This window comes from Pyrus communis, chromosome 15, assembly GCF_963583255.1.
Source record: "Pyrus communis chromosome 15, drPyrComm1.1, whole genome shotgun sequence".
NCBI classification, from domain to species: domain Eukaryota; kingdom Viridiplantae; phylum Streptophyta; class Magnoliopsida; order Rosales; family Rosaceae; genus Pyrus; species Pyrus communis.
This window is the reverse complement of record NC_084817.1, coordinates 18,473,557-18,535,829: the sequence shown is the minus strand read 5'-3', so window position 1 is coordinate 18,535,829 and position 62,273 is coordinate 18,473,557. Positions and strand designations below refer to the sequence as shown.

General features: G+C 37.0%; 4 protein-coding genes and 1 pseudogene across 6 annotated transcripts in view; 2 read left to right on the top strand and 3 right to left on the bottom strand.

Annotated features, from left to right (window-relative positions):
• The first annotated feature begins 4,014 nt into the window (after positions 1-4,014).
• LOC137717412 (multifunctional methyltransferase subunit TRM112 homolog A-like) lies at positions 4,015-5,133 on the top strand. 2 transcript variants are annotated; one of them, XM_068456777.1, is made up of 2 exons: positions 4,015-4,145; positions 4,589-5,133. In XM_068456777.1, exon 2 carries the CDS (start codon positions 4,649-4,651, stop codon positions 5,015-5,017), a length of 369 nt encoding a protein of 122 aa, XP_068312878.1. In that variant the 5' UTR covers positions 4,015-4,145; positions 4,589-4,648; the 3' UTR covers positions 5,018-5,133. The 2 variants fall into 2 exon arrangements, with proteins under 2 accessions (XP_068312878.1, XP_068312879.1); XM_068456778.1 differs by having other exon boundaries at positions 4,032-4,145; positions 4,576-5,133.
• A 412-nt stretch (positions 5,134-5,545) lies between these two features.
• On the bottom strand, positions 5,546-9,187 carry LOC137717411 (uncharacterized). 2 transcript variants are annotated; one of them, XM_068456775.1, is made up of 8 exons: positions 8,821-9,187; positions 8,580-8,720; positions 8,248-8,475; positions 7,596-7,803; positions 7,309-7,445; positions 6,935-7,015; positions 6,077-6,143; positions 5,546-5,989 (listed from the first exon to the last, which is right to left on the bottom strand). In XM_068456775.1, exons 1-8 carry the CDS (start codon positions 9,123-9,125, stop codon positions 5,690-5,692), a joined length of 1,467 nt encoding a protein of 488 aa, XP_068312876.1. In that variant the 5' UTR covers positions 9,126-9,187; the 3' UTR covers positions 5,546-5,689. The 2 variants fall into 2 exon arrangements, with proteins under 2 accessions (XP_068312876.1, XP_068312877.1); XM_068456776.1 differs by lacking the exon at positions 8,821-9,187 and having other exon boundaries at positions 8,248-8,480; positions 8,580-8,718.
• Positions 9,188-10,153: 966 nt separating this feature from the next.
• On the bottom strand, positions 10,154-14,311 carry LOC137717410 (probable mitochondrial adenine nucleotide transporter BTL2; annotated as a pseudogene).
• Positions 14,312-37,018: 22,707 nt separating this feature from the next.
• Positions 37,019-43,787, top strand: LOC137716858 (carbon catabolite repressor protein 4 homolog 1-like). The gene is made up of 11 exons (XM_068456220.1): positions 37,019-37,281; positions 38,320-39,025; positions 39,116-39,202; positions 40,283-40,369; positions 40,482-40,562; positions 40,674-40,754; positions 40,841-40,894; positions 40,978-41,066; positions 41,343-41,451; positions 41,655-41,796; positions 42,726-43,787. The coding sequence occupies exons 1-11, from the start codon at positions 37,121-37,123 to the stop codon at positions 42,944-42,946; spliced, it is 1,818 nt and encodes a 605-aa protein (XP_068312321.1). The 5' UTR covers positions 37,019-37,120; the 3' UTR covers positions 42,947-43,787.
• Positions 43,788-56,602: 12,815 nt separating this feature from the next.
• The window catches only part of LOC137718567 (sugar transport protein 5), a 9,109-nt gene continuing 3,438 nt past the window's right edge, over positions 56,603-62,273 (bottom strand). The window contains exons 2-4 of the mRNA XM_068458119.1: positions 59,571-59,887; positions 57,989-58,618; positions 56,603-57,280 (exon numbers count right to left, since the gene is read on the bottom strand). Of these exons, the coding sequence (XP_068314220.1) occupies positions 56,834-57,280; positions 57,989-58,618; positions 59,571-59,887 (1,394 nt within the window). The 3' untranslated portion in view covers positions 56,603-56,833. The remainder of the gene's footprint in view (positions 57,281-57,988; positions 58,619-59,570; positions 59,888-62,273) is intronic.

The following is a 62,273-nucleotide window of genomic DNA, read 5'->3' as shown; positions in this document are numbered from 1 at the left end:
CACCCCATTTGAGCATTGTATGAGAAGTTATTTCGTAAGGTTGGTTATGTGCTTTAAAATTAACGTTTGTATAGTTGTTTCACATATAGGTGAGACCTATCCCGAGGACGAGCGTGGTCACTCGAGGCAAGGGGGTTACGACCCTTCTACATACCAGTGAGTGGGCTTTTGGTTTTCCGTATATACCTATATACTTATGTTTTTCCCAGAAAGTGAAATGAAATGCTTATATGTTTATATGCCACGTATATTGTTTGCCCAGTTATTTATGCATTATTGTTGCATATTTATATGTGTGTTGGTGCTGCGGACGCACAGGTAAGTGCCAGGTAAGTTATGGTTTATGTTTATGTTCAATAGTGATTTGAGATGCATAGAAAGCTCATAACCTGCACCCCCGGTGTTAGTGCTCCCGTCCAGAGTTTGGCACAGTCTTTCACGTGATGTTCACCTCTCACACCACACGCTCATCTTGGATCCAAGTTAGGTGCACAGTCCTGTCGTACAGACCACTTTAGGTGGTTCCGACTCGTAGGTGACCCGCGATCATTCGCCCAGCCTTCACGTGATCGTAGCACTTGAGCGTACTTATTATACACCCAGTCATGTCGTACAGACCACTTTAGGTGGTTCCGACTCGTGTGCAGGTATAGTTAATGAGATTGAGATTTGAGCTCTAGATTCAGCCGTACAGGTCACGTTAGGTGACTCCGGCTGACAGATTACATGGCATTGTTTGGCATCACCTGAGTACTTGCATTTTATATCGAGGCATTTGGCATGGCATATTTCCGAGCATGATTTATATATATGTATATATTCTATTTTTCTGGGAAGTATACAGGTTTTACGGCGAGGGGTTAGAACTTTGTTTATGAAATGGTTTTTGAAAAGCTTTGTTTTTGCCCACTCACGCTTTCTGTTTTGCGCCCCTCTAGGTTCTAGTTGGTTAGCACTTGTGGTGGCTTCCCAGAGGATTTTCCCGGCATATTTGACATATTATCACCAATGTTGGACCATCTTTGGGTGTGTTTATGTAGTGTTGTTTCTCCCGAACTACATTAGGTCTTCGTGCTCTGAACTTTGTTTTCACACTTACGCTTGCACATGTATGTTCTTACTTTGTGTATAGTTGGTTTTTATAAATTCGTACTTTTATTATTATTTTTTAGCTTTCGCATTGTGCACATGGTTACGTCACTTCCACGTGACGGCCAGCATGCCCTGATCTCGGTCGGGGTGTGTCAATTTCTTAGAATTTTCAAAAAGAAAATAATTTTTTATGTCAAAAAAAAAAAAAAAAAAAAAAAGAGTGATTCCATCCCTTCAATTAACAAAAATTCAAGAAATCTCTTTCTTCCTCTACCCATTTTCCTCTCTTGTGTGCCTTTCAATGGCTTCCAAAGAGAGTGCCTTCCAATGGCTGAAGCACCAAGAGCCGATAGTACTGAAGAGAATTCGATACATAAAGCCCTAGCTTTGGCACGAAAAGGTGAAGCTATTTATTTTCTATGAAATTTTAAGTGAGTATTGAATTTCTTAGAAATGTTGGCCAAGTTGGAATCTAGGAATTTGGAAAAATGGAGGTTTTAGTTGGTTTCTGTGAAGTGGGTTTTGGAATTGGAATATGGGTTGTGATATTGGGTTGGTCAATTTTGATGATTTGGAAAAATGGAGGTTTTAGTTGGTTTATGTGGTCGCGTGAAAAGAAATCTGAGGAGGTAGGGTTGGATTCTTGATGCCCTTTGGTATATATACCATCCACATTCAAAACCATCTAAATTCTTCACTTATTAAAATCCTAACAAATCTTTGACATTTTCACTACACTTGAATTTAGATGTATTCTTTAAAATTGTAATTGATTACTCCTGGATTTTGGTGTATTCTTCAAAATCCTTTTAAATCCTAATTTGACTATACTATGTTTCAAAGTCCTTTAAAATCATTTTTTTAAATCTAACTGACTACATCCGGATTTTAAAGTCTATTAAAATCCTATGAAATCCTAATTTGACTACACCCTCCTTAGATAACCTTTACTTGCCACTAGTTGTCCGTTAAAATAATAATAATAATAATAATAATAATAATTTACTTTTTCCTTATTACTTTAAGTGAGACTACTACTCTTTAATTTAACTTTTTTTCTTTTTCAGATTAAGTATGATATTCATTTAAATTAGGTTTTGTATACATGCAAAAGAGAGGATATTGTGCAATTAAATGGGCTTCAATAAAAATTTTGTCGAGAATTTCAACCTGGTCGAAGGAAAAAAAGTGTCTCGCACCAAAATTACATAGTTAAACTCTCCTCCAAAATTAGGTCTAAGATTACAATTCTTTAAACCAAAATTACATATTATCTAACATGAGTCCCATTAACGCCAGTCTCTGAGCCACCTTACTTGCCTCCTGTCGGGTATGGAAAAGTTTTGTTCGAGGTATTGAACGTAGAAAATAGTGCGTATCTTTCACCACATGATCCATCAAAAAAGTGTCATCTATTGCATGAATGTTTAGAGCCGCGAGGACCATCGTTGCATCCTACTCAAATTCAGCATTTGACAAGAATCAAATTTAAGATTTCGTACTCAAAGTGAAGAGGTATATCACAAGACCTAATACTAAGTGGCATCTTAGAATAATATTATTAAAGAAAATGTTAACTAAAATAATATTAAATGTTAACTAAAATAATATTCATTTTTTCTCCCCGCAATATAATGAATTTAATATAAATACCGCTTGTACAACAAAAATGTTATTTTTTAAGTTTTGACAATCTAATAAAATGAGAGAGGAAATAATCAAACTCGAATGCAAAATAAATATTCATAAGCTAGAAGCCCTTGCAACAATTCTCGGTCTAAAATTAATTTAAAGAAAATTTTATTTGAACTCATCTAACTTCTTTCTACACCCAACTTACTCTCTTCACCCATATTGTTTTTTATTAAAGAATTAATATCTCTTTAAACCCAAATTTATTACCTAAACTACCCTCTCAATCCCAATTCAAAATATAAAATTATATGTACACCCATTCTCTTTATAAAATAACACCTCTAATTGAATTTTTTTTTTCAAAGAGGCGTCCTTTGCCCCCTATAATTGCATTTGCCGTATATGACTAGCATTTCCATGGCTACTTTTTTTCTTTCTGCTACCACAACCCATCCATAGACTTGGGATCCAAGAGATCATTCCATAGACTTGAATTTGCAAGAGAATGTTATGCAACCTCCAGTTTAGTCCTTTGTAATCAAGCATTTTCATATACTTTTTAAGAAACTTTGAAGTGACATAGGGCTGGGTGTTTTACTGCTATGTTAATAAACAAATAAACAAATTGGAGCTATTTCGAATAAAAAAGGTGCAAGACATGCCACCCACTAGTTTGTGGTTAAGGTTGAGCAATCTTTATTTGCACCAAGAATTAAGTTTTATGTCTTTGCAGTACTAATCAAAAGTTCTTGCACTGGTGTTTTGGGGCGCATATAGACGACATAGAGAAACAAATACAATCTAACATAAAAAATATGAAATTTAATCCAAAGAAGAAGCAAACAAACAAAATATCCATAAATCGAGTCATACCTTAGTTAGAGGATTAAAAACTTCAAAATCACCATCCATCAATAGAAAGCTTGTTTTTCTGTATCAGAACTATTAGGGTTTTAGTCGGAATGAACATAGGATAAACAAAGAGCGATGCTAGGGTTTTGTTATGGTATGTGCGTTTATTGATAAATTTGATTTTTATTATTAATTTCATTTTGTACTTAATAATAATTATGCAATAGGGTAAAATAGATAATTAATTTTTAAAATTTAAATTGGATATAGAAAGAGGTTAAATAAGTTTAAATAAAATTTTCCTTAATTTAACGGCAAAATTTTTCATATACAGGTGAGAAATCCAACTCGATACCTCCTAGAAATTTGAGTTAAGGATATTCAGGTAATTATACCATGTAATAAACCCTAATTATTTTCTCCTTCCACAGTCATAAACGCTCACCTCTCTCCCCGATTCTCTGCATTCTCTCTCTCTCTCTCTCTCTCTCTCTCTCTCTCTCTCTCTCTCCATTGCAGGCGGCCGGAATTGCAGTTCCCCACGTTGCAGAGTCACAGACTCACAGGTATTTAGCTTACCCCAACTTCCTCAAACTTGCCCCTTTTTTCTGTTTTACTTATTGGAAAATCAGAAGCAAGTTCATGAAATTATGCAAACGAAAGTTGGAATTGTTCTTTGCTTGCTGTAGTTTTAGGATTCATCCCTGTTTGTGCTCTCTGTGTTTGTAATTTTGAGCCGTAATCATATTAGCTGTGGATTTGTTTAATCAATTTTGCCATTTCATTTTATTGATATGCCTTGTAAATTTTGCTGAAAACTCATCTTAATTTGTCTCCTTAGCTTCCTTTTCAGATGTATTTAGCCAATGTTTCTGGGTTTAGACTGCCATGTTTGAGTTGGTACATTTTTCCGCAACACGATCAAGCGAAAACACACTGCTCATTGCCGGATCTAATTGCGAAAACACCAAACATTTATGCCTAATTTGGTATTAGTTTGTGGTTTCAGGTCGTCAGGCAAAACCGTAGAGAGCCACTCTCTGCCCTTTAGGCTAAGATAGTGAGAGAGATGAGGCTGCTAACCCACAACATGCTATCATCCAACATCAAAGGCGTGACCAACGGCTTCCCTCTGCGCATTGAAATCGAGAAGGTGGTCGAAAAGCAGGTTGAATTCAACCCAGACTTCCTCAAGAACATGTTCCCTAAGATCGAGTGGAAGGCACTTGTCAATGCCTCTCATAGTATGGGATATGTTGAGCTCCCTGAGGAGGTTGAGCCGTCTAGGCTTGATTCTGAAGATTTTCTTCACAAGTTCCATCACGCCCTTTTGGAGCTTCATCTCGAGGAGGGGGCGCTTGTCTGCCCTGAGACTGGTCGCCGCTTTCCAGTTAGTAAGGGCATACCCAATATGCTACTTCATGAAGACGAAGTGTGATTCGCGTCAAATGGTGGATCGGACTTGCCATTGATCTTCTTGTACTTACTAAAACTTAGGGTTTATGCACTGCAGATTTTGGCATTATGAAATGGAATATGCTTTCGTTTTGTTTAGTTATGTGTTGAAAACCATTTTAGCATTGAGGATTGTTGAATGTAGTAGTAGAAGAATCATGTAGAACTAGCATCGAGTCCTAAACATGCAACCGAGGTCAAATCCCCGGATTTGGATCCCATTTGGATTCTCATTGTGAGGATCCCTTATCCGTTCATTGTATATTGGATGGTCAGAAATCATTTTGAATTTGTTTATTTAAAACTAAACGCAAATTGTAGCTAACGAAAGCTGGTTGCATGATGAACGGATAGGATGTAAGGATCCTAGGACCCTCACAAAGAGGATCCGAAGAGGATCCGAAGAGGATCCTCATCCCAAATCCCCCTTCCAGCATTTTAGATTAGACTGAAAAGTAACATCGCATGTATTCGTGCGGAATATGATGCAACTCAGTGTGTAAAAAATCGCTAAGTATAAATTAATGCCCTACAACTTTAGTAACAAAATGTGAGAGTCATGGTACATAACTTCCTTCCATTCTGTTTGGAGGAAATGCAAAAGGAAATCTCTAACAAAATGACTTTAAACCGAAAATGCTGTAGACACTACTTCCTAACTGTTTTTGCAGCGAGGGGTTTCACAAGATGGAGGTGGGACGCCGAAAACCCAATCGAGAACATTCAAGTATTTGGATCTGAAAACTTCTCTCTCTTGTGCATAGCAATGCATTATGATTGCTGTTGATAAGCTGAAGATTACTACGTCAGCTCTCTTCAATTTTGTTGAAGGCTGCAAGTACCCGATATCAGCCATGCAGGTGAAAAAGCTCTCGATGGCCCGAGCAAAACAGTAGAGTGAAATCTCAATCCGCCTGCTTTTCTTCTCAATGGCCAAGGCTAGACCAGTCGGGAACTGCCCAACAACACAATTGGGACTCCTTGAGCAAACATATAAAGTTCATCTTGGTACCAAATTTAAAGAGTTGAAGAAAGTTCATACCGTCCCCATTGCAACCATTGGTATGTTACACCTCCTGAAAATCCTAAACAGAAAGCATGTCCATGCCCTGGAGACAAATATTAAAAGTAAATTTTCTCAACATAATTAGAAGTGATTATTTTTTTGGGTCTGTCAGTTAGAAATGACAAGTATTGAGAATGTGAAAATACAATGATGCACCATTTTGAATAAAGTTATAAGTATCGAATCCCAGTTCATGAAGCAGGTTGAGGGGATTTCGGGGCAGGCAAACAATGTGCCTGACCACTTGACTAGCTGAGTCTATTTCAGTATGTTTCCCAACATCACTATGTTATATAACAATGTATTGATACCTTGAAAAATCAGATTCTAAAAAATTTATCGAAAATTTATCGTAGATAACAGAGAAGGAAAAAGAGACGTGCACAAACATACCTTATTAATCTAGTCTCCAAAAGGGTCCAAAATATTTCATCTGGTATAGTCAATCTCTAACAGAACACGTGTTTTAAGTTTCCCATGTGGCATCACATGAATTGTTTTAGCGCTGCCACCTTGGCATCCTCATTTCATGTGAGTCATTGTCCTAGTCTTGATTTCCTTCGGTATCCTATGCTTAAAAGATTTAATACTGCGTTTCATTTGCAGTTTCATCAGTTCCTATATCTGGTCTTGATACCTTAAGGTTAATTATGCCCCATGAAAAATTGTCTAAGGAGAAACAATGTTGAACACTTATGATGGGTATAAGGAAAGACCTAGGTTTTAATAATCGAATCTGGACACTTCTTGGGTTCTCATTTACATCTTTCCTAGTAGCAACGTTCATGTAAATGGTACCATCAGAATGCAAGATAGAAGAAAGTAGCTGCTAACCAGGCAGATGAGCAATATACGGATAGAAACAAGCTTGATCTTGCAGTACCAAGAAGGCCCTTTAGTAGTATAGAGTAATGCCTGCATATAAACAGCAATCATAAGAGCACAAACAGAAGCTAAGATTACATTAACACGCACATACGTATCCAGTTTGAATATTTTAAAAGAAACTCAATCATGACAAGATTATCAAAGTGGAATTTGCATTTATGTACACAGCAAATTAATTATGGTAAGACACATCTCCCCAGTTAAATTCAATTTTGTTTTCTTGGAAACCTCAACTAGAAGAAGAAAGCACTTGATCACATCTACTTAAAGCATCACGGGTATATGAAAAAATGATAAAGAAGGTAAATCATATGAATCACCTTTTCAAGAGATCTTGGCGATGAACTATAAGGGCCGGAATCAGATACACTGGAAGATAAACCGGCAATGCTCTCTTATAGGCTTGAATAAGGAAAGAAAGAACATGTGCACCACATGACTGATCTCCATGAACAATCTGCATGAATTTGAGAGCTTAAGACTTCATATCATAAAGATTTAAGTTAAGGAAGTTTAAATAATTATGATATGAATGAGAAACAAATTTGAATTGTTTTCCCATGGTAGGTAGGAAAGGGAAGTAATTTGATAATTGAAGAATGCATACCGAGCAGGGAACTTGCATGCCTGGATCTAGTTTAATATTTGTCCCAATGGATTTGTAATGCTTTTCTATTGCTTCCAAATTAGTAAAAGGTATGCCCCTTGCAATCTCTTTTACACCTTGCAATATTACGGTATCCTTTCCTCCGTGTTTATTGAGAAAGGATTTGTATGATGGAGGTAAACTTTCCTGCTTCAATATGTAAGCAGACCTGAGAAATGGAATTTTCCTCCCTTCAGTTGTAGTACAGTCTAAAGTTAACGGTAGGTAATCAGAAACAATTCACAAGTTTGATAATCTATAAAATGCTGAAAAGACATTTCTAATTTGATACGAATGAACATGACACCACAACCGAAAGGACATAAAGTTAAATGAGCCAACTACAATATCCCTCAACTTTTTAGTGGATTTGGTGAGCAATCACCAGAGTAGCAAAATCTTCTTTGATGATCAATGATATGGACTCACAAACAGATCCAAAAGTCATGTCAGTTTCATTGATTTCCACATACAAGTATACATGGAACTGACGGAAGTGCATTTCCATCTTTGACACAACCTTTGACATGGAAATGGGAAAAAAACAATCCATGTCAAAACATTCAAGGCTTCACTAACAAATATTACACAGTTTGCAGTAAAGAGTGCATACAGAATTTGTGAAGAGGAGAGGCACATAAGGAAAATGTCACCATGAGCCCAAGTGAGAGGTTTACAAATGCCACCAAACCGTTTGCTTTTGATCCCACACCGCGACGCCAATACAGCAGCGCGCATAAGAATGTATATGGCCAAGCTCGTATGCTGCGTGTTCAGTCCGGTAAGAAGCATAGACGGCCCTGCTATAGCACCTGCCAGCAAAGCCCTCCATTTGGCTGTCCTGAACTAGAATAAACCAAACACATCAATTAAATCAGAGCAAACAGAAATCGAATCCAACCCGAAAAAATAAGAAGTTGAATCATGGAAGAACAAGGAACTTGCCTACGGTGACCTGCCAACGAACCAATAATCTCGTCCACCGAAACAAATGTGCCGGCAAAAGTTCCGAGAAATAAACCATATCTCAATGTCTCCTTCAAAGCGGTAACAATTGCTTCTCTATTTGTGATCACACCCTCCGTCCTGAATAATTAATAAGAATTTTACTTAAATTACCATATTTAAACAAAATTACACTTAAATTCTGGATTTTAGAGAATTCGAAGCTGGGTGAGCTTTTCACCTGAGAGAGGCTAAGAGCTTCCGTCGTCTCAGCCGAGCTAGGATCGAGAAAATGGCGAGGCCGCCCTTGAGGCCGGCGCCGATTGTGAATCCCTTGAACGAAGCAGTCACGACTCTCCGCAGCTTCTCGGAGTCGCTCAACGGCGCCGAAACGTATCCGAGCGAGGAAGAATAGTAAAGCGACGAGGGTGAAGGATCGGACTTCCTGCAATGCGTACAGTTGGGATCGGCGGATCCGTGGCGGTCGCCATCGGGGCCACCATTTTCTCCGGCGAAGCACGTGCAGAGGTCGCGGTCCGGCAGCATCGCGGCGAACGAGTAAGGGCTTTGAATGCAGGAATGGGGCTGCGAAGCCGAAGACGGTTCGTAGGAGAAGGGAAGGGCTTTGCGATAATCCACAGGGCGAGCCACAGACGCACAAGCGTCCGACAGTTTAGGTGGTTGGAACTTGGAAATGATGACGTCATTCGTTCTACTTTCCTTTTTGTATTAATTATTTATTACCCTTTTAAGAGGTTTTTTCTTGTTGGGAGATTGAGAAATAATTGTATAAGAAAATAATGGTTGTTAGGTTTGGTTAGCTTTACCTTTTGATGACATGGAATATATACCTGAAAAAGAAATCTCCATCATCCCTCCAAAAAGCACAAAAAATACCGATAATTCTACCATACCCGCACATGCATTAACATATACCATATGCTTACGCTGTGGTAACGAGTAACAAAAAAAGATTTATAATCTTGGACACATAATAGTGAGTAAGAATATACCAATAGCACTTAGGTCCACAGTAAATTTACTACTGTGTACCACATACTACATACCACAAATTCTTCCGCATTTAGGTCCACAGTAATCACTACATGACCGTTTGGTGAGCTGGATGAGATAGGTTGTGATCAATTAAAACTGATTTAAATCCACTTCATTGTTTGTTGTGTCAAATGTGAGATGAACAAGACAAAAAATGATGGGTTATAACTTATGAGCCCACAATAAAGTCGGTTATCTAACTTATCCTTATACATAGATTACAAGTCATATTTACACGTCCTTGTCAATCTAACCTTATCCCTAAGACCTAATCTGATTCAGCCCACCAAACAAGCCCACAAGGATACCATAAAAATCAAAGCCCCAAGGGAAAATGGAACGAAAAGTGATGACAACCCAATTGTTACAGCATGTAAATGAGAACGTGATAGCAAACATGTATAAAGTAGCACCAAAATATTGCTATTTCCTGACTAGAATACGATTCTTAACATTGACAGTTCGGCGGTGAGCAAAGGGTTAGATTTGCAAATGAGTTAGTATGAATTCAGCAAAGATTCAGCTGTGGAGTATTTTCCTTCCTTTCGCAATACATGAAGCTTGTGGGAACATAAGTGGTAATGCAAAGGTGGACCAATTTTTCAGACCATATTTGCAAACCATGTGATGTGTTTGTGTCAATGTCAGTGTCAATGTCACCAATAGGATATAAGCTCGATAATCAACACTCAATAATAATCCGATCATCAACAACCACGTCATATGGTTTAAATTGATGATTTCCCCAGCATTACTCAATGCAAAAATCACTATAATCCTACCATTCTGAATTTATAGCAGGTGCTCCTCCGAGCTGGCCATGAAACCTCCAATCATATACCTTCAGACATAACCCATTGTATCTCTTCATTCTACCTTGAGAACAATCTTCATAAACTCATAGACGAAGTAACTTATTGCGGCTGAAGGAAGTACCTGAGTATGCAAAACACCAAAGATAAGAACAAAGACACGACCTTAATGCTTGAAATTTGAGAGAAATGGACCACGGGAAATGAATGGAGAATGTTACGGAAATGGAATAAATGATTCCATACAAGCACATCAATTCTTAGTATGGCCCAATAAAAAAGTTGTTTTTCTTGGAAGGCTAATACGCAATATTTGGAAATGAATCACTCAGTTTGGGAGCCATGTATGATGTACCATCTCAACTGTAATACATATGCAGATTTTAATCTCCCTTAGTTTATCTTGTTTATTGATAGTCTCCGGGGTTAGGGTAAACTTAAAAGATGATGTTATGCGAATATATGAACGATAAAGTAAACATACCACACACAAACACAAAGAATTTAGCAAGGTTTGGCGAACTTTGCCTACTACACGTGTGATCCCCCTTGAGATATCACCAGCACTATGGAGAATAATAAGTCGGTTACCAGAACTTACTGAAAACCCTTGCATTCTCTCTGATGTTCACATGAATGAACAGCAAATGACAAGCTTATTTATAGTTCATAGACCAATGGTTACATGCCTTACAAGTATAGGATTCCTAAATCCCTTTAGAATAGGGAAAACTAATTTATTTCCGGATCCTAAACTGATTGGGATTACAAAGAAAAACCTATTTCACAATTCTTATGGGAAATAAGCTGTGCACTCTTTCTCAACACCAATTGGAATATGGAAACCTAAACTTGTTTGGCCTTGGTATTTTGATGAGCCAAATCACAACAACATAATATATCAAGAGCAAAGATATGATAAAAAACAAAATGATAAAATCAAATAGCAGAACTTCTAACCAAGGAATCTAGATATATTATCAAAATTCAAAGCCGTGGAAACCAAGACATCTAACTAAGAATATGCCAGCAAATTGGCTAAATTGCCCCAATTTAATTGCAGAAGCTATGACCATGTTTATGATTCCAGAAGCACCTAATTGACCATATTAACTTCCATAAAACACTAAAGCAGTTAAGCAAAAGGTGATCCTTGTAATAACATACCTGTAACAAGCTGGGAATAAGTCCTGCATAGAGAGCTGGGACACCTCCATGTTCAACTATTTTAATACCAGTTGCCAAGGCACTCATTCTAGTTTCCTGGACTTGTAGTTGAAGCTGTCGCCTCACCACTTCAAACGGATATGTGGCAGCTTCTGCACAAGCACCAGAAATAGCTCCATAGAGTAATGTCCGAATCGGTCCCAACTCCAGTTGATCCAAAGCACTCCGGCCCTGCCCCTGTTGGCTCATCTTGTGAATTCTTTTCCTTCCATCAGGTGAATGCAGGTATGCTGATTTTAATATATCGTAGACACCATAGAAAACTGCACCTGAAGGTGCCATGCTTGCAATGGAGGGTACTAAGCCCTTATAAAGGGAAAAGAACCCTTCAGTTTGGATCATGTGGCGAAAAGCACCAATCACACCACCCAAGGCTTCCCCACCAGGAGCCACCAACTGAGTCCGAATCTGAAACACACAACAACTAAGTTGGATATAAATCATTTCAGTGTTAGTCTTAGGTGATAGTCGATTAACTTTGAAGAACACAAACTCAATGCCGACATGATCCACAAAGTGCTTCGCTTACAGGTAGATCTTTGTATCTCTTTAATTAGAAAGGCCAACCATAATTTTTTTTCCCTTAAAAATAATCTAAGCATCAAAAGGAAGACCTTGTTTTCAATATGCGAAAGAAACACAATATATGTGCAACACCGTGCCCTAAACCTCATTTCCAATATGCAAAAGAAACCCTCTATTTATGCAATACCATACCCCAAATCCCAATCAATTTATGCTTCACCACAGCAAATATCACAGTGGCATTAGCCGTGTAAAGTGGGCATACAGATACAATACAACCTTCAGCAGGCAAGGGACTCCATACAGCATCTTAATTGTGGATTTTGAGTTTTCTTCAGGGAATTTGACACGTCAAATACTTTTAAAAGATCCACAACGCCCAATTTTATACATAAGCCTGAATTAATGCTATATAGCAGAATTTATGAAAAGGATGTTGAGATTCATATTATTGCTATAATGCCATGCTACAGGTACTATCTCAGACCTGAGATGACAATAGCTTGCATATTCAAAGATATAACTCATATACCTAAAGGCAGTATGTTCTTCTGCTTTAATAAAGTGTATTCGAAAAGAAGAAATGACCAACATTTCCCAAGTAAATCATACGTTATATACCTCCGTTAAACACTCCCAATTACGTGTACTTTCTATTGGCTTAGGTTATGGAAGGGAAAAGAAGAAACTATATCATTTAGCTGTATCACCACATTTTGGAATTAAACAGATACTTGAATTTATATATCAACCTGGAAGAATAACCACTTTTCAGCTAGTAATTGGTCAAATGGCCGAATTCGAAACTATCACTTACCGTATCAAGAGGTAAGCAGAGTATGGTAGCAGTAATTCCGGCTGCAGCACCAGCAACAAATCTTTCAAAATTTGTAGTCTCCTTATTTCCGGAGACGCGGAGCAATTGTTTTCTGTAAGTATCATAAGCATAGAAATTGATTGCTTTAAATGGAGCTGTACGAAGAATATTGACTAGGTTCCCCTTCCAAAACCCCCTCAAGCCCTGATTAGCTGCAATGGTCCTAACTAGCTCAAATAAATGCCTCTGTTCGCCGCGAACTATGTACTCCAGCTTTAGTCTCTCAAGAGGTGCCACAAAAGTTCTGATACAATAACCTTCGGTCAGCAACATACAAAGCACTAAATCGCAGTTAACGAAAAAGAAACTCCAAAGTTCGATATGATAATCTTTAAAACCCATTCAAAGTTCGATACAATAACCTTCAGTCAGCAACATACAAAGCATAAAATTCCCATTCTTCAAATTTCGATTCACGTGTTTTGTTCAATTCATAAAATTCCCGTTCAAAATAAAGTAATGGGAAAATCAACCTACTTAAATTAACAGTTTATGCAATCAACCGAAATAATTCATGGGAAAATCAATTCCATAATTCTTCTAAACAATATATATTATGTATTACAAATTACTCAAATTACACAAAAAGAAATTGAATGAAAAATACGAAGAAAAGGCAATGAACATAGACCTGGAAACCATGGCGGCTATGGCACCAGCCCACAAATGCTTGGTGGTATTCATGGCCCGACCACTCCTAACCCCAACTTTCTCTCTCTTCCTCTCTGTAACCACCGCTTCCGCCTCCGCCTCCTCCGAACCCTCATCTCCGTTCTGCACCAAACACCCCTTGGACTCCCGAACAACCCCATCGCTACTCAAGCTCACCGAAAAGAACCCACCGCCAGCCACCGCTCTCAGCCTACACCCGTACGACAAACCCGACCCGGAAACGACAGCCGCAGACGGAGAGTTCTTCTGAAAGGACACAACGGAATTGAGCAGGGAATTGGGAACCGTGGGTTCCAAGAACAGGCCGCCGGTGATGAAAAGGGTGGGATTTGGGTCGTCCATTTGGTTAGGCGTGGGAATGGGATTGGGATTGGATTTGGAGGGTGTGAATGGTGGTGTAGTCAGAGTGAGGCGGGAATGGGATTGGGGGATTGGGGGATTGGAGAGTAGGAGGGGGGAATGGGATAGGAATGGGAAGAAGGATTGGGGAAAATAATGGCGGATTCGGTAGCAGCAGCTTTGCTTCCATCGCCAAACGTTAAACATGCACAGTATAAAATCCAGTTCTCTCCTACGGACTATGGTTAAACTTTCTCACTCCGCGCACAGTCAAGTCGGTTTCCTTGTTTAGTCAATTTCTTACCTTACATTTTTTATTTGTCTGAACGTTACGATTTGGATAGTAAAATTTTCAAGTTTAAATCCTTAAAACTCCTCAATCTTTTACATTGTTTCAAATTAGTCTCAACATTTTTGGATATTCTAAATGAATATCTAATTTATTGAAAATATTATATTCGTTAAGTGCCAATTAATTTTCTCATTAAATATACATGTAACAACAATGAGTCCCACTTTTTAATTTACATAAACACTAAAATATTAATAAAAATAACTTCAAAAAAGACATAAAGACGAAATAATAAAAATAAATAAATAAATGAACAAATAAAATGGAAAACAAAATTAAGATCGGGAAATATCAAGCCTTGCCACCTCCAAGCTCAACCTGCTGAGCCACTGAAACTCCCGTCCCAGCCTTTATATTCAAAACCCACCAACTGGATATATTATGTTCAACATTAATATTAGTTGCCTCAAAATATAGATTTCAAACATAGATTATATAATTTGTAACACCATGATCAATGGGTATTTAATTGAATCGAAAATGGACCCAAATTGAAATTACATCAGGAGGGCAATCTCCTAACAAATTGAAAACAATATTCGATTCGAATGTTTTTTTTTTTTTTTGGTAAATGTAATCTCCTAACAATATTCGAAATCGTATAATTTCTTAATTTTCAAAAGAAGATTATGTTTACAAAAAAATCATTCGAATCGAATATTGTTTAGTCATCCAAAAATATCAAAGGACAGTTCATCATCAATATATGTAGTATCTACACTGTAGATAATGACTCAAGAAGTTTTGATTCAAATAATTTTTTACAAGGATGATCTTTAAATGAAGATTAAATAATTCAACAATTTTGATTATGAAATTTTTACAATGAAAATATGTTATTTGCAATTGGGGGGATAAACTCATCCTTAAATGAGAATGCAAGTATTATTCATGCGATTTTTAATTTTTTTTTTTTTTTAAAGTCGGCTTTAAAGCATATCCAAAAGAGTAAGCAAAATTTTTCTTTAAAAGTGTCATTTGCTAATTCATTTGACACTTTGTGCTACTTTAAAAGTTTCCATTCCTAACCCAATTTGCTAACTTGAAGAAGTAGTTGCTAATTCTTTTAAGGGCCCATTTGTTTGGCTTCTCTAAGGTATCGTTTGGTATGCAGACGGGACAGAACGAAATGGAATGGGACGGGACGGGACAGGACGGAACGGAACGGAGCAGGAGCAAAGATGCCCTCGGATGAAAACAAGGAGGAAGAAGAAAGAGACGGAGAGGTTATAATTTTGCGTTCCACGGATGTGGAACGAGTCGTTCCAGGGGTTGAGGTGGAACGAAAATTCCCCCAAAACTCGTTCCGTGGAGCAGCTCGTTCCACCCGTTTTAGGCGCACCAAACGTGGGACGGAACGCCTTGTCCCACTCTGTTCCGTCCCGTCCCACATACCAAACGGTACCTAAGTCTCACTAGACTAGACTGGACTAACACTTAGTGTAGTCCAGTGTTTTTTTGGAGCAGGGACTACTTTTAATGGTACTACTAAAGAGTAATAAAATATAGGTATAATGTTCTTTTCTTCTCTGTATAGCTGTTATACTTGAACATGTAATTGTTAGTATTACTGAGGGTAAATATGTAAAGTCTGTTTACGCTATAAATACCAAGTGTATAACTAATTATTTTTTATTGAGAAATACAAGTATTTCAGTTAAAAGTTTTCTTCCTCTCTAAGCTTCCTATGTAAGTCTCAATATGGTATCACTCGCCATTTGCCTCCTAGGGATTTCGATCCGTCCAATTTCCGCTCGCTCTCTTTGATTCTCGACGAAAATTTCTCTCTGTTACTTTGATTTGTGATCTTGTGAAGTTGTATTGTGCATATCAATGGCTTCTCCGTCAGAATCCTCTCACGAGTCGGTGCAAAATCCAGCCCCAATTTCATCTTCCTTAAACTCTAACTTCTCTAATTTGTATACTTCTTTTACGATTTAGAATATTGGAAGCATGGTTCCGATCACGCTAAAATGCTCTAATTATCTTCTATAACATGCGTTGTTTGCTCCGATTCTTCACCGCTACAAACTCCTTGGTGTCATTGATGGCACAGAACCGTGTCCCTTTCCTTTGCTTCTAAATCGTTCAATCAATCCGGCCTTTGAACTTTGGTATGAAAAAGATCAGAATCTCCTTATTTGGTATAATTCTACGCTTTCTGAAGAAGTTATTCCGTTTACTGTTGGGGTTTCATCATCTCGAGATCTGTGGATCAAAATGGAGCAGCGATTTAAGGGTGTTTCTGATGCACATATTCATCAATTGAGATCTCGACTTCAATCTCTTCAGAAAGGATCTTTGTCCATCTCTGAATATCTGCAACAAATCAAAGAGATCTTTGATTCATTGACTGCTACTGTAGCTCCAGTTACCGATCGTGACCTGATCGCTGTTATACGTGCTGGATTGCCAGATGAGTTTGAGTCATTTATCGATTTTATCATGCTTCGTCTTTCTTCCACAACAGTTGATTACTTCTCACCAAGGAATTGTCCCTGTCTCGAAGAAAGAAACTTGCTTCCTCCAATGTCACATAACCATTTCAAGTCTTTTCAGTTCACACTCATGCTTCTTAAGCTCCTATTCTTCCTACACCACAAGTCTTTGATGCTCAGCATCTTCAATCACAGAATTTTGTGAAGCACAATCGTGGTAATCAAGGCAATAACTACAACAATCAAGGTCATAACTACAATAATCATGGCAATCGTGGTTCCAATTACCATTCCAGAGGTAATAATTCCAATCACCGTGGCAATTCTCATGGCTCTCGCAATTTCAATACACTGGTTATCATATACAATGTCAAATTTGTGGTTCCATTAGTCATGAGGCTATCGACTGTTATGATTGTATGAATCCTGATATTGTTGTTAAAGTACCTTCTGCAAAGTTGGCTACAATGTGTACTCATCATTGAATGAAGCCTAATACTCCATCCTACTTAATTGATTATGTCGCTACTTCTCACATTACAAATGATATCTCTGACATTCAATCTCTCAGCCCTTATCATGGAGAAGACAAAGTATACATTGGTGATGGTAAAGGTATGTCCATTGATCATATTGGTTCTTCTTTGTTGCATACTTCATACTCTACATGTCAGCTACACAATGTCTTACATGTGCCTCAAATGTAACACAATCTTCTTTCTGATTATCAATTTATTAAAGATAACAAATGTCTATTGACTCTTGATATTGGTGGATCCTATGTCAAGGATTGTACTACGGGGATAATGCCTTTACAAAGACTAATTAAGGATGGTTTCTTCCCTCTTCAAAGCTCCTCTACACCCTGTCACTCTTCAGTATCTTCCCCTATTATATTAATCAGTAATAAAGCCTTTGCAAAAGTGTGGCATAGCAGACTTGGCCACCATTCTTCTTCTATTTTCATAAGAATACTCTCTACTACTCAACTTGCACTTCAAGGAAAATCTACAGTGGATTTCTTCTGCAAGGATTGTGCTTTAGCCAAGAATCAAAAAACTTCCTCTCAGTAGTACTAGTTCATTTTCATCCAAATGTTTGGATTTGTTGCATTGTGACTTGTGGGGACCCTCACCTGTGAGTGGTTATAAATACTATCTGCTCATTGTTGATTTTAGTAAGTACTGGTGGTTTTTCCCCTTGGAATCTAAGGTAGATGTGTACTCCACTTTTGTAAAATTTCAATGTTATGTAGAAAATATTCTTGGAAATACAATCAAAATTGTCAGACCTAACTTAAGGGGTGAGTTCACTAGTAATATCAGTTTCAATCTTATCTTAAGTCTCACGGTATTTTACAACAATTCAGTTGTCCCCATACCCCCTGAACAAAATGGCTGTGTTGAGCGTAGACACAGATATCTAGTTGAAACTGCAAGGACTTTGTTAGTTCAATTTCAGGTACCTTATTAGTTTTGGGTTGAAGCATTCTCAACTGCTGCCTATTTGATTAACAAACTTCCTATATCTGGCATTCCCCAGTCTCCTTGGGAACTTTTGTTTCACATTCCTCCAAATTATTCACATTTGAAAATATTTGGATGTAGCTGCTTCCCATGGCTCAAACCTTATATCTCTTCCAAATTGGATAGTAAAAGTAAACATTGTGTTTTCTTGGGGTACAGTGTTCAACATAAAGGGTACCAGTGCTTGGATCTACTTACTAGGTGCATTTATATTTCCAGGCACGTCATTTTCAATGAATCAGAATTTCCATATCACAAGATTATAGCTGCTGCATCTATTTCTTCATCAACTTCAATATTTTCACCTACTAGTCTTGAGTTTACCATTCCTCATTATGCTCTATCTATAGCACCAGTTCCTCAAGTGTCTACTCCTACTCCAAGTAATCATCTTAATGCTAAATCTTCAATACATGAAGATTATGCATCATCATTAAGTGCAGCTTCTTCCAATGCTACAGTATCTCAGGTTGTTACCAATATACATCCAATGGTCACTTGGTCTAAAGCGGGAGTTTTTAAACCTAAGGCTTACTCAACAACTAAGCATCCATTGCCATCTTCAATTGATTCCAACTACATATCTTCAAGCATCCAAGTTTGCACACTGGAGAAATGTTACGCAAGAGGAATTCAATGCATTGCAATCCATAAATACATGGTCATTGATGCCGTTTACTTCTACTCAAAATGTTGTTGGTTGTAAGTGGGTCTTCAGGATCAAGACATATCCAGATGGTAGCATTGATCGATATAAAGCCTGGTTTGTAGCCAAGGAATTTCATCAGCAAGAGGGACTGGATTACAAAAAGACTTTTAGCCCAGTGGCTAAACCTGTCATAATTAAGATTATTTTGTCTCTTGCTGTTCAATATGACTGGTTTTTTAATCAGCTTGACATTATTAATGTCTTCCTACATGGTGATCTCAAAGAGGATGTCTTTATGACTCAACCTTCTGGTTTCTGTGACCCCAATTTCCCAACCATGTGTGTAAACTCAACAAGTCTATCTTTCTATGGTCTTAAACAAGCTCCTAGAGCTTGGTTTGACAAGTTGTTCAACACTTTGAAGTCTTTCGGTTTTCAACACTTAACTTCAGATGCTTCTTTCTTTATGCTTAAAGCTCTTGTGTTGGTCTATGTTTTGGTCTATGTCGATGATATTCTAGTGACTGAACCAAATTCAGATGTATGCAAACTCTTCATTCAGAAGCTTAGTTCAGTCTTTCCAGTCAAGGACCTTGGTTCTTTGCATTATTTCCTTGGTCTTGAAATTTAGAGGACTTCTGAAGGTTTATTTCTTCATCAAAGTAAAGACTTACTTGACTTGCTTCAGAAAACAAAAATGGAAGGTGTTAAACCTTGTACAACCCCTCTGAGCAGCATCAAACTTGATCACACTGGACCACTTATCTCAGATCCCATAGAGTATAGGTCTATAGTTGGTGCCTTACAATATTTGACATGGACCCAACTTGATTTATCCTTTGGAGTTAATCAAGTTTGTCAGTTTATGCATGCTCCAAGGGAATCTCACTTGCAGGCAGCCAAAATAATCTTAAGATTTCTTAAAGGTTCTCTCACATAAGGTTTATGGTTCAAAAATGGTTCAATTCATCTCTTTACCTTCTCAGACGCTGACTAGGCAGGCTGTCCATTTGACAGAAGATCTACAAATGGTTATTGCATTTTTTTGGGATCCAATTTGATTAGTTGGAGTGCCAAGAATCAATCCACTATTGCTTGCAGTTTAACATAAGCTAAATATAGGTCATTAGCTCACACTATTACAAAAATCACCTGGATTTGCAAAGTTCAGAATAATTTGTTGTCCGTGAAGCACTTTGAAGTACTTTTTTAGAAAGCACACTTGAATTTTTAATAAAAAATTTCAACTTGAATCCACTAAAAGAACTTCTAGCAAAAGTATTTATAAGTGTTTAATCACAAACAAGGCCTTAGGTGACATGCCTCGATCCTGATATTCCCTGAATACCAAAGTATGTACATACTGGCCGACACCCGAGAGTGACAAAAGTCATTTATTGAATGCAAATGTTGAGAAAAAGAAATAAATAAGACTTATAAATTTAAAATATAATGAATATGCATTTCAGGAATTTGTTCAGAGCATGCAACTAACTAGATTATTAAAAGAAATACTATAAAACTGAATGAAGAATGGGTCCTACACTGAGAAGACTCGAAGATGTCGATGCGGAAGTGCATAGACGCCAGGATTGTATGCCTTGATTCTAAGTTATGAAGGGGGTGCAAAACAAACATGAGTGGACCAAGTTGATATAGATACAATAAAACAATTATCAACATACTAACCCCCAGGTTTTATGAAAACACAAATAACATGATAAATAAAATAGGTTTTTCGAAGCCTAGCATGTCGTGCAATGTCTCAAAACATATCTCATATATATTGTAATCACTAGTGAATGTCCAATATCCTTCTAGGGCCTATGCTAGCTCCCCGTCTCTGTGCCAATTGCCAGAGGAAAATCATTCCCAGGCCCCGTGCCAGCTCCCCGTCCCTGTGCTAATAGCCAGAGGAAAACCATCTGCAAGCCCTATGCCAACACCGTAACCGTCACCCGGGACGGAATCTATCCCTCACCCTATAGCGGAATAGGGACCACTAGGTAAGTACAAAACCATTGAACATACATACATACATATATATATATATATATTTGAAAAGCAACTTCATAGTATAAAGTCATCCATCATCTATACTATAAAAAGGTGTTCGAAACATGTTCTAAATATTATATCGTCATCCGTCAGATATTCTATAAAGAACATGGGTTATAGGAAAAATAGTAATAATTTAAACTAGCCTCAATAAACATGTTATCTCATAAAACGTAATCATTAAATCATGTTTTTCATGTATGCATTACTACTGTTAAAACATGCATTTTTAAAAGGGATCCACTCACAAATACTTAGCCGCCGAGAGCCACGCAAACTAGCGAACACAGAATCGTCACAAATAATTGCCCCTAAGCACATAAAGGGTCTAATTAATAAAACTATATAATAGCGAAAATGGGTCCAGTACGTCAAATTACCCTAAGAAGAGTCCTGGGTAAATTTCGAAAAGTCAACAGGGGAATATTTCAGAGTATATTCCAATAATATACAAGCTGGAGGCCCGATTCGGTATGGCCCAAAGGCCTTAGTCCAAAGGGTTTAGGGTTTAAAGGTTTGGGCTTAGAAGGGTTTAGGGTTAGGTTTTAAAAGCCCGGCCCAAAGCCCCTTTGAATTAAATAGATTGGGTTTGATTTTAATGGGCCAAAGGCCCTAGCTGGTAAGGCCCAAAAGGCCTTGTTCAAAAGGATTTGGGCTTGAAAACCCGACCTGAGTTCAAAACATGGGTCGTTGGACCAAATTGAAGGAGAAGGCCGGATTTCGGCCTGAAAATTAGACAACCTTTAAATGTTCATAACTTTGTCAATACTCAACAAAATCGAGTGATTCAAAAACGGAAATCATAGTTCTTGACGAGATGAAGAGAATGGTACCTCGCATGATGTCTAACTCGCCATGGTTTGGCCAAAAATTCCCTCGAAAGGGGCGGTGCTCGTCGAAAAATTTGGAAAAACTACTCTGAGCGATTTTCTGCGATTCACACGTATACACCACTTAAAACAAGCTTCGATCTAACCCTAAAACACAACCCAAGGGTTTCTAGAAGCTTACCAACGTTGGAAAAATACGAAATACGTTGTAGAAGACGATGACCGTTGGGCTTCCCGTGCATGGCCTGGGGTTTTTGGGGCTCTTCCATCGAGGTGTGCAGGTGGTGGTGCATGTGTGTGATCACAGAGAGGAGGAATGTGGGTTTGTAGAGTGGTGAGAGCTCAGAGAAAGGGTGTCCGAGAGTTAAGAGAGGGGGAGAAATAAGGGCACAACATGATAAGAGATAGAGAAGAAGAGGGCTAGGGAACTGCCATGTGGCAGACTAGGAAAGGGGGCCGAGGACAACCAAAATGGGGGTGGGCCCTTTGGGCACACCAATTAAAACCAAAAATCATTTTCTTTTAAAAGGAAAATATCCACAAACTTGGTGAAAATACAAAAAAAATCCTTTTTGCTTCGTAAATCCCGGCACGAGTTTTTATGTTAGGTTAATTCTCGTACTGAATGTTCTGGAGTCACCATCATAGAATGTGACGTGAACATGCTTCCAAGGCCCGGCGGGGTGAAACTTGGTTTATGGTGCTTGCAGAGAAGTCCGAGCTGCCCATGGTTACCGGCATCGACATGGTCGGTAAGTAGAAGAATGAGCAGCTGAACCCAAGAAAGCTCACAAATTAGAAATGTCATAGTGTATAATTAGCACTCACTGATATTGACGTGGTAAAGATATAATATAGGACTCTAATGGTTTTAGACTTAGTTGCGATTGTTTTGGTGGTTATATTTCATCTCTTCAACAAGTTTAGTAATGAGCATAACGACCCAATGACCATTACTACAAATGGTACTACACTTTTGATCATGAAATATCAATTGCTTGTTGAATTTGTTGCATTGGTTGTTAATTCGAGCCAATGAGAGGCATTTGGTGAATCAATTTGAATTAGTTGTTAATCAGTTGAATTTCTCGCATGCAGGCAATTTGTGAGCTGTCATTTTTTACGGTTGAGATGGTTTATACCTTATAGTTTGAGGATTTGTCCATTTCACATTTGATTAATCTACACAGCAAAATTGCCATAATAATGTAAATATCAAACTCGTCATCTAAACTATTCGAACTCAAGACCTTTCAATTACGAAAATAACTTACATAACACGAGTATATTGACACTGTGGCGTCTTATGCCAATAATATATGTAAAAAAATTTGTATCACAATGATGCTAAACACCGATATTTACTTCTCAAACACCTTTTCAATTTTTGACCGTTGGATCAAATAAATTTAAGCATATCGATAGACAAAAATTAACAAAAGTGTATGAAAGATTTTTTATTTTTTTTTAAATGTGTGAATAGTACAATCCTTGTATTATGAGTATGACACATCACAGTAACAGTCTAATAGTACTTTCATTAACAGACCCCACCAAATTAACAAACCAAAAGAAACTAAAATTCAAGAAAATTAATGAAAAATTAGGAACAATCAGCTTTCCCTCCGCTAATTATTTACTTGTTTTCTACTGCAACTCCATTTTTCCAGAGGAAAGATCAATTACGAAGCTCCATCTTCGAACGCTAGCACGAGAAGGAAAACGGAAACTGCAAATAGCAACGCAAGAAGAAGGAGCTCTAGAAAGCCGAAGATCTTGATCCTCTTATTCCTGAGTCGCTCTCTTGCAACCTCCACTTTTAGATCTCCAATCTACTTCTTCATCTCCTTCTCCTGATCATCAAATTTCAAAATTTCGATCAAAATTGTGATTGCTAATACGAAATTAAGCAGTAACGAGTTAAAGATGACGCGAATACGTACGGCAATATCGTCATCGTCGTCGATTGCAGTGTCGCGGCGGCGAGTGGGCGATGATTTGAGCGAAGAGAGAAGAAGTGCGGCTTTTGCACAGCGAATTGCGACATCCGAACTCAGAGCTCCGCCGCCTCCGTTTTTCGTTATGTTCTCTCCTGCTGCTTCATCCATAGCTCTCTCTCGATCGATCGATCAATCGAATTATGCTTCACTTTTTGTGTATGTGTTTATGAATTGAAATTTTGAGTTTTTAAATATTTTGGAATCCCGCTCTTCACAAGTGTCGTTGCCACGTCATCACGACGAATCAATTTAGGTCCCAATTGGGCCAATTCCGTATAAACTGGGCAGGTGGGCCACAATTATCCGTATAATCCAGTTTCCTAGGTAAATTAGGAACCGAGATCCAAAAGAATTGAACTTAATGATCAAATGATTGGGGTTATTGAAATTTGATCTAACGATTACAATTATTATAAATTTTAGATTGCCTCTTGTTGGTAGCCATTGGATCAAATTTCAATGGCCCAGATCATTTGATGAGTGAGTTCAATTTCTTTGGATCCGGAGGGGATCCTATTACAATAAATTAAAGAAAATTGATGATTCATTTATTTAAAAAAGTCCCAAAAATTCAGTAGTACTCAAAAGACTTTTTCATGCAACATTTATAAACAAACTCGTAATAAAATAAAAAAATCTTTTACCCAATACTAATACACTTCCTCACAACAAAGATTGCCTGAAATATAGAGATGATCAAAAGAATTGAACCTAAGATCGTAATACTAAGTGACAAATAGTGTTTATAACTTGTAAAATTGTACCACATGGAGTGTCCATAGAGCAATTCAAAGAACCGAATAGATTTCCCTTAGTCTGGTACCAAAATATTGGTTATTCTTTGATGAAAACAACCAATTTGATCAATGTCAATGTCCTTATTCATTCTTGCATGTGGTCGAATATTCTAGTGGATGAGGTGTTGGGTTTCAACTCATGCGTTCCGGGTTCCAAACTCCTAATTTCAAAGCATGAAAAAAAAAAAAAAAACCATTTTGAGCTAGTCTCTTAAATCATAAAAGCTTGGTTAAGTTTAGACATTAAGAGTCAAGCTTTAGTACTTGAATTATAAAACCAAGAGATTAAACACTAATTAAGCCCTAATCCTTTAAATTGATCCAAACAATAAACAAACAACAATACAATAATTGGTGGCAGAATCTTAGTCATAGTTTGGTTTAAACTTACAAATGAGTTGAATTAGCTTTCAAGCTTAATAAACTTTATAGTAAACCCTAGATCACTATATCATAATTAGATTTCACGGCCTTATCGTATATGAAAAAGACTTGCAAAAATTTAATAAATTGTCCTTAAAAATTGGATGGTATCTGATAATTACAACAAACAATATATATACACGAAATTATGTGTAAAATATTTTACATGGCACTCTAAAAATTTCATTATACACTCCTCATAAGTGTATTTTTATTTTTAAATAAAAAATTTGAAAGTCAAAATAAGAATTTTGGAGTGTCAATATAAACTAACTAGCAATTGTACACATGCTATACATGTGCTTATTAAAATTTTGAAAATAAAATTTACAAAGTGAGAAAATATAAAAATGGTTGCTAGACAATCTTCAAATTGTTGTAGGCCTATTTGATTGAGCGCTCTAGAGTTTAGAGAAAGAGAGGGGTGCGGCAAGATTGAGGGAGAAGAGAGATTGATTTAATTGTGAGGTGTGTTTGATTCATCCCATTGTGCCTTTATTTATAGTAGTAGAAAGGGTAAAACCTTTCCCTTTAGGTTACAACATTTAATAGGTAATCTAATCCTATTATGAATATATAATACTATCTCAGATTCTCTAGGATTTACACAATCACATTCCTATTCTAAATATGACTGCAACACTCCCCTTGAGTGTGTAAATACTCAACAAACCATCACATCAGACCTTCAGCAGATAAGGTAGAATAGTTGATGAAGTCATCCGCACAACGGGTGATCGCAAGTCTCAAATTTACTTTGAAGTATGCATTTGTAAAAACTCACAAAAACCTTGCTATGGTAAAACCCAAGGAATGGGGAAACCCCATAGACTAAGGAGAAAAGTAAGAAAATATGCATAATGTCTAAAACACTTGTCAAACTGGACAAAGGTAGTGAACTCAACGGAGTATGATCATCTTGGGATGGGTGCCTCATTAAAACATAGTTAGGTAGCAAAAACCTAGTGGAAAAAATGCTCCTAATTGTAGGAAAAAGAGTACATTAAGATCATGTGAGTATGCTTCAAGATACTCCCCCTGAGTTAGACATAACTTCTAAAGAATAGAACTACAAGCGATTCAACTCAGATAATTTACACATACCGATTCCTTGGATGAGCTTCTGAAATGTAAACTTGGGCAATGACGTGGTGAAAAGATCGGCTAGGTTATCATGGGAACAAATTTGCTTGACTTCAATGTTCTGATGCTGCTGCTGCTGGTGTGAGTAAAAGAACTTCAGCGCTATGTGCTTGGTGTCATCTCCCTTGATGTATCCCTTCTTCAGCTGCTCGATGCATGCTGCATTGTCTTTAAAGATCGTCGCAGGAAGGTCAACGACTGATGTAAGAACACTAGTGCTTCGAATATGTCCTATAACTTCTCTCTGCCAAAAACACTCACGTGATGCTTCACACCGAAGGAGATGTTGGGTATAATAAAGCCCCAATTGCACTTAGGTAAGAAACTTCGAGTTCCAAAATCTCTTCCTCATCCTCCTTTAGACTGAAAGGATCTCGTTTATCATCTAGAATTCAAACGACCATGGGTGTACTCAAAGCCTTCGCTTTATCCTTATTAAAACGACACAACATCTTTTGGGTGCAGTTCAATTGATGTATTAGGATTCCATCCGAACAGTGCTCGATCTCTAGGCCGAGACAGTATAGAGTTTTCTCAAGATCTTTCATCTCAAATTCCGATTTCAAGTGTGCAACAATTTCCTCAAGCTCTGCGGGAGTCCCAATAAGGTTTATGTCATCGACGTAAATTGCAACAATTGCAAATCCGGAATATGACACGTATGGGCATAGTTCGTTGTTCACATAACCCTGACTTGTCAAATATTCACTTAGACAGTTATACCACATCCGCCTGGATTATTTCAATCCGTAGAGTGACCTTCTCAACCTAATTGAGATAGTGTTCCGTGGTCTAGAACTATTTGAACCAGTCAATGGAAGTCCTTCTGGAACTTCCATATAGATTTTCGTATCTAGATCCCTATAGAGATATGCGGTTACCACGTTCATAAGCTGCATATTCAGTTTTTCGGAAACTACCAAACTGATTAGGTAATGGAACGTTATAACATCTATTACGGGGGAATACGTTTCCTCGTAATCAATCCCAGGGCACTGAGAGAAGCCTTGCGCTTCGAAGCGTGCTTTGTATCGTACTATTTCATTATTCTCATTACATTTCCTCACGAAAACTCATTTATAGCCAACAGGCTTTACACATGGTGGTGGAGGAACAATATGTCCAAACACTTTACGTTTCACGAGTTCGACCTGGATTGCTTGTTTCCAGTTTGACTAATCGGTTCTAAGTCGACATTCATCGACATAACGTGGTTCAATGTCATCGCTAAGTATGATGTCAGTAACTATTGAGTACGCGAATGCATCGTCGACGATCATCTCATTCCTATTCCAAACCTCATCCAATATTGTGTAGTGGACCGAAATCTTGCGATTCTCGGGAAGCCGGCATGTTTCGTCTGAAGCATCACCGTAATCTAGAATAACTTCATGTGTTGGAATGGATAAGTGAGCGATGGTCGGATTCAAACTAGGGTCACTAGTTGGTGCCATTTTCCTCTTTCGGGGTTATGAATCCTTTGAACCAAGGGGTCTGCCACGCTTCAGGGTCGGAGCAGATGATTGGCTAGCCGCCAATGTACCTTGTCGCGTGGAAGATGCAGCCTCCCCACCTTCGGGGATGGTTCAACCTACCCAGGCGGGTTGTTAACGTACACGGGGTACATCTATCCTTGCAGGTGTGTTTGCAGCGGGTATATGTGATCTTGTCACCTTAGCTAGATCATTAAAAGCATCCGGCATGCTTTGAGCAATGCTCTGAAGATCTATAATTCGTCGCATCTCAGTTTCAGACTAGGCAGTGCGGGGATCTAAATGAGACATAGTGGGAGCATACCACGACAATTCGCAATGTTCTACGGAAACGTTAGCATGCTTATCTCCCCCTAACGACGGGAAGACTGTCTCATCAAAGTGATAATCCGTAAAACGTGCGGTAAAGAGATCTCTTATCAGGGGTTCTAAGTATCGAACATTTGATGGTGAATCATAACCAACATAGATTCCCATTTTTCTCTGAGGACCCATTTTGGTACGTAGTGGCGGTGCTATTGGCACATAAATGACGTACCCAAACACCTGTAAATACGAGACGTCAAGGTCGTATCCAATGACCAACTGTAACGGTGAATATGGTTGGGTAGTAGTGGGCCTCAGGTGGACCAACATAGCTGCGTTCAATATTGCATAGCCCTAGGCAGATACCGGCAATTTGGTTCTCATAACCAAAGTCTGAGTTATCAATTGAAGGCGCTTTATGAAAGCTTCTACCAGGCCGTTTTGGGTGTGAACATAGGGCACATGATGTTCCACATTAATCCCTACTGACATGCAATAATCGTCAAAAGTCTGTGACGTAAATTCTCTAACGTTATCCAGTCGAATCGACTTAATCGGATAATCAGGATGGTGAGCCCTTAGCTTAATGATTTGAGCTAGGAGTTTAGCAAATGCGACGTTACATGTGGACAACAAGCAAACATGTGACCATTTTGTTGATGTATCAACCAACACCATAAAATATTTAAATGGTCCGCATGTTGGTTGGATAAGTCCACAAATGTCCTCTTGAATCCTTTGAAGAAAATTAGGGGGGTCGTGAATAATCTTTGTAAGGGAGGGTTGAATATTCAACTCCCCTAAAGAACACGCTTTGCATGACAAAAATTCAACATAGGGATGTAACTTATGCCCGTCAGAAGATTTGAGGATACGACGCATCATGTCACGTCCAGGATGTCCCAAACAATCATGCCAAAGCAACAAAGTGTCCTAAAACTCAAGCATAAGGCCGGCCACACTGTGGGCTTCTATGCCCTGAATGGTTGTGATGTACAACCCACTCAGCAGACGTTCCAACTTCTCATGAATATGCTTCTGGCCATATTCATATAAAGTGATACAAAGAAATTTAGAACCATGATCTTCAATGGTTTCAAAATGATATTTATTATCTCAAATATCTCTAAAACTCAATAATGTTCTGCCGGAACGTGGAGAATAGATTGCCTCCTTAATGGTCAAGATTGTACCATTAGACAACATGATACATGTCTTTCCATATCTTTCAATCAGGTTGGATGGGCCTGAGAGAGTTGTCAAATGAGCTTTCTTGGGTATTAAGTTAGTAAAATAGTGTTGTTCACACAAGATGGTGCACGTGGTTGCACTATTTGCTAGACAACTAACTTCCCCACTAGACATACCTATAAATAAATTGATTGAATTGGTCACATGCAAAAATATAAATCCATTCATTCAATTAAGCAATTCAAGAGAATAATATCCATTCAAATAACAATCCATAATTCAAAACAAACCAAAACCAAACAAATTATTCCAAATACATAGAAAAGTTGTTCAAAATTAAACCATAAACCTAACAAAAGAGGGGGTAGGGCCGGCCACTCCTAGTGGGTTCGGCCACTAGGGGCAAAACACCCTAAAAACATGTCTAATTTATTCATCCATAGGCGTTGACGCCTCTTGAAAATCCGACATCTCCATTGATGTAGTTACATCTTTCGGATGATCCACATGTGCAAAGTTAGACTGACGATGGGAATGATACTTGGCAATGGCCTCAGGGGAAGCTCGACATACACATGGCCAATGATCCTTGGATCCACAATGATAGCACATGTCCAGTTCAGTCGAAGCAGCCTGAATGAGAGTTTTGCACTTGTTCTTAAAGTTTGGGGGCCTTATGGGCAAGTGGTGGACGCTGCTAGGTCACATTTCTTCCCTTAGGTGCGGCACTCTGTTAACCTTGGGCCCGTGGTTGAGCTTGCCGCCCATTGCCATAGCCATGATGGTTCTTTCGTCGTCTATGGCTGCTAGAATTGGTCACATGCGCTTCAGGCGCGACATTCGAGCTAGTGGGTCGAGCTTGATGATTCTTCATCAAAAGCTGGTTCTGCTTTTCAGCGAGAAGTAAAACAGAGATCAAATCTAAGAAGACTTTATGTGCCCGATATTGTTGCTACAGGATAATATTGGTGGCATGAAAGGTCGAATAGGTTTTCTCCAGGAGATCTGATTCGGTTAGTTCCACTTTGCAGAATTTCAACAAATAACGGATTCTACAAACTTTAGAGTTGTATTCATTCACGGACTTAAAGTCTTGGAAGCGAAGATGCTACCAGTCGTGTCTTACTTCAGGCAAGTATATGTCTTTTTGGTGATCGAAACGATCGGCCAGAGCAAGCCAAAGGGTGCGTGGGTCCTTCTCAGCGAGATACTCAGTCTGCAATGCATCATGGATGTGTCTTCAAATGAAGATCATTGCAGTAGCCTTCTGAGCTTCATCAAGCGACAGGTGCCTCGATGATGGCTCTAATTCCTTTTGCAGTGAGATGGAGCTTCGCGTCTTGAACCCATTTCAGATAGTTTCTTCTAGAGATTTCTAGAGCGGAGAAATCAAGCTTGTTCAAGTTCGACATATCCCTAAAACAGAGGGGAAAACGTGAGTAGTCATATGGTGAGCCATAGACATATATCGTAGAACATACAAGTTCTATATACATGTATTGGTTAATTTATGCATGAAAACTACGAGTTTCATGTGGTATGTTTTGAATGAAAACTTCGGGTTTCAAAGGCACTAAATTTGAAACTACAGGTTCAATTTAGTTTTATGAACAATTAGTTCATAATGAGAGGTTCCTGCAAGAAACATAGAATGCAATATACTAACTTAGTGTAGTGAATTTTGAGTTTCTTCGGGAACTCAAGTGTGAGAGCTTCATTACTACGAAAGTATGTGACGGTTCAAAGTATAAAAATAAATTATTGAATTGATAGGAGCATATTCATGCGACTTAAATGGCTTGTTCTCGTACATTTACGTTATGTTTCTTTAGTTATTTTAGTTCTTTATGCTTCTTTTGTGTGTTTCCAGGTTTTAAGGGCTTAGGGAGCAAGAAAGTGCATTTTGAGGCCATTTGGAGCATTTTTGGGCATGGATTGGATAGCTTATCCATGGAGCCAAGAGGATGGACGAATTTGAAGGCCTTGTATGCTCTTTGGGGACATCAAACAAAGGGCCTAGCCCAATCAAACAAATCCTTTGAGCCATGGAAAACCTCTAGCCCAATCAAACATATTATGCCATGCAAACCAACCTATTTTAGGCCCATTCTATGTACTTAAACCCTAGCCCTTTAAACTAGCCCTATTATCACTTATCACTTTCATTCACTTATCACTCACCACATATCATTCATTTATCACTTAACATATCATTCACTTATCACTTATCATACTCATAATCATCTACACATTTCAACCATTTAAACATATGCATTTCAACTCACATGCACATCCACCTCTTTCCACCTAATCCACATGCTTTCACAACCTAAAACACATGCACATGCACCACTAATCCCTTCACTTTCATGCCATCATTTCTTCCCCCCCCCCCCCCCCCCAATGCCGTGCACTCCTTGAGCATTTCCAGTTTTTCCCCTTCTCTTTGTATTCACAAGTCACATGCATTCACTTCATCATTACACCACCACTCATTCTTTAAATCCACATGCACATTCAATCATTCATTCAAGCCCCCTTGTGCCATGTTTCCCCCTTTGTTCCCACCCATCACATGCATCATCATCAAACAAACACTCAATGTCGTGGGTTCCCTTTGCTCCCCTTGTGCAATTCCAGTTTTCACATGTGTCCTAGCTGTTTTTCCATCATTCCTCCACACAAATGCTTAAACAAACAGCCATATGTTCCCTCCACTACCCCTATAAATACCCTAGCATTCATTCATTCATGCAGATCTCATATTTTCCATTCACAACACTTCACACAACACAAACACAACCCTTGTGCCGCAAATCCCTTCCATTTCTGTGCAGTTTTTCTCCTCCATTGCAGCCACTATCCAACCACTTCCCATCCCTCCAAAACACTTCACATAATCCCCAAAGCTCACCTTAGACCTTGTGCTACAACAACGAGGAAGAAAAGAGTGCTTAAACGTTCATACAATTCAAGTTTGAGTTGTTGGAATGTTTAGGTGTTTCTTTGATTTCAAAGTTTAAATTTAATTCTCTTTGTTTTGTACGTATGAGAATGGAAGATAAGAGTGCCTAAACGTTCATACAATTCAAGTTTGAGTTGTTGGAATGTTTAGGTGTTTCTTTGATTTCAAAGTTATGAGGAACTAAACCCCCTTTAGCTAGGGGGTGATTCGAAACTATGTTTATATTTGCAATTTGAATTGATTACGTTTGGTTGGAATTTCATAAGTTGTGGATTAAATTCGTTTAACTGTTTGATTGATAACTTATTTATGTATGTTCATTGAGATTGCAAGCTTAATTTTCATGCATAAATATGACGCTAGAATATAAGTGAATTTCACCTAATCGTTATGAACTTATATTCACAAGCAGTGGAGGTTGCTTATAAACAATCGCGTTAAACGAATTCTTGGCATAAGTTTCATGCGTATTCCATAGTAACGAATGCCTCGTCGATGTTTATGATTTCCGTTGAACTTAATGATCTTTGTTGAATGTCTCTATCATGCGTATTCCATAGTTAGGGACTTTGATTAAGAATAATTTGGTTGTAATGCGTATTCCATTCAATCCAACGAATTTAGGGAAATCTGAAAGTTAATCTAAGCGGATCTAATTAACTTGGAGCATTGAGTTTCACAACTTATCGAAAGACCAACTGAGAATCAATTTTGTATGCAAGTGTAACATGTGTGGAGAAGAACCCCTTGGCTATTCCATCATCCATATTTTCATCACATTCATATTTACATTTTGCCTTTAATTATATTCTGTCTTTTTAATTTAATATCGTCCAAACACATTTCCCCCATATTTCGTTGAGTCTTAATCATTCGTATTTGTTTTATTTTTGTATCTTTAAGCTTTTGGAGTCATAAACACTTGCAAATTCGTCTAAATCAAGTTCTAGCTTCTATTTGAGTCAATTTGATTGTTTTAGACAATTTGAGTTTTTCAAAGCCATTCTGAGTCATAGTAGTCTTGTTAAGAGTATTTTAATTTAGTTTTTATGTTTTTAAGTCAATTTAGAAGGTTTTAGCAAGCCCTCCTAATCCCCGGTCTAGAACGATCCCTCACTTATCCATTCTACTACAATTGTCAAACGAGGGTTTAATTTGAGTGTCAAGTAAATCTCGCATCATGAATCATTAATGTCCAAAAATGATCTTCAGGTCAATAATTTTGGATATCATAATCAGATTAATGGACTACAGGTCACTTTTAATTAATTCAATAAATTGGGCCATACCGGGTCGATTTTAGAAGCAAAATAATATTATTGGATCGAAAATATAGCTCCAAAATAATAATGGGCTTGGTGTCGTGGGTTAAGTGGCACGGGTTTGGGTGCCTTAAGTATAAGGCAAGGCCCAAAAGACTTCAGGGGTGGGCTACAGGCCACATAGGTGAGGGAGAAGCCCCAGCCGCAACTGGGTTTCAGTTTGGGCTGAAGGGGGTGCACAGAACAAGGCCTAGTAGGTGCTATGGGTGATGCACGGGGGAACAAAACCCAGCCCCATGGGCTGGCGAATGGGTTCAAATGGAAGCCTAGCCACATAGGCTGGCTTCCTGTGCTACGAACCGCAAAGAAACAAGGCCCAATCGAGTGGGCTGGCACCAAAGAGAGTAGGTATGCGGGCCTGGATGCGTAAGGAATAAGGACCCAGTAAGCAAGGTTTGTCGTGGGTTTGGTCTGGATCCATGAAGGCTGTGGGCCTCCTCAGTGATAGAACTAGGGCTGCAGGCCTATTCTAATCAATCAGGTCGAAGGCCTGGGGGTCCAAATAGGTGTAACAAAGCCCAGAAGGCTGCTACCGATGTTGTGTCGTAGGGGTGATGCCATCCAATGTCCAATTTCCTTTTTTTTTTTCAAAAAAAAAACCCTTAGGGTTTAGGAAACCCTAAATATGCTTTTAATTTATTTTATATAATTTGACTCACAAATTTCACATAACAATTTAATTGTGCGATGCATGAAACAAATATATATATATATATATATATATAGATATTGAAAAATATATGAACATATACAATATATATATATATATATATATATATATATATATATATATATATATCGGAAGGAAAATGTAAACATAGGGGGGTTCATGCATCATGGGGAATGTTTTCATGCTTCGTGGACGTTTCAAATATCTTCCTTTATTTTAAGCGTACCTGATTAGCAGAAAATGAATAAGCCTTTGAATGTGGTGGATGATAGCCTCCTTCTACGATGCGTCAATTTCTCAGCTTCTGGCAAGAGCATGCTGATAACGTGTTGTAGGCCTATTTGATTGAGCGCTCTAGGGTTTAGAGAGAGAGGGGTGCAACAAGATTAAGAGAGAAGAGAGATTGATTTAATTGTGAGGTGTGTTTGATTCATCCCATTGTGCCTTTATTTATAGTAGTAGAAAGGGTAAAACCTTTCCCTTTAGGATTACAACATTTAATAGGTAATCTAATCCTAGGAATATATAATACTTTCCCAGATTCCCTAAGATTTACACAATCACATTTCTATTCTAAATATGACTGCAACACAAATGATTTTTTGTCATTGAAGAGACTGTTCATATTTTTAGCAATTGTTTCTAAATAACTATTTCGCCACTAAAATTTTATTTTATTTAGGAGAAAATCATGGAAAAGAAAATGAGGGCAACTGATATGGTAACATGACTATGAGGCTTAAAATAAACAGTAAAATTATTTTATGATTAGTTTACTATATTCCCATAACTTTTATTTTTGGTTATTTTTCTTTAGTTTTGTTGAAAAGGTTAATTTAATCTTTTCACCCTTTTTTGGTTTACGAAGACAATTTTGTTAATAGGCCGTTTAGATAAGTTCGACGAAGTGGGTAACTACAATGAAGAATACATACAACTATACCACTGTAACATTTTTTGTATTGTCCAAAAATTCATCAGAGGTTACAAAAGCTAACAGAACATAATTCATTAGGCAAACTACTACGAATACACGAAACTTTTTTTCTTAGTATACATTACCATGATTCATTTAATTGTTGTCGCAAAACCTAAGAAATGATGGTTTGAAAATTCCTTTTAAGTATTGTTTGGGCCCAAAATAATATTATTGGGCCGAGTGTAGGTTTATGTTCGGTCCAAAGCTGTTTCAAATATACTATGGGCTACCTGGTGGTCTCGGGCCATTCAGCAAGGATGGTCGAGTCCTATCGCAAGAAGAAGTGGTTTAGATAAGCAAAGGGGTCGAAGAAGTCCTAGTGCAATTTGGATTCTCGACCAACAATGAATATGGCCTCAAAAGGGGGTGAGTTCAAAGTCCTAATAGAAGTGGGATTGGCCGAGATAAGATGGATTGGGGTAAGGTGTCCTAGTTCGAGTATGGTTAGGATTGGGTTTGCTGCTATAAATAGAGAAATGATGGTGCAATTCAGGGACCTCCAATTCAACACATAACTGCCCAGCGCAAAACCTCTCAAACATCTTGAGATTTTTTATTTTCTTTTTCCTGTTGACACATCTTCAGTTTGGATAAATAGCACTGTGAAGGCAACCAATGAACACCTTCAGTTTGGATAAACGGCACTGTTACAGTAGAATCAGCCGACTGAGGAGCACCTTCAGTTTGGATAAACAGCACTGCATTGAGGCTGACTGGTTACCTATCCAAGTCTCAGTCGAGAAAGGTTTCCGAAATCCTTATTGGTAAAGGTCATTTTATTAGCTTTCTCGGTGAAGTAAGGTGTTACGAGTTATGACATTTGGCGCATTGAACGCCGAGTGATTTTATGATTGGATATTCACAAGTGAGTTTCAGAGTTCGGCATTCTGACGGCCGAACCACATTCACCATCAAGACATACATCACCTTTGAATACTTGTGTCCGTACAGTCTGGTGTTGATTAGACGTGCTTATACTCTCACGAATATAATCACTGTGACCGAATCCGGCGCCGACGATTTGTGAACTTCGCAAAACTAGCAGCCTTGTCTTCAGGCTCGAGAATCCAAAGGCCGAGATTTGTTCCTTCCTCAGCCGCAGTCGCAAGATAAAGAAGTCAGCAACGCGCTCAACGCAACATCAACAAATTTTACTCCTCGGCCGACGAGTTGGCACGCCCCGCATTCAACCAAATGACGTAGTTAGCTTATTAGTTACTCGACCTGCGCGCCACGTAAGCTTTGTAATTTTTAGGATCAACAAGTACATACAACGCTAGATTATTTGTGTGAAAAACACCAATAAATCAAATTTGACTTAAGAAGTAACAACAACGAAGAACACACAAGATTATTTGTATAGGGAAAAAAATAATAAATTGGATTTGACTTCAGAAGTAACTATACAAGTACAAGTAAGAAAATTTTGGCTAATGAAACTACAAAATTACCATTCCAATTTTATTTTTTTCATTTCGCAGTTCAACTAATTTCTTTTCGACACAAAAGAAAATTTATTTCTTAATTTTACTAAAATAAAAATAAAATCATTTTTTCCTTTCCTATCAATTTTCATTCATAATTTGTTGCAGATTAAAAATAGCGGTAAGACACAAAAAACAAACACTCCCTCTCACTCACTGTTTACATATAAATATTCGTTCAAAAAAAAAAAAAAAAAAAAAAACCATATAATTAGAGCAGAGGGAGAGGCCTCTCCATCTTCCTCCACGTAAAACCTCTGATAAAACCCCCCAAACCCCATTAATTTTTCTCTCACAAAGCTTCAATCTTTTGCTTCAAAGAGATCAAAAATCCCATTTTTCCGCAAAACCCACCTCCCATTCTGCGCCAAAATCCCATTTTTTCTGGTAATGCCACTTGGGTTTCAATGGCTCAAGAATCTGGGTCGTCTGAGTCCCGCAATTGGAGACTCAATCTGCATTTTCCTTCAAGTGCTCCTGTGTTCGGCTGCAGATTCCAGCCCTACATTCATGTGGCCAAACCCAAAGGCTCTTTTCAATATCCGCCTCACGAGAATTCTTTCACCTGGTTAGCCTCTCTCTCTCTCTCTCTTAATCTTTCTGGGTTTTAATTTCTTGATGAATGTATGAATATATTCTTGTTTCTTCATGTGGGTTTTAATCACAATGCATGACTTGTAAGTGGGGTTTTTATTAAACTTTTGGTTGCTAAAGAAACAGAGGAAAAGATTACTCTTTTTTGTTTAGTGAATATTTGGTGAAATTTAGTCCCAATAAGGACAAGTAGGATTTTTGGTCCTAATTTGGAGAGTTGGGTTTTGGTTTCTTGAACCAAAATCAAGTTTTACATTCTTCTTTTTGCTCAAAGCAATCAAAATTACTTCCTGTAATAAAATTTCTTTTTTATTTCTTATGAAATGGGTAATTCTGGTCAATATTATTGCTCTGTTTTTTTGCTGAGAAAAATGGCTTCATTTGTCCAAGTCAATTTCTAAATCTTTAAGAAATAAATAAATAAATGAAAAGTTGATGCTTTTTATGTTTATTTATTTTTATTTTGCTTCCTTAAAGGTAGGCACTTGTAAGAGGCTTCATGAAATTTTGTTTCCCTAAAATAATTATATATAATTATAATTAAAGAGATGATTTAGTTTTTCCTTATTTATTCAAATTTCAGACACTTAGGCATACCAATGAATAATTATAACAGTAATTATGATCAACATAAATAAAAGTTACAGCAATAATAAAAATATTAAAAATATAGTGAGAACAAAATAACAATACAGAACAAGAAAGGATAATAACTATATGAAGTAAAAGATGGTCCATCAGGAAGAATTATAAAAAAAAAAAACCAATACAGTAACAGTAATAACAATAATTTTGTTGTAGCCAAAATACGTTCACATGCAAATAAAGTAGAAGACGGTTTATTATATAGAAAAAAAAATGGAATTTTTCGTGCATCCAAAGTGTTGAAATTGTTGTACTACAGAAACTTATTGTTGAATCGCAGAACCTGCTATGGCGGGTTCCTGTTCAGTACTCGTTCCAATATACGGTAGCACTGCTGTTAATCTCTCATTATTATTATATATTGTAGGTACCGAGAGCATGTTTGCTCGTCTTCCAATCAAGAGAAGGTTCGCTGTTTTGTCCACCATGACAAGCTGTCCACAATTCAGTGTATAGTTTGTGTAGGTCAAAATCGACATACCAAGATGAGTTACTATTGCTCTGACACTTGTTTTATGGCTGCCTGGAACAAGCACAAGGTGCACCATCATTTTGCAGATCCTGATCCACAAGCAGTGAAAATTATCAAGAGTTTAGGGCCTTATGGCTATTATCCTGATTCACCTGGCTATCAGGATGACGATTCACAACCTAATGAGGTGGTGGAACAAGATGGGAAAACATGGATTGAAATGGGATCTTGGGAATATTATGTACCCACGGAGCATGATATTGGATTTTGTCTGAGGCTAAAATTTGAAGTTGTTGATTCTTCAACGCGTACACAATTGTGCCCAGCAAGAATCAAAGTGACAGATCCTGTGATTTATCCTCCTCCTCATCCACCGCGTTGTACAATGTGGAACTCTTGTATCGCTGACCTCAAAGAACACTCTTCTAACGATGTAACATTTAGGGTGCTGTCCTATAATATTCTCGCTGATTATCTTGCTACTAGTGGTAGTAAGCGGCACGATTACTGCCCAGATTGGGCTCTTTCATGGGCATATCGTCAGCACAATTTACTTTATGAGATCATTGACTATGACGCAGATATCTTATGTCTCCAAGAGGTAACTACTCTGTTCTTAAACGCATATGTTTTTACGAGATCATTGCCCAAGACTGTTTTATTTTTTATATTTTTCCTCATCTACGCGCAGGTACAGAAAGATCATTTTGAGAATTTCCTCAAACCTGAGTTGGCAAAATATGGATACTTGGTTGTATACAAGAAGAAAAAGACCGAGGTAAGGTGATATGGCCTGTTTAATAGAAATACATGCACTTCCAGGATTTACTGCTTAGAATAGTATCCCTTTGCCTAACGTATGCACCCTTGCAGCCACGGTTAGAATTGGTTAACATGGTCCTCTGGTATGTAGCTTAGCTTGTTTTTTCTGAGTTGTTACTTTATTGTCCTTGTAGTATACATTGTTGGTCCACCCCTTAAAACTTAACCACTTGGAGTTCAATGCTTGTCTAACACGGTATGAGCCTGCGGTTTGAAACCTCCAATTCCTACTTTTTAGAGGAATTGGAACTTTGTATTAGTAGGTTGAAAGTCAAAATTACAGGGCAACTGTGATAAAATTTGAGCCTGACCTATTTTGTTTATGGATAGAGTTGGTCTTGATTTTTTGTTCCCCAGCATTAACCTGACTTGTAATAAAGCATTACTATACAGTATGAACTGCTTATCTGGAATAATTAATGTTTAAAAAGTAAATGAATTGTTAGATAAATTTGGTAAGTAGGTTGAGTTTCATACAGAATCCTGTATAAACAATGTCCTGCTACAAGACGGGACTGGTAAAAAGTCTGGTAAAAGGCCCTGTAGTCCTCTCATTGTCCTAGTTAATTGTGTCACATTAGTATGCCACCTTCCTGTGGCCTTTTCGTCAAAGACTTGGACAAAGCATCCTTGAGATTGTTCAATATAAGTTTTTAGGTAACAGGATGTCAGTTCTATGTAACTTGCTGATACTCAAAAATCTAAATACAATTTTTAAGACATCCAATTCATTAGCCCAGGTAATATTGATTTTTGCATTGCTTTCCGTTACAAATAATGAAAATAATATTTTTAAAAATATAAGTTTTGTGCATTTAAATTCTTAATCATATTAATTACCTCCCTACCCAAATGTTCTGTGCAATGTGCATTCTGATTTCTGCACCAATTTGTTTTCAACAGAATATGATATATAAATTCTTCTAGAAAAGTGGGAGCATATGTTTTGCTTTATGTGGTCTAACGGCAATCACTTAACAGAAAATGCTTGATGGCATTATATCATGGTAATATGAGTTTAATGGATGTCTTTCAGATATTTACGTATAAGTCCCAGCTTACAGTTGATGGATGTGCTACATTTTACCGCAATCAACGCTTCAAAGAAATTGCAACATATGAGGTGAGGAAGTTCTCGCTTGTACTTACCATGAAAATGGAGAAAAAGCGAGGAAATCTATCCATGTGAATATATGCATGCTGGAGGTATTTAATGGTTCTGGTTTTCTTTGCAGCTTGAGTTTAATAATTCAGCAAAGCCCTTTGTAGATTCATTGGATGGTGAACAGAAAAATGAAGCTCTCCGTCTGTTGAAGGTTTACATCTCTAGACTCTCGTATAGTTTTTACTCTTCACTATGTTCTAGTGGCTTTTGTTTCTGCTTCACTTCTGTTTGTTATATCAGCTTCTTGTACGCGATTTTGTAGGACAATGTTGCACTTGTTGTTATATTAGAAATGGTGGGAAATGAGGGCTCTTCTGATGGCAATCGACCTAGAATTTGTGTGGTAGTATGTCTATTTCAAATTCTACAGCCTTATATCATAAATCTTGGAGTGCTGACTGCTGACACAGTTGTCCCTTTTGACCATAGGCAAATACCCATATACATGCAAATGTACAAAATCCAGACATAAAATTGTTGCAGGTGCAGTGTGTAAAATGAAACTCTTCCTTCTATTAGTTTTGAGTTTAAAAAGCAGAATTGACTATCTTCTTTTCTGGTACAAGGTTGTAACCCTCATCCATGCACTTGAGAAAATTGCCGAGTTGAAGATTCCCCTGCTGATTTGTGCAGATTTGAACTCTCTGCCTCAGAGGTTAGCCTTCGGCTGCTACTAATTGGCTTCTGAGACTATGATGGAAGAATTGATATAGTCCCTGATTTTCCATTTACGATTTTTTGTACTCATTGATTGATTCCATGTTTCTCTTGAACTAATATATCCAATTGGATATATTAATTATTATTCCTAACAAACCAAACGTCCTCTTTCCATATATTTCTCTTCTTAACTTTGGCGACTATTTATTTCTAATTTTCTACTTGGGATGAGAAATGAAGGTTAGACTGATATTCACACTCAACATTGCAGTGATCCTTATACATTCATAAGCAAGGCCAGAGTTGAGATTCTTCCCATCAAGGAAACTGATAAATCGGGCATATTGCAAACACTCAAGCTTTCTCATCCATTGAATCTGGTAAGGCCAATGTATCCCTTAATTCCCTACTGACCAATTCTCTGCTCCTTTTTTAATCTCAGCTCCTACTGAACAATGTATCCCAACCTGCACCTCTAAACCTGGTTGAGGTTCTGAACATCTTGCAAGAATTTGAATTCTGCAGAGCTTATTGTTTTTGTGATCATTTTAAAGCGCTGAAAAGTTGTTCTTTTCTTTTCCAGGTAAGTGCATATGCAACTTTTTTTCAGTCTGATGGGGTCGAGGATCACCAACGTGAGAAGATGGATCCTGAAACCAAGGAACCTTTGTTTACCAGCCGCACACCATCCTTCTTTGGAACTTTAGATTATATATTCTACACAGGTACCATTTGAGTTTTATAATGTATCTGATTTTTCTCTGCTAAAGTTCAGCCTAACGTATGTTTTCTTTGAACAAAACGTGTATTTATGAGTCATTGAAAGTTCAATATGAATCTGTATTAACAAATTATACTTTTGAAAGACCACATAGGTTTCTGTGCTCTACTTATATGTCTGTCACTTGAGAGTCGAGAGCTAGGTGCTTTCGCTTTCTTTTTCTTTTCTTTTTTCTAAGAGAGATCCAGGTGTCTTAAGGAGGGCTTAAATTATCTTCCAAAAGTGTCCTTTGATGTATGTATTGATTAAGTTCTACCAAAATACTGGGCTGATAGTCAGACAACTGTATCAGGAAAGTGGCATTACATATAATAATGTGAGGATTGAGCCTTGATGTATTTAATAGCCATGGACATTTGAGAGAAAAAAGGATAGCTTTACTTGCTGACAAATTCTTCTCTTGCAATGTAAAATCTAAGTAGGCTTCGGTTCTCCCCTAAAATTCTTGTTCGACCCATATATTGTCTTTTTTTTTTTTTCTTTCTAAATTCATTCACGAAACTTATAGGGTAAACTTTAGAAAAAGAATATTTTGACCTCCCAAGGTTACTTATGTAGAACAATTCAGAAAGACGTTTCTAGCAATGACTATATCTAATTGGATGTATTTAAAATCTTGTGAAAGTTTCTTATCGGTTCATTCTATAACACCGTATATTTCTTCCTTATTGGCTTCCAAGGCATTGCAAATTTAACATTTTGGTTATAGTACATCTTGGAATACATTGCGAGAGTAATCGCATTTTCATAATGTATAAGCATACGGCATTGCTATTTAGGTTTTCTGATGAATATAATTAACACCTTGTTCAAATTCTGAATTTTGTTTTATTCATCGTTTTCGTTGACTGTATGTATAATGCTTTCCTGCAGCTGCTTGCTTGAGGCTTGACAGCGTATTGGAGCTTCTTGACAAAGATCTTGACAAAGAAGGTTACCTTCCATCTGCTAAATGGTCATCAGACCATATTGCCCTCATGGCAAGTTTTTCCCTTGAGACAAGCGCTTACAATCTGAGCTCAGAACCTCTTCCAGAGAGCCTAGGGCAGCACCCAACATTTTTGCACAACAGTAAAGTTTTACAGGAAAGCTGAAGATGATTGAGAGATTATGCAGTCTGATAATTAGTACGGAATGAATTCAAATTCTATACAAAACCAGCAGCTGGCAAAGTTGGTACTTACATAGGATACATGAAAATACACAGAAGATTAAAGATTAGCATCGATCTCTACAGTTTCGTTGATTTAGGTCAAGATGTAGATACACAGAAGAAGATTAGACACACAAGGGAAGATTAGCATTCAAATTTTCTTCCTTATACACAGTGACAATTCATCGTGTTTTTTCTTTTCTAACATGGTAACTTTTCAGGGACCTCATCTTTCTGTAAGATTGACTTGAATGCTGCTCTATAGTTGAAAATTTTCCATATCTGTTAATTTTTACGATTCGCTATTCAGAGCAGGCTATATTACCATGAAAAATATGGTATCGTGTTCAGAATGTTCTTTCTCCTAATGGATATTAATGTTTTGACAGTGAATGATTAACCACTCCTGTGTTGATTTCATCTGATCAGCGGTTTTAATTTACATTTTTATGGTCCTTACCATGAAAAATTTTATTTTCTAGTGTCAGCTGGCTGCATGAGCAGCATTTGCTCTTGGTATTTTCCTATCCCAGAAGTTCATCAGTTTTGTAGTTGGCTATTTTTACTTTGATCTCACTGTAAACCTCAATTACCTAAAAACATTTGGGCACATCTTTTAGTTTTACTCCTCCAAAAAGTAAAAGGTCGCCCTTGTTAACAGTCGGGGAAACATGTGCAGTGAGATTTCATCAGAAATAAAAAGGCAAAAAGAATAAGAGATGCGTGTACTTATATGCTGACACCAGTTTCATCCTAACCGTAATAATAATAAATAAATGACAACTATTATTATCACGCTGGAAATTTAATTTTCCCTCATAAAAATGTTTTTTTTTTCAAAATATAAAATATTCAGAATGCAGAATTAGATTTCCAGAGTGTTACCAATAATTCTGTAAAAAAAACTTATAATTCTACAAAATAAAAATAAATGCGAAGATGATACCTACGCCAGTAAAGTGTAGACCTCCACTATAAATCGTCTTTAGTTTGCAACGGTTGAGGGTTCGATCTCATCCAATATACTTATAAAGCAAAGAAATAAAATCCTTGAGACAGATTAAGAAAAGTAGAGAATTTATATATAATCAGTAGCAGACCATGATTACGGACACCCATGGTTTAAACAACTTTAGTAGTAGGATAATAAGCGTCATTTATATTTACATTAGGTAGAGAGCTCTCTCTCTCTCTCTCTCTCTCTCTCTCTCTATATATATATATATATATTAGCACTCTTACCAGTCATTTTTCTAATAGAGGAGGAAGATGAAGCTATAACTTGACAGAAATTTAGACCCTTCAGGAAGAGTATAACACAGACGCCTTGTCTTGGTCTTAATTAGCAGAAGCTTAATTACTGGCTAATTAATTAACACATGAAGCTACTAGTAAACCTTGGCTTGAAATTGAATAGGGTTGGGGGGCTCTGATCAGGTTGGTGCATGTGCTTGCAGTTAGGGCATGCAGGAGAAGACCTGCACAGCATCACCAGCATGTGGCACTGGATGCACACAGTGGCCACCATCTCCTGCTGCTGCTGATGGTGATGATCAACATGAAACCCTAAATTAATAGGGTTACTTTTTGTTGGTCTGTGGGGCTCCATGAACAAATCACTGAAGCTGTGTGTTGATGAAATGTCTGAATTAGCGCTGGATTGATCACACGATCTTAGGTTGAGCTCCAGGTCGAGGCTCATGGGACGACGACGACGACGATGATGATCAGCAGCTGGACTAGTTGGTGGCTCAGGGCTCCTCCTTGGGTCCCTTGAAGTCTTCATCTGAGTCCTTGTGTTGTAAAAATGTATCTGCCCCGACTGCATGTACACGATCGATAAAAAAAATTGTTTCTATTTAGAAGTAAAATACTAAAAACTGAAATGGTTATCTAACGGTATGCTATGTTTGTTACTTATGTTTATATAATTGAAATATACACAACACACACATATATAAAATATACCTGAATATCAAGGCATCTTTGCCACTCCAAAGGCAATGGAGTCTCAAGGTGAAGCTCGATATCAAACAAGGATTTCGGTGTGCTTTGTGGTACTTTCGCACGTTTTTCGAAAAGTTGCTCCATATGATCGTATGGATCGTCGTCCCATTTTCTTTTCTTGGGTGAATTCTCAAAGTCTGCGATTGCCTTCTTTTGGATTGGAGAAAGAGGATGAGCTTGAAAAGAAACCATAGCTCTAGCTGATTCAATCACTCAAAGATAAGTAGTTGTACTCTCTCTCTCTCTCTCTCTCTCTCTCTCTCTCTCTCTTACCAAAGCACACACACAGAGCTGAGAGCTGGGGAGAGTTGAGAGGTTGAGAGAGTTGGATTGGATTATATGTCAAATGGATGGGAAATTGTTTTGGTAGTTATATAGGCTGGTGGAGGTTTTTTTTTTATTTTTTTTATTTTTTATTTTGGTAAACTAGGCTGGTGGAGTTTGGCCACAACTGCAAGGGAGGATCTAAGGGGCAAAATTTGAAGGTACAACTAAAAGAAACCTGGCCTACGCATGCATGACGTGCATTCCAAGTTGGTTGTATTAACTCTGATTATTATAGCAGAAATAAAGCTCCAAGCCAGCTCTCTATTAAAGCCTAAGATGTGAAATTCTAACCAACTCAAGTCCTTGGTCTAATACCCCCAACCCCCCTGATCCTGATGCCACCGTAACACACCCAACTATATAAATCTTAGCAATGTATTTGGTCTCCATGGACTGTATACTGTACAAAAAAAATAAATATAACTTCTGCCATATGGCAATACTATGCAACGCAACGATTCAGTTAAAACATAATATGTGTTCAAATTTGATTACTAATTTTTAAGTTTTTTTAAAAACATTTTAAAAGTCCTAACTAGACTATATATTGTGAAACTCAGTAGAGCTATCTGTCAAGAACAACTTCACATAAGTTTTTTACATCTCGAATTTAGTGAAGTATGTTATCCAAGCCATGCATAAGCCACAATTAAAAGCTAAATGTACACCAAAGCCAAATTTTAGCAAGACTATTGCACCACTCAGTATTGTCATGTGGCAAGAACAACTCATGCTTTGAAGAGTAAGCAAATTAAGCTAGCCAAGCTAAAAGCCAAATGTACACCAAATGCAAAGTTTTAATTGGATTATCGTGCCACTTGGCATGCAAGAACAATCACATAAGTTTTCAAGTCATCAAAATTCAAAGAGAACTGCTATTAACACTTTAGAATAGTCTTTACCCAAATTTACTATAAATTTATGTTGCTGGAACTCATCCCAAGCTCAAACTACTGTAACAGCTGGTACTATCGGGTGATTGGGACAACCTCACAAGTTTTTGCAGGTATCCGATAATTAAGTTAGCTAAGCTAGCCAAGTTAGAAGCCAATTGTAGACCAAAGGTCAAGTTTTAACTGGATTGTTACATAATCGTCACGTAGCAGGAACAATTTAACATATATAACTCATGTCCTGAAAAGTAAGCAACCTAAGCTAGCCAAATGTAAACCAAATGCCGAGTTTTAAGTGGAATGCTGACACTCAACACTGAAATGCAACATGAACAGTTTTGTAGATGTTTCTCTTGTTCTGAATATTAGAAGAGTACATGTAAGCACTCTAAAATAGTTATCATGCACTCTCCAAATCCTCCAATTCCATTTTCCCCTTGATTTCTATAAGAGAGAAATTAATAATAACTATTTTGAAGTGCTAAAAACACTTTGATTTCAATTGAAGGTGAGCTAAGCTAGCCAAGCTAGAAGCCAATAATTGAAAACCAAATGGACACCAAATGCCAAGTTATGATTCTTATGAGAGAGCGGTGAGATGGGAAAGAGGAGGGAAGAGGTGTGTGAAGTGGCCATTAAATGAGGAGAGTCTGTATACAGTTGAAGGAAGGTCTTGAATATCTATGGATCATTAATATACACAATAACTCCAACTTCCCACAATTAGGTTACTCAAAGAAAACAAAAACCTTTAAAGCTCTCAACACCCAAACTCCTCTCTCCCCCACACCCGTCAATAACCACATTCCTTGCCATAAGCCATGAAATTAATCACTGCAACTAATTAAATTTGCTTTTAAAGCTCTCAACACCATCGGCTATTTGTGGTTTTTTTTTTTATATAGGGAAATCAATGATATATGAGAACTGCTAAGGAGATTTAAAAGTGGGACTCTCTAACATTTCATGTTTTTGGCACAATATTTTATAATGTTGACATCGAAATTGTCGTTAAATTGTAAGGTAGCAGAGAGTCCATGGAGAGTCTCACTTTGAAAGAGTCTCCTTAACATTTCTCATGATATATTGAAAGTAAAAAGAGATTACTAACTGAAGGGGAGAAAACTTGATCGTAGACATGGAGGATTAAGTGAGACAAACTACACATCAGGACCCGAATTGCGGTTGACCATCAACTTACACATTCTCCCGACTCAAAGCAATTGGAAGGAACCAGACCCTCGATAGAACGTCCCCGATCCCCCTACGAACTTGAGCCAACACCATCGGCCATTATATCTATGCCCCTTATTTTATTTCTTCATTCAATTTTTTTTTTTTCTTTGAAGTATATATCTTGCAATTCATGACCCTATCCATTTGCTCCTAAGATCAGAAACTCTATTTATTCTTGGACCAACAATCAGATACTTTTCTTTTAACTATTGTTTAAAATTTGTTTACATATTTGGTGAACATTGAATATTTTTATTGTAATCAATCTATCCATTAAACATTTAAGTATATAGCTCATGTACTATAAACCTCATGCATCAAAGGTTCATTGATGTCACTGACCTTATAGTGTGGTGGTACCTCTACCCTTATTAAATAGGTAGTTTTGAGTTCAACTTCTAATAGACTAGGCTGTTGAAACCCACTTTTCAACGAATAAGTACCTAATATATTTATGTCCTTCATGAGAGGTATGTACATGACACTGATTCATCACTACGGTAACATCATATTTCAATGAAAAAAAGATATATGTAAGTTTTCATCTTCATTGGCATGGAACGGCAACAACAATGCATCTATACCATGTAAGTTTCTCTCGTATTTCACAATAACAAAACAGTAAAAAAAATATGATAAAAAAAACTAAAACAGGATATCATAAAAATGATATATTTATTGAGTTTTCATTGGCCCTATCTAACTGCTGGTTCTTTATTATTTGTTTTGCATTTTCTCTTCTACCCCTTGATTATAACTCGTGAATGTGGTATAGATAGCAGAGTACAATTTTGGGTCAGAATTGGAGTGAGTGCAAAGGGCAAAAGAACAAAGAAATTGCAAGTTTTGGTGGGCAATAAGTTCCTTTGTTTGGGAAAGATCTAAGCATACTCATGAAGGATGAAGCCATAAGGGCATTGGAGAGGAGGGTGTGCTTAGAAAAAAAATCACCAATCAAGTATAAATTGGAGAGGGGCCCTAAATAGACTAGACAACCAATAACATAAATACCGGGCCTGTTTATTGGTACTAGTCAAAAGAGCTAGGACACAAAAACTAGTTTTCCTAACGAAGGGGCATTTTTGTAAGGTAGCCACCAAATTGAAAACAAGAATGTAAGTGGAGAAAAGAAAAACTAGAAGAGAAATTATGATTGCAAGAATGTATAGTATTTGTGTTGAGTTTAAATTATGACTGATTCATTGTACGACTTAGCCTAATTTTTTTTGTCATTTAGAATAGAATATTGTTGTATAAAAAAATGAGCTGCTACTAGCACTCTAAAAAAGTTATCATGCACTCTAAATGTATAACAATACAAGGAAAATTTTGTATAAGGAGTGCTAATGACATTTCCATAGTGCAAAGAACAACAATAAAAAAAAAAGGTAAGAGAAAATTCATGAGTATCGGTCTTTGAATTGTAGTTTTGATCTTAGAACTAAAAGTTCATGAGTATCGGTGTTTGAATTGTCACAATATAAAGTAATGGTCATTTTGGGTAACTCCATTAGAATTTCTGTGTTACCCAAAAAATAATTGAATTACTTCACATTATAATAAGTTCAAGTATCAATACTCCGAAAATTTTTAAGTTAGGGATCAAAGCTTCAACTAGGCAAAAGTTCGGAGACTAGTACTCTAGATTTAGCAATAGATAATTACCAAAAAAATATATATGTGAGAAAATCCTAAAGGGTCCCAAAGAGTATTAAAGGCTTTGAGGGAAGAGGGTTTCAAGTATTGCTCACCTGCCTTCATTAAATCATCTTGAATTCACTTAAATGCAGAACTCAAGGATGACCATTGAAACCACCCTCACTTACTTCGACACTCTTTTCTTTCGATCGTCACTCTCACCAGCACCAGCACCAGTACCAGCACTGGTTTTATTTCCTTCTGTTAAATGCTTCCAACCCACCTCTTCTTCCATTTATTTATGCTCTCTCTCTCTCTCTCTGTGAAAATTTATTCATCAAGTTTCAATCAGTTTCCCCCATATAAAAATCAAGTGTCAGAATATTTACTCTCTTGTGTGTTCATAAATTCCAGAATTAATTTTCTTTTAATTAAAAAGAATGTTATTGCACTTATTTCTAGTGTCCTAGCAGGAAAATCCAGCTTCGGTACCGCAAGAACTTAAGAAGGGAAAGAACCGACAATTTTGCTTATATTCAACCGATTAATTTTCTCGGTTCAACTTCAAAGTCACCAATTCTCTTCATAATTAATTGGACAAACATATTTAACAACCATGCTCACCATCTTAAAGTACCAAATGTAATGCATGAAAATCCTAATTCAACATTTGAAAAAGTCCCATAGCAATTATATGAGATAAGCTCTATGGAACTGTGTTACGGGTTTCTTACGTATGTATCTCTCTTATAGTTTGTAATTGCATGAGAACCCTAATTTAACTTTTGAAAGAGTCCCACAGCGACCATGAGACAAACTTTTATGCAACTATACATGTACAGGGTTTTAACGTATATCTCTCATCACGTGAATAATTGGTAAAGTGATATATACCGGCACTGGCAGAGCCAGTTAATGCCTAGGAGGGTTATATGACTCTTCTTACAATTTGGAAAGGTGACCCTTCTTACAATTTGGAAAGTTGTATTTATATATGATATATTGATGTAGCTTGGCTTTTATATTTAAAGTTGACCCTCACAAATGTAATTTGCTCACGGTTGGAGTCCAACACTTAGAACTTCCTTGGATGTATTTTTGAAATGATTAAAAGCACTTTTGGTGAAAATGTTTTTGGAACCATTTCTTAGTAAAAATGCAAGTAAATTCTGGAAAATCACTTAAAGTGCTTTTGGAACCAAAAAATATTTTCTCTATAAGTACTTTCAGTAATTTTAAGAGCACATCCAAACGACCCCTTAATCTCATAATTTCATTCTTTGCCTAATCAAGTAAATGATACTTAATTTCATTTCCTCATACTTATATTCAATTTTTTTATTTGAGTTCTCATCAAGGTGCATATGTATGATTGTTTTTTGCCATAAAGCGTGATCTACTAAAATGTAATTAATTAAATCATAACAATATAAAGATTGGGCCACTTAGTACTACGGTCTTGGTATTCTTCTTCACTTGTAAGTGAGAGGTCTTAGATTCGATTTTCTCCAAATGCGAGTTTGAACCACATTGCTGCTAGCCCATTGTGAGGCTAAGCTCATCTCCCTCTTCTTTGGTCTAGATAATATCGCTTGTTAAAAAAAACAATATAAAGGTTCGACACTTGGAATATTTTTTTAGGGAACTTTAATGAAAATCTCTAAGTACTGTTCACTTTAACGAAAACCCACATTTTTACACTAAAAAGTCAATCCTGGTACTATTCATTTTACCCTTTATTTTGTCCTTATCGTTAAAACTCAAAGTTTTCAAGCCATTTTCATTAGTTTTCCTTATTTTTTATGCTTAATAAGCAAATACTCATGACCATTTCTTCAATAATTTTTATGTATAAGCTAATTTATCATAATTTTATGATCACTTAAGATTGACCCTCCTTAATAAAATTTCTGACTCCATCACTGCGTCACAATAGCAAAAACTCTAGCTCTGCCACTGAATGTACGTAAGTGTAATTATCTGGTAGTAATGGCTTTGATTTGAGATAGAGGTGGGGGTGACAAAATGTATTACATAGAATTAAAGCAGCCTGCCAAGATTGATCACTTTCAGTCGTTTTTAGATTTAATTAATCTGTTAACCGTTGAGTGGCCGTCAGCCCGTGGGAGTCATAAGATTTTGAACCGAAAGCTTTATATTATATGCACAATACATGTCTAGATTATAAAAGCAAGCATATGCATGTAGGTTTTGAAACCAAGAAAAACAAAGTATACTTGTATACAATATTCACTAATGACTCATCAAAATCTATTCACCAAATATATTCACTAGATGATTGGTGATCAATGTACGTGTCAGCATCTTACTTGTTAGAATGAAATAATTTGGATATATGAAACACTGTCAGTAATGTTATGTAAACACAACTTTTGGATTAAATTTGCAAATCATATGATTTGTCATCAATAGAAAATAAGCAAGTTATTAATCAACATTTAAATAATAATTCAATCGTCACAATCACGATATATAACTTACAAAATTGAATGTAAATAGTTGGTCTTCTTAGTATTACCCAAACACTATTATATAATCTAGAGCAAAAGTTCGTTGAGTGTGCCACTTCTTAAGTTTCAGTAGAAAAGTTGTGTAGCTCAGCTTGAGTCATGATTGCCAGAAGACTACAAGCTCAATTTTTGTGGCCTATTTCGAAAGAAATCTGATTCCGACATTTAGACATATTAATGGATCAGATTTTGATATGGACCTGATCCGAATATGATGTAATTACTGTTGAGAATGAATCACATATTGACGGTGGGAGGAACTTTGCTAGGCTTATAAGTAAGTTAGGCTATCCTCATATTGCCAATTGGTTTTATGGTAGAACCACAACTTTTTTCATGGTATTAGAGTAGTGTTGACCCAAGTGTGAAGCCTCACCACCACACGTGCTCCACGTCACTCAATTCTCCACGCGGCTTGAAATTCGCCACATGTGAGCGACTGTGTGACGATGTGAAGGTAAAAGAGTCACACATCATGAAAGAAGAAACCTTACAAGAGAGTATAAGAGGTTGGGCCACTCCTTTTATTGCCAATTGGTTTTATGTTAGAACTCAACTTTTTTTTTTATGGTGGAACTCCAGCTTTGTTCATAGTATCATAGCAGGTTGTCTCATGTGTGAAGCTCAAAGGCCATACATGCTCCACCTCACCTGTTTGTTTGTGTTGTTCATGTATTAAGTTTGAAAATTTGCACACGTGAGATAGCGTTTAAGAATAAATCTCACATTGATGAGATGATGGACCTTACATGGTCTTATAGATAAGTTTGGTTACTCCTCATATTGCCAATTGGTTTTCTGTTGAAACCTCAACTTTCTTCAATTATATGAATCGAGGTTTCCAATCTGATTATCCGAATAAGATTGGAGTGGATAATCCAATTATAAAGGGATAATCCAATTATAAAGGAATCCGGATAGATGAATTATGGTGATCCGATCCGACTTAACATAACATTTTTTTTTTTTTTGTGAATATTATACTTGTTTGCAATATCAATTTAGTTCTCATGCATGTAAAATACACTTATAACCCTATTTTCTTATTAAATAATAGAAAATTTCTAATTAAAAATAAACAAAAAATATTAAATGAAATTACTAATGATATATATATTTTTTTTGGTCAAATGATAAATTTTGTTAGATTAGCCATCAACAGGATTTCAAACTCACATCGTCATGCAAGGGCTCAACACCTTTTCACTACTGTGGTAAAGGGCCACTTGCTATTTTATTTTATTTTTTAAATTTAAATAAGATCTTATATGATGAACTGGGTGACGTGAAGTACGTGTGTAGGCTCAATAGATTTAGACATATATTGAGCCAAATGTGATAAACTGAATTAGACATATATTGAACCAGCACCAAACCCAATTTAAGTTGATGTATTTTTTAAGTACAACCAATTGTATACATATTGTAAGTGAATGTGACATTTGAGTTTAAAATCTCCAGTATAAGGAACAAGTATTCTAAAATTTGTTTTCATTTTAGACATATATTACCATCTTTCTAAAATAATTATTATGCACTCAAGACATTGGAGTGGTAAATGACTATTTTAATTGATAGTATACTAGTGCAAACCCTAAGGTTACAGTTAGCACACCACAAAAAAGAAACCAAAACTTTTTTACATTTAAAAGAGGGTTTTTACATTAGAAAAGGAGACAGATGTGTGTGTGTGTGTGTGTGTGTGTGAGAGAGAGAGAGAGAGAGAGAGAGAGAGAGAGGGGGTGCTGTGGCGGTTGGTGTCAAATAAATCACCTAAGTAATCGGTTCTCGTAATGTGTCAACTACTTCAGTGGACAACACTTAGCCTTCAACTCAATCTTTGACGGGTCATCCATCCATCCGCCCCATTTGGGGCACACTAACCGTGGATTTTCAAATTATTAAGGGAAATAGAAAAAGATGATCTATTTTCTTAATTTTGAGATAGAAATAAGATTTTTTTGAATACACACATTTCATTGCATAATAATTGGACAAAATAAGATTTTTTTTTTACATTTTTAAATTACCAAATTATTCTCGTATATAAATGAGTTATTTCTTCCTATTTTCTAATTTCTTTCTCTCTACTCGCTCTCTCTCTCTCCCTCCATCTTTCTTTAAAATTAATATTTATTGGCTATTCTTAGATTAGTGAAAGATAACGGAAAATTCAATTGGAAGATTTGATTTATTTGGAAATTGTTTGTGTTTGCTTATTGGCCCTTTTGGGAAATGAACACATTTATGTGCTTGCAATTACAGATTGGGAATTTTTTCCTTAAATCATCATCTTCTTCCTCAAATTCGAAATCTCATTCAAAACTCATCTGGGTCAAAACTGATTTGCAATCCAAAAAATTTTTAGATGTCAAAGAAAATCCATTATGAAAAACTAAAGACACCATTTTTTTCTGTTGCAATCTCTCTCCTTCGCCAATGAATGCCTTATCCCTCTAAGTTCGAAGAATATCCCAAATTTGTTATCTGTATCAATACGTGTAACAACGTTGGTTTTGGTGTGGACGTGCTTCGTGTAATTAACGGCGTTGGAGGATATGTGGGGCTTAGATTCTAGAAATCCCTTAAAGATCTGTAGTTTACAAATCTTTGACCTGAGCCTAGATTTTGAAAATCCCATTAAAAATCATTTATTTCCAGTGACATGCACAGGACATGCACATGATATGTTCACAGATTTAAGCCAACCAAAAAACCTTGAACTCACAACTCTCTCATTGAAATAAAAAAAAATGACGTCATCACGTGTGATATCACCACCATATACACTATACGCACACCACATGCACATCAGATGTACAATACATGCGCATGATATCCACAAAACTGAAGATCGAGCAACGAGCTACTTTTCGCATTAATAAGAAACTTAACGTCGACCTATTGGTATAGTGGATACAATTAAAACATAATTGTTGCATATATAAGGTTACAATGGCTGTTTGAAAAGTCTTGTTACATATATCAATCATCGCTTAACCGTGCACGTAGAAAACATGATACTCGTTGTCGTTATTTCATGGACCTGCATGACCCTTAACGCCTCTAAGCCTTTTCTTAATTTTGTTTTTCGCCGAGGCCAACTAGGTTGTGGTCATACTCGCTAAATTCCAGGGCCCAACATATGTGCATTATAACTAGTGAACATTCATGCTTCTCATATTAAGTTGTAGCCAAGCACACCATATGCACACCACATGCACATTACAGAAAAAAATTTACAAATTTATGCAATTGAGCACTTGAACCAGAAATTGTTCCATCCCAGTTTTGTAGCACGTCAAAAAGTAAAGTTTATTCCATAACCCATAGGCCCCAACATGAAACACAAACCCTAATTTAACTTCTAAGTATTAATTAATCTTACAAACAACCCATTTATTCCATAAATCATTGATGTAGAAACTTGGAACTAAAATAACAAGAACCCACAAACAAATGAAAATTTCCAAAACACATTCTGAGCCCTTTCTTCCTTATCCCTCTTTTCTTCGACTTCCCATCTTTGCAAATCCAAAAAACCAATTGAAAAAAAGAAGTAATTAGATACAAAAATGGAGACAATGACTGAGTGAAAGAGAGAAAGAGATGAGAGAAAGAGAGAGATGAACCAAATGGCTGTGGAAATATGGCTGCCGAAGCTTTACTTATCGAAAAAATGGAACTTTCCGACCAAAATGGAAAATCTAGTATAAAGGTCATATCTTTAAGGATCGAACACTAATACAAACTAGAAACCCTCACTTCGAAGCTTCACTCTTGACTTCCCTCTCTTCAAAATCCAAACTCAGAGATATGAGCTCAACCCAGAAACTTAGAGCTCACAAAGCTCTTTGGACATCCCACTCTTCCAAATGAGAAAAATGATGTAGTGAGCTGAGGATTCTTAGTATTTATATGTAGGTATTTTAGTAATTTTAGTTTTGTGCATGGTGTGCATAACTTGTGCATGATCTGTTTTGCTTATTTATGTCCCAAGATTAAGAAAATGAGTCAATTTTATCTATTTCCCAATTGTTAATCCTAATAAGGCTCAACCCCTTTCCCTTTTTTATCAACTTTTTTCTGGATTTCTCTTTCTATCATTATCAATGGAATGCCTTTATTAGTAAAGCTTATGGGTTGAGAAACCTGAGTTTGTGATCTGTCTGTCTTTCGTATAATGGTTTTGGTAATAAAACAAGTACATAAAATCTGTTTGTCTTTCTTATAAGCAGTCGATCTCTTGTGTCTTTGTCCCTTCACGCCAAGTTCACTATTTTCACCTGTTAAGGCCGTAACGGTAAATCTCCGAAAGGGGGCGCGAGAAACTCTCTCTAAGGAACTCGACACTATGGTTAATTAAGTCTTTTGCATTCCATGACAAACTTTGGAAAACCCTTTGTCCATCTCCGATATCTCCTTCCCTCTGTTTTTAATTTATCCGGAATGAGTTTTCATTTTGTTATTATTTTTTCCTTTCTTTTCTTCTTTTACTTTTTTATTCAATTCCATTATTTCTTAAGTCTGTTTGATCCTATAGAATCTAAAGTATTTTATCATCTTCAGGGTTCGCTTAAGAAGTGTTTTTTAATGATTGAAAGTACTTTTTGAGAAAAATATTTTTGTAACCAATCCTTAGTAAAAATGCAAGTTAATTCTAAAAAAAACACTACAGTATTTTTGGAACTCAAAATCATTTTCTCTAAAAACGCTTTCAGTCATTTAAAACACTTCCCAAATGAGCCCTTAATTAATTATATTGTCAACTTATGAGTTTCACACAACATGCTGCCTTAATATTTCAGTCCATTTCATATCCACGAGAAAAACTAGCATGTCATCACATCAATTTATGATCCAAATATTGGATATTTGCTTCAAAATATGAAAGGCATTCGGGTGTCACAAAAATATAACATAATTGTACCTAGCTAGGAAATACAATTCATTTACTCTTAAAAACTGTATTAACACATTGGGATGATTTCCATTCGAATATAATACTTGGTTGCCCAGAAAAAAAGAAAACAAAAATACCAAATTGGAGTCACCGAACAACGTGGCATATTACGATATGACGATTTAGCTATTACAAACAAACGAGGTTCAAAGTGAAATCAAATATGAACAAGTGAAGCACAACTGCATCATTTGAAGCGAAAAATCTTGAGTTCTACTTTGGCATCCCTAGCTTTACTCATTTTCATCGGCGTTAACCTTAGGGCTACCTTCAACGAACCGACGCCAATACCAATGCTTCGCCCACACTGTGTGAACTTGATCCAGCGGGATTCCTTTAGTCTCCGGCAGGAAGAGCGCAACGAAAATGGTCATCACCAGAATCCAACCGCCGTAGAACAAGAATGTGGCGTATTTGAAATGGCATAACATGGACAAGAAGGTTTGGGAGAGAACAAATGTGGTGGCAAAGTTTACTGCTAGCCCCATGCTTTGGCCTGTGGGTCGAATTTTCATGGGGAATATTTCACTAGGGATAAGCCAACTCAAAGGTCCCCATGACCAACCAAAACCAGCAGCATAAAAACACATCATTACAAGAACTAGTACGGCATAGCCCTTTGAGATATGGCCGTTGCCATCCGTACCTGTCGTTGCTGCCAGAACTATAGCCACACCAACCTGCACAAAAACATTTCGGATAAGAAAACTTTTCTTCTTTTACATAGATAACGATCATCCTTTGTATATCTTGACTTGTCTGAACTTATTTTTTGACTATGCAAAAAGGGTATAATAGCTTTATCCACATAAGGGTTTATGTTGCAATATAGATGTTTATGATACTAGACTTTGAATATAGACTACTCAACCAGACAAAAATTAACTTGATCAATAGGCATATAGTCTAGATTCACGTCTTACAACGTAACTAAATAAACAACTTATATTGCCAAATAGTGTGACTATAACGATATAAATGGGGATGTGATATCCACAAACTCATTTTTACTTCTCACACACCCTTTATTAATTTATTTTTTTTTATTTCCTTTAATTCATTATATCTGACGGCCGAAAATTAAGATGGTGTAGAAAAGTAAAAATGGATGTGTGGATGGCACACCTCCTACAAATATTCTTTGCTAGTGTTATATTACTAAACTATGAATATGGACTACCCCTAATCGGACTAAAATCATCTTAATCAGTATTCTAGATTCACCATATTATAAAGTAACTAAATGAACATCTTAGCTTGTCAAATGGTATGACAATGTAACATTGCCCTCCCATAATAAATAAATAAATAAATAAATAAATGAGGAGTTTATTTTGCAATTTTTTCACAGTAAACTCAATATACCATATTAGCTAGATGATACTTACCTGACAGATGACCATCTGGATGCCACCCTCCATGAACAAAAACCTCCGACCATGCCGATCAACCATATACGTAGACACAAGGATCGAACCAAGATTCACCAACCCAAGTATAATCGAAGCAATAAGAGCAGAATCATTGCCAAAACCCACAGATTGAAACAAAACAGGGGCATAAAAGGCAATGATATTAATCCCACTAAGCTGCTGGAAAAACGGCACAGCAAGCGCACCGATCAAAAGCTGAGGCCTATACTGCCTCTGAAATATGGTCACAAAAGGCTCCTCATTGAGGGTTCTGGCAACTTCACTGGCCTTGACAAGAATGGCCAGCTCGTCCTCGATGTCGTTCTTGCCTCGGATTTTGACTAGGGATTTTCTGGCTTGGTCGACCCTGTTGCGTTCTACTAAGCTTGTGGGTGAGTCCGAAATGAAAAGGGCGCCAACAGTCATGATGGTGGCTGGGACTATGGCGAGGCCGAGGGAGAGACGCCAGCCCCAGCTGTGCTTGGCGGTGGCGTAGTTTATGCAGTTGGATGCCACTACCCCAATTCCTATGAAGAACTGAAAGCCTGTGCTGAATGCACCTCGCCACTTGGGTGGTGCAATCTCTGAGAGGTAGATTGGAGCAGACTATATTGTGACAATATTACAAGGGATGTTAGTAATGGATGAAATCAAGGAAATATACACAAAGGAACCCGTTGGCCATTTAATTAATTCACTCTTTCTCTTAGACAACTAGGGCAAATATCAGATTCACCTCTATTAGAAATATGATACATCAAACGATCAGTTGTCATGATATAAAATAATATCGATCACATAAAAAAAAGAGACACGTGTTGTAATTCAGAAAAAAGTTTCCCAAAGGACAGAAAATGTTTCTTTTCCAAATAGTAGCAATAATCTGTAGTAATATCGATCACATGATAAAAGAGATAGACACGTGTTGTGATTCAGAAGAAAGTTTCTCAAGGGACGGAATATGTTTCCTTTCCAAATAGTAATAGTAATATGTAGCACATGCTTAGACAAGAATCAACTTGATAAATGACCCATAAAATGGTAAGAGTGTTGTGAATATATTATATGATATGATTATGCAAATCCGCAGTAAAGTTAAGTTAGGAATCCTATAGGGAACTGTTATTGGTACTCCAAAAATCTCATTCTACACTCCTCACAAGTGTATTTTTCTTTCCCATTATAGAAAGTTTGGAATGTAAAATGCGATTTTTGGAATGCTAATAACAATTCTCATCCTATATTGTATCTTTCTTTTAAACTTTGTATAGCAAGTTTCTCCCCTTCTATTGTTTACTATAAATAGATACACTGACAAAGGAGAATAGAATATACAATTCTCCCTAGCCATATCTCTCTCTCTCTCTCTCTCTCTCTCTCTCTCTCTCTCGCCACCTCTCTCTCCTTCAGTTCAAAATAGGTGACAACAAAGAGAACGTCTTCTGAATCACAAAAAAATAAAAAAACATTTTCGATCATTTAAAATGCTTCCTTTTTTATGGGTTTGCATGCTCTTAATTTGCAGGCCCAATGATCTACATAAAGAAAGTCCACTTACTTGGTTTGTGAAACCAACCCCAAAGCCGAGCAAGATACGGCCCAAAATAAGCATGGCAACATTGACAGCGCCACCATTGATCGCAGACCCAGCAAAGAAGGTGCAGCCACCCAGAAGCATAACATTCCGGCGGCCGATAGTCCTGGCCAGACGGCTGGCCACAAGCGACGCAGCCAACCCCGCTATGTAGAGGGAGGATGTGAATGCTGTCAAAACCTGGCTATCATACACACAATATATGTTTTTCGGGGGCCCTCCCTTTCTCAGCACTTCTGGGAAAAACTTGTTCAGAAATGGTGCCATGGTAGTTACTCCTCCTGAGAAAATTGTTTATGTTCATGATTAGTTTCATGCATTTGATGTGCACCAAAGTATATGATAGGGTAATACAAAAAACTACCTCAACTATTGGGATCACGATAGTTTCATACCTCATCTTTTACAATTGACAATGTCATACCGCTTACGAATTTGTGACAATGTCATACCTCCGTCAATTTTTCTGTTAAGTGCTGACGTGGCAAGAGACGGAGACCATTTTCTATTAAAAATTAATAAAATATTATTAAAAACTAAAAAATTAAATTAAATTTTTTAAATATTAAAAAAAAAAAAAAAAAAAAAAAACCTTAGTTGTCCCTTACCTCCCCCTCTCTCTCTCCCCATCTTCATCTGCTTAATCTTTAACACAAAAAAAAAAAAAAAAAAAAAAAAAAAATTTGAAAACCCAACCCCCCCCCCTAAACAAGGAGAAGGAGGAAGAACCGAAGAAGAAGAAGAGGAGGAGGAGGAGGAGGAAAAAATTTGGGTTTTCAAAATTTTTTATTTTTTATTTTTTATTTTTTGGTGTTAAAGATTAAGCAGATAAAGATGGGGAGAGAGGGGGAGGGAAGGGATGACTAAGGTTTTTTTTTTTTTCTTTTTTGCTTTTATTTATTATTTTAATATTTAAAAAATTTTAGTTTTTAATAGAAAGTGGTCCCCGTCTCTTGCCACGTCAGCACTTAACAGAAAAACTAACAAAAAATTTGACGGAGGTATGACATTGTCACAAATTCGTAAGATGCGGTATGACATTTTCAATTTTAAAAGATGAGGTATGAAACTGTCATGACCTCAATAGTTGAAGTAGTTTTTTGTACTTTACCCTATATGATAATTGTAGATGTTATTCATTAGTTTCATGTGTATAGCTTCTTTGCGTCAGTGGAGGTATATCTTTATTTTTTACATTCGATTGTATGACATACTGTTGACCTTAAAAACTACCAAGCATACATGGTGCGCAGGCTAAGTAACTAATAAGCTAACTACGTCCTTCGGTTGTGTGCGAGGCATGCCAACTCATTGGCCGAGCTCGGTCAGGGAGTAAAATGTGTTGATGTGGCGTTAAGCGCGTTGTTGATTTCTCGATCTTGCGACTACGGCCGAGGAAGGAACACGTCTTGGCCTTTGGGTTCTAGAGCTTGAAGACAAGGTTACTAGTTCTACGAAGTTCACAAATCGTCGGTGTCGAGTTTGGTCTCGGTAATTATATTCGTGAGATTATAAGTACACCGAACTAGCAGCAAACTATACAGACACAAGTACTCGAAAGAGATAAATGTCTTGATTGTAAATGTGGTTTGGCCGTCGGAGTGTTGAACTCTAAAATGTACTTATGAATATCCAATCATAAAGCAATACTCGGCTTTCAATTTGCCGAGCCTAGTAACCTAGTAACACTTCACTTTGTCGAGAAGGTTGATGAGATGACCTCTACCAATAAGAACTAGAAAATCCTTCTTGATCAAGACTTAGATAAATAATTAGTCGGTCTCGAAGCAATGCTGTTTATCCAAATTGAAGGTGTTTCTTGGTCGGCTGATTCTATGGCTATTGTACTGTTTATCCAAATTGAAGATGTCGTCGGTTGCCTTCACAATGCTGTTTATCCAAATTGAAGATGTGTTGGTTGGAAGAAAGGGGAAGAGGAAAAATTCTCAGGATTGTTGAGAAACTTTGCACAAGGCAATTTGTGTGTTGATTTGAAGGGGCCTTAAATGATGCACTCCCTTCTCTATTTATAGTAGCAAACCCCCTCATGGCCGAACTAGGAATGGACTAGGATTAGAACTCCTCAACCCAATTTGATCAGGTTTCGGCCAATCCTAATTCCTCTTTGAACTAAGCTCCTTAACAAACTAGATTCATCCCCTAATTCTTAACATCCTTAGCCTTAAGACTCCTTGTTGCACTAGGATTTGATTAACTCACCCTTATCCAAACCTAGGCTCGGCCCAAAACGATATTTTGGGCCCAAACACATACACAAAAATATATTTCTAATTGTAAGGGAGAATGCCTCATGTTTGGCTGTTTTTATATAACAAGTATGATCAGAATCAGATAATTAAAATTGAAATCCGCCAACTAAAAGACGAAGGAGATCGATTTGAGCTCGGCAGCTGGTACATGTCTTTTAGTTATCTTGCCAAATAGTTTGACATTTTGTAATACCAAATAAATAACAAGATGAATTCTTATTCCAATGTTCTCGAAGAAAGTTCGCATGTAAAAAATTATTACATTATTATTAGCATTCTAAAATAATAAATTTGCACCCGTCTTCCATAAATAAGTAAAAAATAAAAGAATTGTATAGTCGCGAATATGATTCCTTTTCAAATGAACTAGCCAAAAATGAAGTCAGAGAGAGGTATG

Bases quoted from the DNA above. Each gene is read 5' to 3' on its own strand.
- LOC137717412 (XM_068456777.1), top strand. From the start codon at position 4,649: ATGAGGCTGCTAACCCACAACATGCTATCATCCAACATCAAAGGCGTG.
- LOC137717411 (XM_068456775.1), bottom strand. From the start codon at position 9,125: ATGCTGCCGGACCGCGACCTCTGCACGTGCTTCGCCGGAGAAAATGGT. The intron at 7,016-7,308 runs GTGATTCATATG...GTTTATATGCAG, and splicing joins CGCCAAGATCTCTTGAAAAG to GCATTACTCTATACTACTAA. The intron at 5,990-6,076 runs GTATGAACTTTC...GTTGTTGGGCAG, and splicing joins CAATGGTTGCAATGGGGACG to TTCCCGACTGGTCTAGCCTT.
- LOC137716858 (XM_068456220.1), top strand. From the start codon at position 37,121: ATGGCTCAAGAATCTGGGTCGTCTGAGTCCCGCAATTGGAGACTCAAT. The intron at 39,026-39,115 runs GTAACTACTCTG...ATCTACGCGCAG, and splicing joins ATATCTTATGTCTCCAAGAG to GTACAGAAAGATCATTTTGA. The intron at 41,067-41,342 runs GTTAGCCTTCGG...TCAACATTGCAG, and splicing joins TTGAACTCTCTGCCTCAGAG to TGATCCTTATACATTCATAA.